This window comes from Peromyscus leucopus, chromosome 1, assembly GCF_004664715.2.
Source record: "Peromyscus leucopus breed LL Stock chromosome 1, UCI_PerLeu_2.1, whole genome shotgun sequence".
In the NCBI taxonomy this organism is placed as follows: Eukaryota; Metazoa; Chordata; class Mammalia; order Rodentia; family Cricetidae; genus Peromyscus; species Peromyscus leucopus.
The window spans coordinates 78,150,584-78,222,329 of record NC_051063.1 but is presented as its reverse complement, the minus strand read 5'-3'; the positions used below and the strand labels follow the sequence as shown (position 1 = coordinate 78,222,329).

Here is a 71,746-nt window from a genome sequence, read left to right as displayed (position 1 = left end):
TGGGCTGATCCTGAACCGAGCCATGTGACCCAGCGCTGAGATTTTCCCTGGTCCAGAGACTGGCAGGTGTCCCTGGAAAGTTGAAAGACTCACCAGACAGGATGAAGGCCCGTGTTGGGTATAAAGAGAGCGCTAAGAGGACGGGGAAGTCCCCAAAGGGAAATCGTTTTCAATGGTGTCCGATCTGAGTCACCTCACCGTTATATGAGGGGTGGGTGTGGAAGAGGACACCAAGACAATTAACTGCGGACTAAGGAATTTGTTGGAAGGGTCACTATAACTATGGACACATAGAGAGAGGGGGGTAAGAGCATGTAGAGGCTCTGAAGAGAGTTCAGACCCCACCACCAGAGGCAGACAGCATGATGGGGTCTCAAGCGTGTCAGAGCCTGCGTGGAGAAATGGAAGTCTTGTATAGCTCTCTGATGACGAGGGAGGTTTACAGAAGAGCGAGGCCAGGATCTCTGACTTCAGGTAGGCTGCAGGTAAGAAGGTGGAGAACATGACGTGGACTTCTTTACTGTAAACTCACTATCCAGGTAGAGACCATGGCAAGGTAGGAAGTCATAGCCCGTGTCTTGGGTGTTTGTGGGTTGTCTGCCAGAGAGGGAGAGCTGTGCAAAGCAGTAGCTAGATTCTCACACAGAACAGTAATCTGTCTACTTGTGGAATTCCATGAGAGACCTTTATGTCTTTGTTGTTGTTGTTTTGTTTGTCTTTTGTTTGTTTTGGGGTTTTGGTTTGGTTTTTGGAGACAGGGTTTCTCTGTGTAGTTTTGGTGCCTGTCCTGGATCTCACTCTGTAGCCCAGGCTGGCCTCAAACTCACAGAGATCCACCTGGCTATGCTTTCCAAGTGCTGGGATTAAAGGCGTGTGCCACCGCCGCCCGGCTAGGATTTAATTTTTTAAATTTCATTTGTTTTATTTTATGATTATGGGTGTTTTGCCTGCATGTACTGTGTACCATGTGCATGCAGTGCCTGAGGAGGCCAGAAGAGGGCATCAAATCCCCAGAAACTGGAGTTACAGATGGTGTGACCTGCCCTGTGGACGCTGGGACTTGAACCGGAAGAGCAGCCATGCTCTTTGCTGCTGAGCCATCTCCAGTCCCCAGCATGGTCACAGCTGCAAGGAAGGCTGAGTCCACCTTACGGGTTTGGCAAAAATCTGAATTTTCCGCAACTGCAGAAAAGGCTTGTGTAAATGGAGTCAACCCTGTTGGCGGAGGTGTGGATGAGCCAGCCCCGAAGCAGTAAGCGTGGGAGAGATGTCCCCACTATTCGTCTGTTATGTGGAGGTATAGGTAGGGGAAAGATGCCGCCCCCGCCCCTTACCAGCTGCAACACTCCTCACCTACTCCTCAGGCCCTACTCCTCACCCCCGCAGCCCAGCAGAACTGGTCTGGTGGTCGGAGGTGAGGGTGACTCCGCCCCGAAGTCGTGAGCAAGGGAGGGCTGTCCACATTACTCATCTGACATGTGGCATCCTGGAAGAGAGATGCCCTCTCCACCCATCAACGCCTGAGACAGGTGGAGGAGCTGGCCCTGGGGTCATAAGAGCGGGAGGGGTGTCTCTGCCCCTCACCAGCTGCAGCACTCGGGAGAGTGACCTCTGTACCTCACCCGGGCAACACAATAGAGCTGACCCTGATGTGTGGGAAGAGCCGCTCCTGAGGGCGTGAAAGCAGGAGGGCTGGCCCCGCCCCTCCCTCTTTGCTACCGGAGGTGAATTAGCCAGGGCAATGCTGGATCGCTCACCCTGGTGGTGAGGACAGGGGAGGACTGGTGGGCAGACCAACCCTGCAGCTGCCCAGGAACAGAACTAGGGTTATGACTTGTCCTGCCCCAGCATCCACCCCCTCTATGATCTGCTGGAACACAGGAAGGGACCTGACCGGCAGACCCAAAGCTGCAGGATCTGCACAACACAGGACAACAACAGGATATCCAAGAAGAGTCCCAGTGAGGGCCCAGCATCGATAGTGTAGCAGAAACCAGAGGTCTCGAACAAGACTAGTGATTATGTGCAATGAACACTTGCAAGTAAAGATGACGTACGGACAATGGGGTTTACGGTGTGACTCACTGTGGCACACTGCAGCTTCCATGAGGAGATTTTTTTTTTTTTTTTTTCCCCGAGACAGGGTTTCTCTGCGTAGCTTTGCGCCTTTCCTGGAGCTCACTTGGTAGCCCAGGCTGGCCTCGAACTCACAGAGATCTGCCTGGCTCTGCTCCCGAGTGCTGGGATTAAGGGTGTGTGCCACCATTGCCTAGCTTCTGTGGTTAACTAGTGGCTAACTCCACCCTCTGATCTCCAGGCAAGCTTTATTTGTCAGAACACAAACAAAATATCACACATTTCCCCCTTTTTGTCTAAACAAAAGTGAAGGTTTTAAGTAACATAGAAAAACTATATACAATAAGTACAACAACTATATACAAATATATACAGGCCATAATTACATTAACAGTGTCTAGTCCATTAGCATTTGACAAATTCAATGAGTACTCCATTATCTATCCTGTCTTGGTGAGTCCAAAGTGTTATACCTAATTCACTTTTTTTCCCTTTGGTTTTTTGAGACAGGGTTTCTCTGTGTAGCTTTGGAGCCTGTCCTGGAACTCACTTTGTAGTCCAGGCTGGCCTCGAACTCACAGAAATCCACTTGCCTCTGCCTCCTGAGTGCTGGGATTAAAGGCATGCACCACTACCTCCCGGCTTATCCTATTTCTGTATCCCCCCCCCCTTTTTTTCTTTTTAGAACAAGATCCCTGAATCTAATCTCCTTTGTTCAGCTTTTTTCCTGACCATTACCAACAACAACTTGTAACCAATCCCCCTAAATAATGAAAAATATCCATAACACACTGAACGACCACAAACTACCCACTCCACCTCTTGGGAATGTGGGTGCCATGTTCTTAAAATTACTTCTTGCTGTCTGGGGGCAACGGCATCTTTAGGGGACCCTGAAAAAAAAATAAGATAATTTTCAAGTCCTGGGAGAGCTAGCTGTATCATTGGTTGTCCAGTCTCTGTGTAATGGGAAAGTACAGGGCTTGTCTCAGGTCCTGGCTTGAGTAGTCTGTGAAGCTGGATCATCTCAGTTATCCACCTTGAAATTGTCCTGAGCAGTTTGTAGTTCAAAGCCAATCTTTAGATGGTGTTTGTCAGCTTAGTGGTGTTACCACAGTCCATGTGGAATCATCATTGTAGGATCCCATCATCTTTTTGGAGACTTCAGAGATGACATTAGGTCAGATTATTTCTTTTCTTGGTAATTTTTTTCTGGATAGTTCTCCAATCTTTGAATGCTTATTTGTCCAAAGGTCTTTAAATTCTTAAAAATGGTTGTTTTTATTTTCCTGGAAAGACAAAAACAAAATCCTCCCCAACCCTAACTTTGGAGAGTTTCCCTTTTGGCAAGTTATATCCAATCAAATGAAAAGCATTTGTTAGTTTTATTAGTTTAGATTGAGCAGTCACACTGTTTGATGAACTATTATCACCTCTTCTAATCAAGAGGTCTCTCTCTCTCTCTCTTTTTTTTTTGAGATAGGGTTCCTCTGTGTAGCTTTGCGCCTTTCCTGGATCTCACTCAGTAGACTAGGCTGGCCTCGAACTCACAGAGATCCGCCCAGCTCTGCTTCCCGAGTGCTGGGATTAAAGGCGTGTGCCACCACCGCCTGGCAAGAGGTCTCTCTTGTTCAAATATAATCTTTATCAATTTTTGATTATGGTTTTTCCTGAAATTTTTGTTTTATTTTCTAAAGCTGTTCTATTATCCAGAGCAGTATGGTTTTTTACAATAGGCATTAGATTCTTTAATTGCTCTGGGAAGGAGTTTTCTCCACAGTGAATGACTAAACCAAATTTGACCTGGGAGCCTGAGAAAAGCCCCTCAAGGCATTTCCTGACAGCAAAAGGTTACCTTGTCTGCCCCTTGTTGATCTGCATTCATTGGTTCAATGTCTGCCTTTGCCATACCTTCTGCATACTCCAGTAGGGAGGGGCCTTTTGTTTGGATTATTCCTAGAAAAAAACATTGTTCCTAGGAATGCTCTATTTACAATCACTTTTTAAGGTACCTTATTTGCCACAATTAAAACACCTGAAATTTTTCTTCAAGCCTTTGGAAATCACCTCTCCTATCTAAGCATCATCATGAGATTCAATATTGATTGTATCTCAGATCCATTCCTCTATGGGTGCTGATCTTGCTTTTAAAGGCCTAACTATCCTTTTGCATTGTGTATTAGCATTTTCAAAAGCCAACGATTCAATTATTATTTGTCTAGCTTCTGAATTTGGAATTATTCTATTTATTTACAACTAAAGTCAATCTTTGTATTAAAAAAAAAATCAGTGAAGGTTTCTTTTGGGCCCTGTATAACTTTAGTAAATGACTCAGTTCTCTTTATGACTTCCTTCAATTCTGTCTCGAGCATTCAAAGCTGCTGCATGGCATAGAGCCAGGGTGTTCATTATATAGAGACTGTCCTTGTAAGTCAGCATAATCACCCTCTCCAAGAACCTGGTCTTGGGAGATTTTAATACCTCTAGCCCTACTTTGTTAAATGGTCCTAGCCTCATCTTTCTACCAGGTCCTCCACTGTAACTGAGGACTAGGTTCCAATACTGTTGTAACCAAGTCTCTCCAGTCTTGTGGGACAATTCTGTTACTAATTGACCATAAATTTAACATCTGCTTTGCAAAGGTGAATGAATACCATATGAGATTATAGCTTCCTTGAATCTCCTTAAATCTAACATTTCCACAGGAATCTCGTCAGCTCTTACACATCCCTGGGGATACCTGTCATTTGGCAGTTGTTTCTGTAAGGTGACTGGATAAATTACAGTTGGTTGTTTGATAACCTTTGGCTGTTACTCTCTAATTTTATAATGTAATGATGAGGTTGGTTCTCCTTTAAATTCCTCTGTCTGGGTCTGAATATCTATATGATCTGTTTTAATAAATTTGTCTAAGGCTTATATCTTTTTTTTTTTTTTTGAGACAGGGTTTCTCTGTGTAGTTTTGCGCCTTTCCTGGAACTCACTTGGTAGCCCAGGCTGGCCTCGAACTCACAAAGATCCACCTGCCTCTGCCTCCCGAGTGCTGGGATTAAAGGCGTGCGCCACCACCGCCCGGCCTAAGGCTTATATCTTAGCACTCATATCTACCAACTTTTTTAGGGATGACCAAGAATTATCAAACTGATAATAAGAATTATCAAAATGATAATTAGCATTATGTCAGTCCTAGTTAGGTTGATTATCCTTCATTTAATTGTTCCATTTTTAAACCATTCATCATGAAATCATATAGAGACGTAATTCTCTCCATTGTAATAGTTTTTCCCATTTTTTAACATGGGAAAAAACTTTTTTTTAAACTAATTCCCCCCTTTAAGAATTCCTGGGGGTGCTGGGTGGCAGTGGCACATGCCTTTAATCCCAGCACTCGGAATCCACAGGTGGATGTCTGTGAGTTCAAGACCAGCCTGGTCTACAGAGTGAGATCCAGGACAGGCACCAAAACTACACAGAGAAACCCTGTCTGGAAAAAAAAAAAGAATTCCTTGGGGGGGCAACCGGGGGTGAGGGGATGGGAGGAGGAAAGAGAAGGGGATTTGTGGTTGGTATGTAAAATGAATAAAAAATTCTTCATTAAAAAAAAAAAAGGATTCCAAATTGTCTCACCAAATCTTCCGATGATGCTGTAGATAATGGCAAAGTGTGAGGTTGACTGCTGCTGCATAGAACAGTAGAAGCCCAATCGGATGTCAAGGCAGCTACCTAGTGTGGCAGCAGCCTGAGAAGCGGCCAAGGGAAAGCTCACAACCCACAGGAGAGAAGCCAAAGAGCCAGCATCTGCAAGGGGGATGTGTGAAAGCGGCTGACCCTAAGAGGCATTTGGAGCCCAAGTGCTTGTGGAGTTTGATGCAGAGAGGCTGCAACAGAAAAAATTCCAAACTTGCTCAGAGGCTTGGGGGAAAAAAAAGAAAGGAAAAGCCGGGCGGTGGTGGCGCACGCCTTTAATCCCAGCACTCGGGAGGCAGAGGCAGGCGGATCTTTGTGAGTTCGAGGCCAGCCTGGGCTACCAAGTGAGTTCCAGGAAAGGCGCAAAGGTACACAGAGAAACCCTGTCTCAAAAAACCAAAAAAAAAAAAAAAAAAAAAAAAAAAAAAAAGAAAGGAAAACCTAGCTAGGATCACTGCCTGGCCTCTATAGTTAACTAGTGGCTAGCTCCACTCTCTGATTTCCAGCCAAGCTTTATTTGTCAGAACACAAACAAAATATCACACAACACATGATGTAAAACACACATAAAATAAATAAAAAGAAAGTAAAAAAAATCACCTAAAAATAGGTGCCTTAATATACAAAAACAAAAAAAAAGCCTTGTATAAGAGACTAATACTTCCATCTGACAGCACCTCCCTCTCTTCCAACTTTAGGTGCCCATCACCAGAGCAGAGAAAGACTAGGTGTTTCGTTCTTAGGCTTCCGTGTGTGTGTGTGTGTGTGTGTGTGTGTGTGTGTGTGTGTGTGTGTGTGTGATATCAAAGGAGTTATGGTTGGTGGAGATGCAATCCAGAAGTGTGTGTGATGGCTATTCTTGGTTGTCAACTAGACTGCATCTGGAATTAACTAAAACTCAAGAAGCTGAGTACATCAGTGAGGAACTTTTTCTTAATTTAATCATACGAAGTGGAAAGACCCACTTTTAATTTGGATCTTTTGAGGTGGGAGGATCCACCTTTAATCTGGGCCACCTTCCGCTGGCAGCCTCTCGAAAGGACATTGAAGAAGCTTTTGCTTCTTGTTCTCACTTTCACCAGCAAGTCCGTTCCTCCACTGACATTAGAGCCGACTTCTTCAGGATTCTGGTGCATACTGAAGACCAGCTTAGTGGATTGAACAACCACTGGATTCTCAGACTTTCCATTGGCAGACAGCCATTGTTGGACAAGCTGGACCACAGCTTGTAAGCTATTCTAATAAATCCCATTCTATAAAGTCCAATTTTTAGAGAACCCTGACTAATACAAGTTTTTGTACCAGGAGTGGGGAATTGATGAGACAGACCTGACTGTGTTGTGGACATTAGAACTTCTGAGTGTTTAAAGCTTGGTGAGCTTTTCTGTAGGAGCATGGAAGATAATATTGAGAGCAATGCAGAAGATGGAGGCCTGGTTCTGCTCTTCCAGAGGGAAGTTTGAGAGTCCCTTAAAGACTCTATCAGGCATTTGCTATTTTGAGTTGAGAATCTGTGGTTCTGGTTAGCTGAGGCTAAAGAATCACCCATGATTAACAAGAGACCAGCATGACTGAAGTAAAACCTTTGCTTTACTGGAACATTGATTGTTGTTTTAAAAATGATAAGCAGAGCTAGTTGCCATGCGGAAAGGTCATGAGGCACGAGCCATGACAAAAACCACTATCAGAGCTTTATTGGGGGGGAGGGACAAAAGAACCAGGCCTGGGGAAGAAGCACGAGCAGAGAGAGAACAGAGAAGAGATAATGGTGAGGAGGAGAGAACAGAGAAGAGGGAGGAGTCTGTGTCCAGCTTTTTAAGGATTCCCGTGAACATGCGAAGGTGGGCTTACAGAGCTACAGAGCTACACCACGCATGTGCTGATTGCATGACCATGCAGCGCGCCAGCACGCACTGATGATGTAAGACGCAAGACCCCTTGCTTAGCTCCTGAACTGCGCATATGCGGCCATGCAGCTGGAGTGGTGGCAGAATCCTAACATTGATACTGGTCATCTGGGGCTGAGAAATTAGTGGAGATTAAAAAGAGACTAACAGCTGGGTGGTAGTGGCACATGTCTTTAATCCCAGGACTTGGGAAGCAGAGGCAGGCAGATCTGTGTGAGTTCAAGGCCAGCCTGGTCTACAGAGCGAGTTCCAAGACAGCCAATACTGCTTCACAGAGAAACCCTATCACAAGAAACGAGAGAGAGAGAGAGAGAGAGAGAGAGAGAGAGAGAGAGAGAGAGAGAGACTAACATCACTGAGGTAAAATCTTCTGGGAATTGTTTCCTGAGAGTTAGCACCCAGAAGCTGTGTTCCAGTGGTAGCCAAGATTGTACCTAAAGCTGGTAGCCAAACTTGGTCATGTATAAGAGTCACCTCACTCAGGTGGTACTGGTTTGGAAGGCATGAAGGTCTCATGGAGAGTAGCTGAGGCTGGCACTGAGAGGCCATTGGTAAAGGTGCAGCTCGGTGGCCGTTGAAGGCCCAAGATTGAAGGGGTCCTGCAGAGAAGTCGAGACTTAGCACATGAAGAGAGCCCGGGAGAGGCTGTTGGTGAAAGTGCTTCCCAGCGGCAGCAGAAGACCCCAGCAGTTTTGAGATCCCAGTATCGTGAGATGACCACCAAGAACAGCAGCAGCCATTTAGTGGGGCAAGCTGGAGCCTAGGAAACAAGCTGTGTGTGCAGCCCATGGCAGAGCTGGAGAAGTGGCCCAGGCCCTTTGGAGTGTGAGACCAAAATGAGCCATCTTAGAAATAAGACCAAAATGCTTTCACCCCAAAACTAAAGGCCTAAGACTGCTTCTTTTAGCTACAGGCCATAAGTTACTGGAACAGGCCAGAAGTTACTGAGACCAGTCAGTTCAGATTCCAGAAACCAGGAAGTGTAAAAGTACAGAGCCACAAGATAGTCACGAGGTAATGCCTGCCAGACTATGGAATGTCCTCTCCCTGGTTTCCAGGGTAACTGATCACAGAAATGCCTCCACCTGAGGGCAGCCAATGAGAAATGGTGGCGGGCAACCACTCCCTTAGAAGTAATTTCTAGAAGTCCCTAGAAGCGAGCCAATCGGAATTGTACCTGTACTAGCACCCCTAAATGATGTAACCTTGTGACTTTTCCCTTTAAAAACTGAGCTTGCAGACAGGTGGGTGCTTCCTCCAGCCTCCACTGCGTTGGATGTATTGGACGAAGTCCCTGCCTAGGCTTGTATTGCTTTTGGATATCCAGAATTAAACCTTGCTTTTGCATTCCGGCATGCTCGTCTTTGGTGGTCTCTCTGGGGGTCACGATCTGGGCACAACATTTGGGGGCTCGTCCGGGATCCCCAGAGACCCCCCGCCGGGACACCTAAGAGCTCCGGAGGTTCATCTGCACCGATCGGTAAGAGCGCTCAATTTTCTTGTCTTTGCTTTCCTTTTACTTTCATTTTCTTATCCGAAGCCGGCGGTTGAATCTGACAGGCTCACCTTGGCGGACGCGCCTGTAAGGTGACGCTGGAGGAGTTGGAAGACGTTCCAACCCCTCATCAGGACGCAGGGGGCCTTACAGGTCCCCCCGTCATAGGACGCCCGAGAGGGGTCCGTCTGTTAGGATGCCCGTGAGGGGTCCGTCTGTTTGGATCCGTCTGGGGATCGGGAGATGCTCATGAGGGGTCCGTCTGTTTGGATCCATCTGGGGATCGGGAGACTCTGTTGAATTCTCCCTGTCCCTTCCGTAGGTCTTTGGCATTATTGAGGCTCCCTCTCCGGACTCTCGTCTGTCTGCCTGGACCATCTGTAGGGCCCTTGTTCTTCCTTTTTGTCTGCCTATCTTGTTCGTCAGTGTGATTTGTTAAATGTGTGAGAACTGTGGCCACATGTGTGAGTGTTTTATGCCTGAGCTTGTGTGTGCATTGGGACTTGTGGGCCGATTGCCAGCCGAAGGGATGGAGATCCCTTCGGTGGTTGAACTGGCACAGACTAACCTAACATTGCTTCCTTGCTCTCTCTGACCAGAGCATAGGCAGCAGGCAGCAGAAAGCTTGCAATGAGTCCGGCAGGTAGTGGCTACACAGCTGCTACTTCGGGGATCCAGGGCGCCGCTGAGAGGGCTAGGCGGCCGTGGGCATCACGGGGCCTAGATGCAGCGGGTTCGGGGCCCCAGCTCGCTCAAAAAGCTATGGAGTAGAGGCTTGGCTGCATGGGAACTAGGCATGGCTTTGTGCTAGAGTGGGCTGTGAGCACTGTGGGGCCCAGATATGGCCGGCAGGTTCTGGCTGGGTTCCTGTGTGGACATGGGGCAGAGCTGGCAGGAGCCAGCAGAAGCCTCAAGGAGCTCAGTGTGGGGGCTGGTGGAGAACTAACTGCCCCTCCAGGGTCACAGCTGAGGAGTGACCTACAGATCTGTGGGCCCAGCCAGGGCATGGAGTCACTTTCAGTCTGTCATTCTCGTGTTCTTGTTTGTCTCCATGGTGCATGCTTTCCCCCGCTTTCCCCATCTTCCTCTTCCATGCTGTTGGGTGGGGCTCCCAAGACCTGCCCTGGGGCTAAAACTCGATCAAGGTCTGGCTCCAAGAATGGAATGTCACCAACAGTTTTTTGTCTGCGGTACAATGCTGATGCAAATTGAGAGTTATTCTTGTTATGGTATATGCATGTATTTCTGTTCTTGTTTAAAATATTGTAACTTTACAATATATTCTAGAGTACTGAGGGAAATCACAAGAAAGACTTTGGTAAGAGTTTCTGTTTTAAAGGAAAAGAAAAAGCGCAATTTGTCTGGAATAAATGTCTGAGGGATCAAAGGAACGGACTGAGGGTACATGGAAGGTTGTAGAAGGTCAGAGATGATGTGATGTAAACTGTTTGTTAAGGTTTCTTATACCTGCAAATACTGAATTTAAAAGTTGATTCCGGTTGGTTTTCATCTTAAAATGGCTAATGATTCTGCAAACTGCTTATGTGTGTATGTATACAGGTATGTGACTTGAAAATGAAAGCAAGCTTTAACTGTATGTATGTGTGTAACTTGGATCCAACTGTGTGTATGTGTGCAAGTAATTATTGTTTAGAAAAATGAGCTTTAAACAGCAACCACGTGGCTCCTCCATCTTGGCTGGTGACCTCATGGGCAGCCATGTGGCTGGCAGCCATCTTTTACTAAGGTTATAAAGATCTACTCGGGTTAACACCTAATACTTATGTCTTTACCAAGTGTTCAACAGCAAGTTTCTAGAGAATTTAAATAGATGGCAACATATGTTTAATAAATAAGGTATTTGATTAATATTAAAGCTGCACATCAATGCTTTTATTCACAGGAATATACCTTGCTCTGGCAGCCAAAATTTGCAACATAAAGGAATCATAGGAAACAGCTGAGGTTTGCAAATGTATGGCAGGACTAGAGTTCCAAAAAGAGTCTAGTTGCAGTGGTGGAAGATATTTGAGAGATCTCAGTCTTTTAAGAACAGTTTTTATAGTTAAAAACCAATGGCTTAAAAAATGTTTCTTCTTACCCAAGGTACGTTCAGGCTTAAGAATGTTGTATAATGATATTTTGTTTTGGTTTCTTTACTGAACCTGTATTTGATGCTAGAAGAGCTTCAACTTAAAAGCATTGTTTTTAGGCTACTTTTGTAGACTGTTAGAGAACATAAATAGTCAGTCATAAGTAATCAAGTTTTTTAATTGTAGTCAGGGTAGGTAAGTACTCATGTAAGTTTACTCATTTACTCAGTCTCTTGCATATGTTTTTAGGGTTGAGCTTGAAACAAGTAATTAGAAACAAAGTTTGTCTATTTAGATATACCTGGACAGCCCTCATACTTCAGAGATCTGCAGAATATGGCATTTAAATGTTGATCTAAAAGCTTACTATATCAGACAGGCTTCCAGATCAGTGACCCAAGGTCTCCAAAGAAGATTACGTACGAGGCACCACAACGTCTCTGCCTGAAATATGACAACGCTGACCACAGGGCAAGATGCCCAGTGCAACGCCTGCCACCAGGACCCAGCCCAGACTGTGGACAAGCAGTAGGACACTGGAATTGATTGCACCCTTTTGCATGACCAAGGTCAGTCTTCCATGTCCCTATTCCACAGGAAAAATACTCTGCCTTATGGACCTGATGGCGGAAGAAGATTGATGCTGTTCTGACTGGTGCCTCCAACGCTGTGGAGACCTGGGTAGGGTTTGGTCCCTGTAATTTATAGGATTGGAAGCTTCTTGGTCTGCACTCAGATATAGTTTATCCTTCTCAGATCTCTGACAGTACTGATGGCCAGGCTAGCTCTAACTTTGTCAGCATGGCAGCATCAACCAGATCCTTCTGCAAGGCTATAGCTAGCTTGTTAGCTCACTTTTAGGAAAATGTTCTAAGATATAAAAGTTTAAGTAAGTCATAAAGGTTCAGATATGAGTCTAAAATGAGATATGTTTCAGATTACTCTCCCGTTCTATGGTTCAGAGCTTAACATTTAGGAGTCCTGATGAGCTGGTAGAGCAATGACTACTTACTGTTCAGTCACAAGCTCAACATTTTGGATTTGTTTTAGATGTCATCTAAATATGTCTAAATGTAAACCTAAAAGTGCTTCTCATCAGGTCAAAAATCTCTGTCCAATTTATACCTGACTTTCTGGACAGAAGGAAAATGCACAAGCTTTTAACCCAAATCTGTAGTTCTTGTTGGGACTCAAAGGTATGAGTCCACTTCTGCTGTTTTATAAGATACCCATTATCTGCTTTGTCTACAATATGGATTTCAGTATTCAGTCACAAGCTCAATATTTTGGATTTGTTTTAGATGTCATATTTAAATGTAACTTGTTGGGACTCAAAGGTATGAGTCCACTTCTGTGTTTTACAAGATACCCATTACCTACTTTGTCTACAATATGGATTTCAGTACAGATTGGTAATACTAATGTATCTAAAACTTTTATGTCATTTTGTAAGTAGGCCTCAAAGGATCAAGAGTCATAAAAACCTAGACCCACTTCACAGAGGTCAAAAGGACCCCAGATAAGTATTCCTAAAGATGGTATTTTTCCTCTCTCCTGGTCTTGAGGCTACTGATTTTCCCATTACTAAGGGTATGGACCTAAGGGTTCCAAATAAGTTCATAAATTTTAACTTCTGTTCCTAGTTTAAATTTGTCTCAACAGATTTCTACTCAGCTGGCATTCACCTCCAGTTTCAGTTGCTGACTCCACTGCTCCAGACGACTGTGTGCTCCAGACAACTGTGAGCTCCAGACTTGCTAAAAGCTGATGTGGACCAGCCCAGCTAACATGGTTCTTCCCTGTCCCTATGGGGTCAGGCAGCTACATGCTTCTGACAAATGCCCCTTGCCCAGTCTTTGACTAGCTTTTCAGCCTTTTGGGGCCCCCTGATATCGGCGCCCCAATGCCAGCTCGAAGCAGTTCCAGAAGAGAATACATCACCCATATTCCCTGTTCAGAAAAGGCTGAAATGCTGGGTCAAAAGAAAACTCCCTGGCATAGAGACAAGATGGCTAACTATACATGGCCATTATTAGAGAGGGATACTTAGGAGCTAACTGTCCAAAACCCATGATTGGGTTCCATTAGGCACATGAGAAGGGGGAAATGTGAGACCAAAATGAGCCATCTTAGAAATAAGACCAAAATGCTTTCACCCCAAAACTAAAGGCCTAAGACTGCTTCTTTTAGCTACAGGCCATAAGTTACTGGAACAGGCCAGAAGTTACTGAGACCAGTCAGTTCAGATTCCAGAAACCAGGAAGTGTAAAAGTACAGAGCCACAAGATAGTCACGAGGTAATGCCTGCCAGACTATGGAATGTCCTCTCCCTGGTTTCCAGGGTAACTGATCACAGAAATGCCTCCACCTGAGGGCAGCCAATGAGAAATGGTGGCGGGCAACCACTCCCTTAGAAGTAATTTCTAGAAGTCCCTAGAAGCGAGCCAATCGGAATTGTACCTGTACTAGCACCCCTAAATGATGTAACCTTGTGACTTTTCCCTTTAAAAACTGAGCTTGCAGACAGGTGGGTGCTTCCTCCAGCCTCCACTGCGTTGGATGTATTGGACGAAGTCCCTGCCTAGGCTTGTATTGCTTTTGGATATCCAGAATTAAACCTTGCTTTTGCATTCCGGCATGCTCGTCTTTGGTGGTCTCTCTGGGGGTCACGATCTGGGCACAACATTTGGGGGCTCGTCCGGGATCCCCAGAGACCCCCGCCGGGACACCTAAGAGCTCCGGAGGTTCATCTGCACCGATCGGTAAGAGCGCTCAATTTTCTTGTCTTTGCTTTCCTTTTACTTTCATTTTCTTATCCGAAGCCGGCGGTTGAATCTGACAGGCTCACCTTGGCGGACGCGCCTGTAAGGTGACGCTGGAGGAGTTGGAAGACGTTCCAACCCCTCATCAGGACGCAGGGGGCCTTACAGGTCCCCCCGTCATAGGACGCCCGAGAGGGGTCCGTCTGTTAGGATGCCCGTGAGGGGTCCGTCTGTTTGGATCCGTCTGGGGATCGGGAGATGCTCATGAGGGGTCCGTCTGTTTGGATCCATCTGGGGATCGGGAGACTCTGTTGAATTCTCCCTGTCCCTTCCGTAGGTCTTTGGCATTATTGAGGCTCCCTCTCCGGACTCTCGTCTGTCTGCCTGGACCATCTGTAGGGCCCTTGTTCTTCCTTTTTGTCTGCCTATCTTGTTCGTCAGTGTGATTTGTTAAATGTGTGAGAACTGTGGCCACATGTGTGAGTGTTTTATGCCTGAGCTTGTGTGTGCATTGGGACTTGTGGGCCGATTGCCAGCCGAAGGGATGGAGATCCCTTCGGTGGTTGAACTGGCACAGACTAACCTAACATTGCTTCCTTGCTCTCTCTGACCAGAGCATAGGCAGCAGGCAGCAGAAAGCTTGCAATGAGTCCGGCAGGTAGTGGCTACACAGCTGCTACTTCGGGGATCCAGGGCGCCGCTGAGAGGGCTAGGCGGCCGTGGGCATCACGGGGCCTAGATGCAGCGGGTTCGGGCCCCAGCTCGCTCAAAAAGCTATGGAGTAGAGGCTTGGCTGCATGGGAACTAGGCATGGCTTTGTGCTAGAGTGGGCTGTGAGCACTGTGGGGCCCAGATATGGCCGGCAGGTTCTGGCTGGGTTCCTGTGTGGACATGGGGCAGAGCTGGCAGGAGCCAGCAGAAGCCTCAAGGAGCTCAGTGTGGGGGCTGGTGGAGAACTAACTGCCCCTCCAGGGTCACAGCTGAGGAGTGACCTACAGATCTGTGGGCCCAGCCAGGGCATGGAGTCACTTTCAGTCTGTCATTCTCGTGTTCTTGTTTGTCTCCATGGTGCATGCTTTCCCCCGCTTTCCCCATCTTCCTCTTCCATGCTGTTGGGTGGGGCTCCCAAGACCTGCCCTGGGGCTAAAACTCGATCAAGGTCTGGCTCCAAGAATGGAATGTCACCAACAGTTTTTTGTCTGCGGTACAATGCTGATGCAAATTGAGAGTTATTCTTGTTATGGTATATGCATGTATTTCTGTTCTTGTTTAAAATATTGTAACTTTACAATATATTCTAGAGTACTGAGGGAAATCACAAGAAAGACTTTGGTAAGAGTTTCTGTTTTAAAGGAAAAGAAAAAGCGCAATTTGTCTGGAATAAATGTCTGAGGGATCAAAGGAACGGACTGAGGGTACATGGAAGGTTGTAGAAGGTCAGAGATGATGTGATGTAAACTGTTTGTTAAGGTTTCTTATACCTGCAAATACTGAATTTAAAAGTTGATTCCGGTTGGTTTTCATCTTAAAATGGCTAATGATTCTGCAAACTGCTTATGTGTGTATGTATACAGGTATGTGACTTGAAAATGAAAGCAAGCTTTAACTGTATGTATGTGTGTAACTTGGATCCAACTGTGTGTATGTGTGCAAGTAATTATTGTTTAGAAAAATGAGCTTTAAACAGCAACCACGTGGCTCCCTCCATCTTGGCTGGTGACCTCATGGGCAGCCATGTGGCTGGCAGCCATCTTTTACTAAGGTTATAAAGATCTACTCGGGTTAACACCTAATACTTATGTCTTTACCAAGTGTTCAACAGCAAGTTTCTAGAGAATTTAAATAGATGGCAACATATGTTTAATAAATAAGGTATTTGATTAATATTAAAGCTGCACATCAATGCTTTTATTCACAGGAATATACCTTGCTCTGGCAGCCAAAATTTGCAACATAAAGGAATCATAGGAAACAGCTGAGGTTTGCAAATGTATGGCAGGACTAGAGTTCCAAAAAGAGTCTAGTTGCAGTGGTGGAAGATATTTGAGAGATCTCAGTCTTTTAAGAACAGTTTTTATAGTTAAAAACCAATGGCTTAAAAAATGTTTCTTCTTACCCAAGGTACGTTCAGGCTTAAGAATGTTGTATAATGATATTTTGTTTTGGTTTCTTTACTGAACCTGTATTTGATGCTAGAAGAGCTTCAACTTAAAAGCATTGTTTTTAGGCTACTTTTGTAGACTGTTAGAGAACATAAATAGTCAGTCATAAGTAATCAAGTTTTTTAATTGTAGTCAGGGTAGGTAAGTACTCATGTAAGTTTACTCATTTACTCAGTCTCTTGCATATGTTTTTAGGGTTGAGCTTGAAACAAGTAATTAGAAACAAAGTTTGTCTATTTAGATATACCTGGACAGCCCTCATACTTCAGAGATCTGCAGAATATGGCATTTAAATGTTGATCTAAAAGCTTACTATATCAGACAGGCTTCCAGATCAGTGACCCAAGGTCTCCAAAGAAGATTACGTACGAGGCACCACAACGTCTCTGCCTGAAATATGACAACGCTGACCACAGGGCAAGATGCCCCAGTGCAACGCCTGCCACCAGGACCCAGCCCAGACTGTGGACAAGCAGTAGGACACTGGAATTGATTGCACCCTTTTGCATGACCAAGGTCAGTCTTCCATGTCCCTATTCCACAGGAAAAATACTCTGCCTTATGGACCTGATGGCGGAAGAAGATTGATGCTGTTCTGACTGGTGCCTCCAACGCTGTGGAGACCTGGGTAGGGTTTGGTCCCTGTAATTTATAGGATTGGAAGCTTCTTGGTCTGCACTCAGATATAGTTTATCCTTCTCAGATCTCTGACAGTACTGATGGCCAGGCTAGCTCTAACTTTGTCAGCATGGCAGCATCAACCAGATCCTTCTGCAAGGCTATAGCTAGCTTGTTAGCTCACTTTTAGGAAAATGTTCTAAGATATAAAAGTTTAAGTAAGTCATAAAGGTTCAGATATGAGTCTAAAATGAGATATGTTTCAGATTACTCTCCCGTTCTATGGTTCAGAGCTTAACATTTAGGAGTCCTGATGAGCTGGTAGAGCAATGACTACTTACTGTTCAGTCACAAGCTCAACATTTTGGATTTGTTTTAGATGTCATCTAAATATGTCTAAATGTAAACCTAAAAGTGCTTCTCATCAGGTCAAAAATCTCTGTCCAATTTATACCTGACTTTCTGGACAGAAGGAAAATGCACAAGCTTTTAACCCAAATCTGTAGTTCTTGTTGGGACTCAAAGGTATGAGTCCACTTCTGCTGTTTTATAAGATACCCATTATCTGCTTTGTCTACAATATGGATTTCAGTATTCAGTCACAAGCTCAATATTTTGGATTTGTTTTAGATGTCATATTTAAATGTAACTTGTTGGGACTCAAAGGTATGAGTCCACTTCTGTGTTTTACAAGATACCCATTACCTACTTTGTCTACAATATGGATTTCAGTACAGATTGGTAATACTAATGTATCTAAAACTTTTATGTCATTTTGTAAGTAGGCCTCAAAGGATCAAGAGTCATAAAAACCTAGACCCACTTCACAGAGGTCAAAAGGACCCCAGATAAGTATTCCTAAAGATGGTATTTTTCCTCTCTCCTGGTCTTGAGGCTACTGATTTTCCCATTACTAAGGGTATGGACCTAAGGGTTCCAAATAAGTTCATAAATTTTAACTTCTGTTCCTAGTTTAAATTTGTCTCAACAGATTTCTACTCAGCTGGCATTCACCTCCAGTTTCAGTTGCTGACTCCACTGCTCCAGACGACTGTGTGCTCCAGACAACTGTGAGCTCCAGACTTGCTAAAAGCTGATGTGGACCAGCCCAGCTAACATGGTTCTTCCCTGTCCCTATGGGGTCAGGCAGCTACATGCTTCTGACAAATGTCCCCTTGCCCAGTCTTTGACTAGCTTTTCAGCCTTTTGGGGCCCCCTGATATCGGCGCCCCAATGCCAGCTCGAAGCAGTTCCAGAAGAGAATACATCACCCATATTCCCTGTTCAGAAAAGGCTGAAATGCTGGGTCAAAAGAAAACTCCCTGGCATAGAGACAAGATGGCTAACTATACATGGCCATTATTAGAGAGGGATACTTAGGAGCTAACTGTCCAAAACCCATGATTGGGTTCCATTAGGCACATGAGAAGGGGGAAATGTGAGACCAAAATGAGCCATCTTAGAAATAAGACCAAAATGCTTTCACCCCAAAACTAAAGGCCTAAGACTGCTTCTTTTAGCTACAGGCCATAAGTTACTGGAACAGGCCAGAAGTTACTGAGACCAGTCAGTTCAGATTCCAGAAACCAGGAAGTGTAAAAGTACAGAGCCACAAGATAGTCACGAGGTAATGCCTGCCAGACTATGGAATGTCCTCTCCCTGGTTTCCAGGGTAACTGATCACAGAAATGCCTCCACCTGAGGGCAGCCAATGAGAAATGGTGGCGGGCAACCACTCCCTTAGAAGTAATTTCTAGAAGTCCCTAGAAGCGAGCCAATCGGAATTGTACCTGTACTAGCACCCCTAAATGATGTAACCTTGTGACTTTTCCCTTTAAAAACTGAGCTTGCAGACAGGTGGGTGCTTCCTCCAGCCTCCACTGCGTTGGATGTATTGGACGAAGTCCCTGCCTAGGCTTGTATTGCTTTTGGATATCCAGAATTAAACCTTGCTTTTGCATTCCGGCATGCTCGTCTTTGGTGGTCTCTCTGGGGGTCACGATCTGGGCACAACAGGAGGAGATCAGAAGATTGTAGGAGGAGCCCAGACATAAGACGCTGAGTTATTTACACAGTTGAGTTGTGTGCTTCGATCTAATTGTAACTGTGCCCTGGTTCTTCCTTGTTGAAGTAAGAAATCATTTAATTTATTTTTCGACAACATTTTTTTTTTTTTTTTGAGACAGGGTTTCTCTGTGTAGCTTTGCGCCTTTCCTGGAACTCACTCTGTAGACCAGGCTGGCCTCGAACTCACAGAGATCCACCTGGCTCTGCCTCCCGAGTGCTGGGATTAAAGGCGTGCGCCACCACCACCCGGCTAAAAATTATTTTTTATTTTTATTTTTTGTTTTGTTTTTTTGAGAAAGGGTTTCTCTGTGCAGCCCTGGCTGTCCTGGAACTTCTTCTGTAGCCCAGGCTGACCTCAAACTCAGATCCACCTGCCTCTGTCTCGAGTGCCGGGATTAAAGGCGCGCACCACCACACCCGACTTAAAATAGACTAAATTTTAAAGTGATTTGTAAAGTCTGTGGGACTTCTTAAGCATATGAAATGTTTTGTATTGTGATGTTTATGTTAAGGTGTGGTCTTGAGGATGAGTAAGAAAGGAAAGGGTGGTGGCTTAGCAGTGGCGTCTGTGTGTCGAGATGACATGGGGTTAGTTGTGCTGGCTAATTTTATGTCAGCGTGACACAGCCATAGTCATCAGAGAGGAGGGAGACCCAACTGAGAAAATGCCTCCACAGGATTGGGCTGTGTGCAAGCCTATAGGGCATTTTCTTAGTTAGTTATTGATGGGAGAGGGACCAGTCCATTCTGGATGGTGCCAACCCTAGGCTGGTGGTCCTGGGTTCTATAAGAAAGCAGGTTGAGCAAACCATGAGGAGCAAGTCAGTAAGAATCACCCCTCCACTGCCTCTGCATCAGGGACCTCCAGGTTCCTGGCCCCATTGCTTTTGATGAACTGTTATATGGAACTATGAATGAAAAACAAAACAAGACCTGGGATGGAGAGATGGCTCAGTGGTTAAGAGCACTGGCTGCTCTTCCAGAGGACCTGGGTTCAATTCCCAGCACCCACATGGCAGCTCAAAACTGTCTGTAACTCCAGTTCCAGGGGACCCAACACCCTCACACAGACATATATTTAGGCAAAATACCAATGCACATAAAATAAAAATTAATAAAGTATTTTTTAAAAACACACACAAAAATTCTTTCCTCCTCAAGTTGCTTTTGGTCATGGTGTTGTGCCACAGTAATAGTAACCCTGACTAAGACAGCATGCCAAGTGCAGACTTGTTACCCATGCTGAGAGAGACGTGCTAACAAGAGACTGCTCCTTTTCAGTTCCAGTCCTCTTTCTCCCAAAGCTTTCGCCCAAAGCAGGTATGGACTGATGCATCCCCAGTTGCCAGGGCTGGTGGTGGGGAAGCCGGTGGGAATGCTCAGGTTTGTGGGGCCCGGCACATTCCCTTCTCCCCTGAGATTTCCTTTGCTCTTTCTGAGGCCAATGCCCCACAATTGACCTACAGATGCCAGGATGCCTAACACAAAATTTAGCCACAGAATAATTGCAGTGCCTGAAGAGGTGGTGGTTAAACTCGGGGAGGAATGTCTCATCCCCTTTACTGCAATTAGAAAATGGGAGCTAGGGAGGGGGCTTTCCAGACCGGGTGAGAGAGAGCACATTCCTTTCTCTCAAAATCACTTCCCAGGATCTAGCCAGAGGGACTGTCACAGGTGAGGGAGAGAGGGAGGGTCTAAGGAAATATGCTATCTGTTCTAAATCCCTTAGTCTACCTGTGTTTAAAAAGGAGAATCCCTTCCAGTCAGTTCCATAACACAAGCTAAGAAGTGATCTTGCTCTCTCAGAGAAAGTTACTCAGTCAATGAATCAAGGCAGGTGATGTAGAGCTAGCACATCACTGGCAGAGTCAGGATGAAGATGGGATCAGGGAACCAGTGAGATGGCTCAGCAGGTAACTTCACCAAGCCCAATGACCTGAATTAGGTACCTGGAACCTACTTGTTGGAAGGAGAAAAATCAACTCTTGCAAGTTGTTCCCTGATCTTCACACACATGCCCTCTGCACAAATAAAGACATGTAATAAAAAATGTTAAGAGGGTATTGAGGGAGACCAGCTTCCCCCCAGGCCTTACCCCCACAGGGTACTCTTGAGCAGGGAGAAATAAGGACTATGTAGATAGAAATACAGAGAAAAGAGAGACAGTTAAACAAAACAAAACATAGGATAGCCTTGGGAGGGCCTGGGTCAAAACCCACCGGCCCCTTCTGTCTCTACTAAAGGGCTTAAAGGAATGCCAAGGGGTGGAGCAAAAGACCTCCCCCCAGCACAGCCAAGTACAGACCATTCCAGACACCTGGTGACCGTACATGTTGTCAAGCCATCCCCTAACGCAGCCCTGCTGTGTAGAGCAAGCTCAGATCTCACTAGGAAGCTTTTGTGGGCCCCCACAGGGTATCAGTTATGTCAGGTAAGCCAAAGGAGGAGAACTGCCAGCCTGAAGGGTGATGGTCTGGTGTCAGGTGGAGCCCAGGGGGAGGAAGGGTTGACTTAGTCCCCCCCCTTCCTGTTGCTGTGATAAACAACCTGGTCAAAGCAAGTTGGCTCCGAGTTCTAGGTTACAGTCTATCACAGCAGGGGAGTCACAGGGGCAGGAGCTTGACGTGCTTGAATGCATCCATGCTAGTGTTTGGTTTGCTTTCTCTGCTCTTAGACAATGCCCAGGGAATGATGCCACCCACGGTGGGCTAGTCCTCAGTTAACGTAATCACGGTAATTATTAACAGAAATATTCATGGGCAAACCCAATCTAGGCAATCCTTGATTGTGATTCCCTTCCTAGGTGATACTAGATGGTGCCAAATTAAAGTCAAAACTAACCATCACACTTGGTTCCTCGTAAGGATGTGCGTGAACTCCAAAGGGAGCTGGCCTAGCGCTGCCACCTGCTGGGAGGCTAGGCTCTGGTCAGCAAACCAGTGGTCATAGGTGACCCCTGTGTAAAGATCATTTGACTCTCCAAGAGGTCTTGACCCACTGGCTTAGAGCCTCTGACAGTTTCCAACTAGAACTATTTTTTTTTTTTCCTTTGAGACAGGGGCTCTCAACTCTTCTGCTTTTCTTTTTGGCATTGGGGGGTTGAGTTTTGGCTGGAGGACCTTAGGCAATCTGGAATGGCAGCTCTTTTTTTATGTTGGCCTTTAAAGGTGTGTGTGTGTGTGTGTGTGTGTGTGTGTGTGTGTGTGTGTGTGTGTGTGTCTGTGTGTGTGTGTCTGTGTGTGTGTGTGTGTGTGTGTGTGTGTGTCTGTGTGTGTGTGTGTGTGTGTGTGTCTGTGTGTGTGTGTGTGTCTGTGTGTGTGTGTGTGTGTGTGTGTCTGTGTGTGTGTGTGTCTGTGTGTGTGTGTGTGTGTCTGTGTGTGTGTGTGTGTGTGTGTGTGTGTGTCTGTGTGTGTGTGTGTGTCTGTGTGTGTGTGTCTGTGTGTGTGTGTGTGTGTCTGTGTGTCTGTGTGTGTGTGTGTCTGTGTGTGTGTGTGTGTGTGTCTGTGTGTGTGTGTGTGTGTGTGTGTGTACATGTGCATGTGGAAGTCAGAGGAAAAGCTGCAGGAATTGTTTTTCTCCTCTCCATGTTGGTCCCAGGGGTCACACTCAGATTGTCAGGTCTGGCACCTCTATCCACTGAGCCATCTCACCTGCCTGTAAGAACTTTTTCCAGATACAGCTGAAGGACATGGTGGCACATGCCTTTAATCCCAGCACTTGGAAAGCAGGGGTCCCAAGATCAGCCAGGGCTACATAGTGAGCCCCTGCCTCAAAGGAGAATAAAAATAAAAAAATAAGTTCCAGCTGGAAACTGTCAGAGGCTCTAAGCCAGTGGGTCAAGACCTCTTTGAGAGTCAAATGATCTTTACACAGGGGTCACCTATGACCACTGGAAAACACAGTTTTATCTATAATATCTATTAACGTTATAATTCATAACAGTAGCAAAATTAGAGTTATGAAGTAGCAATAAAGATAATTTTATGGTGGGAGGTCACTACAACATGAGGAACGTATTAAAGGGTCACAGCATTAGGAAGGTTGAGAACCACTGCCATAAAGCTTCTGTCTGACCTTGAGTGATAAACATTACCTCAGAAGGATAAAAACAGTAAGGTTCCTTTGTCTGACACTCCGTCTGGCTGTCAAAAATATGATCTGGTAAGAAGGTCAACAAGCAGTGCCAGAGGGTAGCTCTTGCCAGAAATCATCAACTTCTTCACAATTTCCCCCAGTCTCACCAGGGCATGTAGGAACTGTTGTTCGTTCGGGCCTGTGAGACTGACCAGCTGCCTCAAACCTCATTTCTGTCAATATGATCTCGAACCCACACTATTAATCATTAATTGAAAACAGGTAAGGTTTAGCTTAAAGAATGGAGTGGAGGTGGCCATTAGTGTTGCACATCTGTGATCCCAGGACTTGTGAAACGAAGGCAGGAGGCAGTTCTGGGCAAGCCTGAGCTCTCTCTACAGAGAGAAGTCCTGAAACCTTTAAACACTTAAAGAATGTATGTTGTAGGGCTGGGGTCGGAGGGACGGCTCCGTAGTAAAGAGTTTGTACTGCTCTGGCAGAGGACCTGGTTTGGTTCCCAGCAGCCATGTCAGGCAGCACAAAAGTCCTGTAACCGCAGCACCAGGCAGGGGTGAAGTGGGGGTCTGAACTCCCGGCCTCCTTGAGCATCTTCACCGACATGTACATAAACACACCCACACTAAGAATAAACCTGAGCCGGGCGTTGGTGGCGCACGCCTTTAATCCCAGCACTCGGGAGGCAGAGGCAGGTGGATCTCTGTGAGTTCGAGGCCAGCCTGGGCTACCAAGTGAGCTCCAGGAAAGGCGCAAAGCTACACAGAGAAACCCTGTCTCGAAAAACCAAAAAAAAAAAAAAAAAAAAAAAAGAATAAACCTGAAAGTCTGGGTGTGGTGGTGCACACCTTTAACCCCACCACTTGGGAGGAAGAGACAGGTGGATCTCCATGAATCTGAGGCCAGCCTGATCTACATAACCAAGACAGCCAAGACTATAGAGTGAGACCTGTCTCAAAAACCAAAAATAAACGTTTAAAAAAAATGAAAATGGTCTTAGATGGAAACTTCGGGCCAATTTTATTATAATTTGAGAGGAAAGAAACAACAATACTGCAGACAAGCTTCTGGGAGAAAGATGGGGAAGAGAAAGTCATAGTATTTTAGTTAGAAATCAAGAAAGCAGATGGTCACAAACGGCAAACATCTGAGAATGTGTCAGAGCCTTGAGAGCAGGCTAATGAGTGAAGGTCTGTAAGCAACTTGGCAGCCAGAGATCCCACAGAGCGTTGCAGCTGACTTGATTTCCCGGGTGTTAGCACCTGGGCTTTGAACGGCCTTTTGTGACGCTGCCTTTTGTCACTGATACTTTTTGTTTGAAGTGTTTGAGTATTATCTGAGTTCTTCCTGAAGGATTCAAAGCTTTTGAAAAACTTGATTATGAGAGTACTTGGAAAACCAAAGGTCTTGTGACTGAGAATTGCTTCAGCATTTGGTTCTTTCAAGGAACTCAGATTTGAGGTGTTGGTATTCAGAAACTGACCTGCTAAGGTGTAAATTGTATAACAGTAAAAAGGTCTTTGGGGAAGAATGTGTAGTCTGTTTGCCAGAAGCTGATTCACCCTGCTGCTTTTGCTAAGGCAAAATTCATCCTGGACCGACCCTAATTCTTCCACAGACCCATACAAAACAGAACACCGACACTTGGCACCCAGTGCCATGGGGCTAAGAGAAAAAAGGGATTCAGACACTCCAGGACTGGAGGTAAAAAAAAAAAAAAAAGGTGGGCTCCCAGGGTAAGAAGACTCCAGGGTTTGGCAGGGTCATGGGGTATAGTAGGACAGGCCCATAGTGTCAAGGAAATTGGCTCAAATCAGTTGACAAGGCATCACAAAACATGCTTCCTTATGAGTCAATCTGGAGTCCACCTGAGGGCATAGAAACAGGTGCCGCCAGAGTTCCTGATTGTGCCCAGCCAATGAGGGATGACCATGCAATGTCACCAGATTGAGACATAGCCTGGTTGCTGAGAGGAGGGTATATAAGGCCTTCCCCATTATTGAATAAATGGGTCTGCTGTTTGCCTTCAACTGACTCCGTGTCAGTGTTGTTGATGCCTCGCCTTTTCACCCCCCTCCCCCAAGGGAGCCGTTAGGATCCAGCAACTGTACATTTTGTTGCTTCTGATGTAGGGAATTTAAATTTCCCATTGTAGTAGGACAGACCCATAGGGTCAAGGAAATTGGCTCAAACCAAGGCATGCACATAATGTACTTATGAGCCAACCTGGAGTCTGCCTAGCCTGGCTAGCTCAGTTGGTAGAGCATAAGACTCTTAACCTCAGTGCCATGGGTTTGAGACCCATGTCGGGTGCCATATGTTGCTCTTCCCAGCACCCAGGCTGTGTCCCAATTTGGTGCCATTGCATGGTCATCCCTCATTGGCTGGGCATAATCAGGAACTCAGACAGCAATCAGGGACTCTGACATCACCTGTTGCTAGGCCCTCAGGCAGACTCCAAGTTGGCTCATAAGGAAGTACGTTATGTGCATGCCTTGGCTGTTGTTGATTGGTCTTTGGTCTTTTGGGGGGCCTGCCACACAGCTCCCAAATAAATCATTCACAGAGGCTTATTCTTACTGATGAATACCCAGCTTTAGCTTGGCTTAGTTTCTAGCCAGCTTTCCTTACCTTAAATTATCCCATCTAACTTTTGCCTCTGGGCTTTTCCCGTTCTCTTACTTCCATAAGTCTTACTATTACTCCATGGCTTGATGGTTGTGTAGTTGGGTGGCTGGCCTCTGATGTCCTCCTCCTCTGGCTGCTAGATCTCTCCTGTTCTCCCAGACTTCTTCTTCTATTTATTCTCTCTGCCTGCCAGCCCTACCTACCCTTTCTCCTGCTTTGCTATTGGCCAGTTCTTTATTAGACCACCAGGTGTTTTAGACAGGCACAGTAACACAGCTTCACAGAGTTAAACAAATGCAATGTAAACAAAAGTAACACACCTTAAAATATTCTATTACACTTGTCAACTGGTTTGAGCCAATTTCCTCAACCCTATGGGCCTGTCCTACTACAATGGGGAATTTAAATTCCCCATTCCAGGAGCAACAAAATGTACAGTTGCTAAAATGCTTATTAAAAGAACATTAGCTGCACAATTATTGCAAATATTAAAGATACAAATAGGATGGCTCCTGAGACAAAGAATAAGTCAAGGGAAAAAGCTCTTCCTGGGGGAAAAAGGGGGGGGGTGTCTAATCAAGTAAAAAAGATTTTCTTGATAGAAGGGAAAGTGTTTAATCAAGGCCTACAAATAAAAGGGTCCCATAAATAAAAAATAAAGGAAAGGAAAAAGGCCTCTTCCTAGAAGGAATACAGGAAGGAGAAAGGCTCTGATAAAAAGAAGAAATCCGTGTCAGCTGGAACACAGTGCTCTCTGGCTGCACACTGCCTGTCAGCTCTGTCAGCCAAGGCCACACCAGCACAGAGCAGCAACACCTGAACTGTCAAAAATGGCAGGCGGGGCTCCACTGTGGCAGCATCAGTGAGCTAGCACAGCCCAGAACTTAGAAATTTTTGTTTGTTTACTTAATTACTGTTTAAAGGCTTTTTGTTTTTCCCTCAGAGTGGGAATAATTCACTATCAATGGTCCCTTAATGGGAGAAAAAAAATAAAACAAGCCCAACCACTAGCACAAAAACAATCACAACCAGGGAATAAAATACTGAATCAATGCTATTTAAATTTCTAGAGATATCCCAGGCCCAGAACCAGGGCTATGAGTTAGCCCACCCCAACATCCACCTCATCTATGGACTGCTGGAGCATGGGAAGGGGCTGGACCTGAATATCTAAAGCTACAGGATCTCCATGACTCAGGACAACAACAGGATATCCAAGAGGAGTCCCAGTGAGGGCCCAGTATTAAGGGTGTAGCAGAAGCCAGAGGCCTTGAACCAGACCAACGACTCATTTTAATAAACACAAGTAAAGATGTGTAGACTAAAGGGTATACTGTGTGGCTCACTGTGTCTGTCACAACACAGCTTCCATGCTGAGACTTGGGTTTGTTTGGTTTTTTTTCTTTATTAGTTAGTTTTTGTTTGTTTGTTTGTTTTGGTTTTTTGTTTTCTGTTAAAATTTATTTTATTTTGTGGGGGAGTAGGTAGCAAAGGCAGAGGAAATGAAGAGTTGGGGAGATGAATAGGGTTGGAATGCATGATGTGAAATCCACAAAGAATTAATTTAAAACAAAGTTAAAAAAAATTCCCAGAGGAAGTAGTCATTTAGTCATTCAGTATATGGAGGATGTTATCTTCTCTTGATTGTTTGATTGATACTTAAATGAATGCTTAATTTTCATGGTAAATAAACTAAAAAAAAACAAAATTCATAATTTTGAATCATATCATTGGGTATGTTCTTGTCTGTTTGTCATGACTGAGGACTTGGCTCTGCTCTTTAAGTTGCTTTCTGGAGACTCTTTGCTTAAATTATAAAAAAATTCTAAAAAATGTAGCACCTGAAACAGAATGGGTTATTAGCTTACTAAATAATATGGCTGCTAAGGCAAAAGCTCATAGAAATAATCTCTTGCTGACAAAGAGCCTACAAAAATTATTTTTCCACTAAAAAATGCAGGTAGATTGTTCTACACAGTTAATGATTGACAGGTCACATTAATGTGTTACTTGTGATCTATAAAATGGGATACTCTTTTTAAGATTGTATAAAAATACTCCATGGGTATTTTAAAAGTTACCTCTTAAAATCCTATAGAGATTGTTTTTAATGCTTTTATAGATGACTATGTAGAGGGAAGCTGATGATAGAATTGCTCAATTATCGTTACTCCCACATATATATGTGTGTGTATATGTGTATTCAAAGAAAAATATATGATGATTTGGCTGCAGAAGCCAGCCCTTTGCCTTTTTTTTATTTTTTATGCATTTTTTAATTAAAAAAAGATTTCCTTTCCTTTTACATACCAAACCCTGTTCCCCCTCTCTCCTCTTATCCCACTCCCCCCACCTACCCCCATCCCCTCCTCATAGAGAGTTACCCCCATATCTTAAAGGTAAAGCAGCTCCAATATGTAGGACAGGAGGTTTTGGAAGTTCTGGAAAGAAAATATAATTGTTATTAATGATGAGAGGCCAAAGCTAAAATTACAGGTAAATGGCATTGAGACTAAAGGTTTAATGGACACTGAAGCTGATGTATCTATAACTTCTCAAGAATCTTAGAATCCCAATGGCTTTTACAAAAAGTCTCCACTCAGTTTTTAGGCATTGGAACATTACCTCAGGTGAAACAAAGCATGGGGTGGATTAAATGTATAGGACCTGAAGGACAAGTAGGGATATTAAAGCCTTATGTGGCTGATACAGCCATGACTTTATGGGGGAGAGATTTGTTACAACAATGGGGAGCTCAAATTAATATTCCTGCAAGTTAAGAAACAGCTCAATGCCAGGTGGTGGTGGTGCATGCCTTTTAGTTCTAGCACTCAGGAGGCAGAGGCAGGCAGATCATGGTGAGTTCAAGGCCAGCCTGGTCTACAGAGTGAGTTCCAGGACAGCTAGGACTGTCACACAGAGAAACCCTGTCTCTAAAAACAACAACAAAAACCAAAACAAAAAATTAGCTCATAAAATGATGTTAAAAATGGATACATTCCTGGAAAAGGTATTGGAAAAAATTATCAAGGAAAATCACAGGCTATACAGGTTGTCCAACAACAGGACAAAATAGGAATTGGCTATCCAAATTTGTAATAAAGGCCACTGCCAGTAACTCAATTGTCCTGCCTTTAAAGTGGTTAACTAATACGCTTGTATGAGTGGGGCAGTGGCCTTTAACTGAAGAAAAATTATAGGTGCTTGTTCTTTTAGTGGTTACCAAAAGCACAGTTAGACTAAACATTGAGGAAACAACTAGTATTTGGAATTTTCTTGTATTTGTTAAAAAAAAAAAAAAGAAATCAGAAAATGGAGAATGTTAACTGATTTGAGAGCTGTAAGTAAAGTAATTCAACCTTTGGGATATTTACAGTTTAGAATTCTTTTACCATCTTTATTACCCAAAGACTGAACTATTATGGTTATTGATTTGTTTCTTCACTATCCCTTTACAAGAACAAGATAGAGAAAAAATTGTGTTTACAGTCCCTATTTATGTTGTGGGATATTTGTATACTGTGTGAAAATATTTTGCTGTGATTGGTCTAATAAAAAGCTGAATGGCTAATAGCTAGGCAGGAGGTATAGATGGGACTTCTGGGCAGAGAGAAGTAGGAGGAGATAATCAGGGCAGAGAGGAAACAGAGGAAACACCAGTGAGATGTGGAAGGAATCAGACATACAGAATGAAAGAAAGGTAAAAAGCCACATGGTAAAATATAGATTAATAAAAGCAGATTAATTTAAGTTATAAATGTTACTGGAACAAGCCTAAGCTAAGGTCAAGCATTCAAAAATAGTAAGTTTCCCTGTCATTATTTGTGAGCTGGCAGCCCAAAGAAAAAAATCTGATTACATACTTATAATAATGCCCAACCTGTAAAGAGTTATCAATGGAAAAATCCTTCCTCAAGGAATGTTAAACAGTCCAACATTAAGTCAATGTTTTGTGCACCAACCACTCGAAGTGGTTTGTAAACAATTTCCTCAATCCATTATTTACTGTATATAGATGATATTTTATTATGTTTCTGACAGATACCTTAGAAAGAATGTTTAAAGTAGTACAAGAAATTTTACCTTGTTGGGGATTACAAATTGCTCCTGAAAAAATACAAAGAGGATATTCTCTTAATTATTTAAGATTAAAATTAAGTAAACAGAGAATCCATCCACAAAAGGTACAGATTAGAAGAGATCAATGTACTCTTAATGATTTTCAAAAATTATTGGGTGGTATTAACTGGTTGTAGCCTACCATTGAGTTGTCTACTCAAGAGTTAAGTGTAGCCAAATGTTTTTTTCAGGTCCCACCCAGCCCTGTGGTCCTGCAGCTGCTTATCAAATAATCATTCAGTCTTTTTTTTTTTTTTTTTTTAAGATTTATTTATTTATTATGTATACAGCATGTATGACTGCAGGCCAGAAGAGGGCACCAGATGTCATTACAGATGGTTGTGAGCCACCATGTGGTTGCTGGGAATTGAACTCAGGACCTCTGGAAGAGCAGTCAGTGCTCTTAACCTCTGAGCCATCTCTCCAGCCCCAGAGTCTTAATATTATTAACAAACTGTATGGCCTATAGCAGGCTTCTTGATACCTAGCTCTTATAACTTTTTTAAAAATATATCTTTTTTTTTTTAAGATTTTATTTATTTATTATATACACAGTGTTCTGTCGTTCTGTCTGCATGCATGCCTGCAGGCTAGAAGAAGGCACCAGATGTCATTACATATGGTTGTGAGCCACCATGTGGTTACTGGGGATTGAACTCGGGACCTCTGGAAGAGAAGCCAGTGCTCTTAACCTCTGAGCCATCTCTCCAGCCCTAGCTCTTATAACTTAACTCAACCCATAACTATTAATCTATGTATCAACAAACGTGTTCCGTGGCTTTACATGAGTCCCATTACATGTTGCTCTTTCAGCAACTGGCTTGCGTCTCTCTAGCCTCTGCCTTTCTCTTTCCTGTCTCTCTCCTTGGATTTCCCGCCTGCCTCTAAGCTGCTTTGCCATAGGCCAAAGCAGCTTATTTATTAACCAATGGGAACAATATATATTCACAGCATACAGAAAGACATCCCCCAGCAGATGGGCCACCCTGATTCTTCTCAAATGATTTATGATTGACAAGAAATTAAGAAAACTCTTTCAAAAAAGGTTACCTAATGTGACAGAAATGGATGTTATGGAAAGTCTTGCAGATAAGTTAGCCTCTTTCAATCCTGTACATCACTTTTAGATTTCTTGTTCTAGCAATTGTTATCCTTGTTCTAGCAGTAATAACTTTATTGGCTTTAAAATGTATTTGGGCTTATTTGCATAAGATTGTAAAACAAAACCATAGTGAAAAGGCTGTATTTGCCTTAAGCCTCCATAATCTTCAACATCATTCATTATAGCCTAAACAGAGGGGGAGATGTAACGGGGAATCCTTCAGTGCATTGCAGCTGGCTTGAATTCCCGAGTGTTAGCACCTGGGCTTTGCACTGTCTTTCTACCTTCTGTTACTGATGCCTTTTGTTTGAAGTGTTTGAATCTTATGAGTTCTTCCTGAAGGACTCAAAGCTTTTGAAAATCTTCGTTGAGAGTACTTGGAAAACCAAAGGTTTTGTGGCTGAGAATTGCTTTAGCATTTTGTTCCTTCAAGGAACTCAGGATTAGAGGTTTTGGTATTCAGAAACTGACCTGCTAAGGTGTAAATTGTAAAACAATAAAGAGGCCTTTTGCAAAGAATATTCAGTCAGTTCACCAGAAGCTGATTCACCTTGCTGCTTTGCTAAGTCAAAACCCATCCTGGACCGACCCTCCTTCTTCCCCGGACGCGGGCACAGCAGAAGCACCGACAAACTTCAGTGGAAGGGCTTCCTGAAGTCAGTGCAGAGCTCACTTAACGACATTGTCTCTTCCCTTTTTGGGTTTTTGCTTGTTTTCTCTATGTAATCCTGCTGGCCTTGAACTCAGAGATCTGCCTGCCTCTGCCTCCCAGAGTGCTGGGATTAAAGGCGTGCGCCACCACCCAGTTAGCCCCATTTCTAACATGTCTTCATGTATACTAATTATGGAAGTTACTGGAACAGACAGTCTCTTGAAGGGTATTTCCTAGTCTGTGTAATTGACAAACCCATTTGGATTAATTCCTAAGGGAAGGGACAGTATGTCTTTGTAATCATATAGTGTTTCCGCAGTTTACAATATCCAGTCTCCAGCTAGAGCCAGAGGCAGGACTGAGATCCCATTCATTTGACCAAAGATTCTGCGAGATTCAAAAGACTTAAAAATAGCTGGGGTGGTGGTGGCAGTGGCGGTGGCGGTGGCACACTCCTTTACTCCCAACACTGGGAGGCAGAGGCGGGCAGATCTCTGAGTTCAAGGCCAGCCTGACTTACAGAGTGATCCAGGACAGCCAGGGCTATACCAAGAAACCCTGTCTTGAAAAAGCAAAAAGAAAAAGACATGTATGAAATGGACACTGTTTTCCCTCATTAGGCTCCCACAAAGCCTTGCAACCCCGACCTTCCACCCTTTCATATGGTACTTTAAATACCAAGGAGGGGCAATTATGACATAGGGGATGAGGTTCAGAAGTGATTACTGTGGAGGGGACCCTAAACAGCTAGACCACAGCTGCCATGACAGGCTTAGGGGCCCAGACACAGCGGCTGGCAGGCAACACCTGGACCCAGGAAAAGCCATAAACCAACCACACCCAGTGGGGCCTGCATCTAAGAGGAAATACCTGACATTCCAAACATTCCCTATAACCCTAGACAAATGTCAGCTAAAGTCCTGAGCCAGGAAATCCCCTCACCCCAACCTCTGCTATGATAAAAAACCCACTGGGTCAGACAGAGAGACCAAGCTCAGAGCTTGAAGATAATAAAGGCTCTTTGCTTTTACATGCGGGATTAGGTCTCCAGGTGGTCTTTTAGGGATCCCTGTGATCTGGGCATAACAAGGAAGGGTTCATTCTCAGAGTCTGACAAGTCACTGCTTAACAGTATGACCAGGCTGGGAGGCAATGAGGCTAGCTGCCTCACTGGACTAGCTGCCCCAGGGTTGAATGTCACTGGTGTCCTGTGCCCTGGAGGCCTGCCAGAGGCGAAGGAGTTTGCAATGGAAACAAAGAGGCACCAAGCCTTTCTTCTGCAGCGTTCCTCTGCGCCCTCTACTGGCAAATCAGTACTCACTCGTGCTGTGTCTAGTGGCAAGCAGAGCAAGAACAGCTTTGAAGCTGAGAGGCAACTCCAAGTGATACCTGACGCAAGTAAGGTACTCAGAAAGTGTCTGCTGCAAATAACAAGCTGTTTGTTTTTACACAAAAGTAGCCAAGTTTACTTTATTGTGTCCCTTTCAAATAACTGAGATGCCGGGGATCTAGCAATCTGGTGTTGGGGTTCAGATGGTCTCCAGTTCTTCCTGGGTACAAGCTCAAAAACTGCAGGCATGAGATAATGCCTAGGAGGAATGTCTTTGGGGCAAAACCAGGCCACAAGGTTAGGGTCGGAGACTGCTCAAGCTGTGCTTGCAGAGATCTCTAGTTTTTGCTAGGTAAACAATATATAAAGTGTGGAAAAATAAAAATGGTCACGCCTAGGCAACCTGAGGCTCATGTTAGGAAACACTGGACTATTAAATTATATCCCCGGGCAGTTTTTGTTTGACAGGGTCTCACTATTCACTGTGTAGACCAGGCTGGCCTTGAACACAGATCTGCCTACATATACCTCCTGAATGCTAGGATAGAAAGTCTGTGCCACTATGTCTGGCTTATCATTTTTCTGACAATAGGATCCTGCGATAGTCCAGGCTTACTTTGAACTTGGGTGTCTCTTGCCTCTGCCCCTGAATTATAGGATCACAGGCCACCATTCCCAGCTTCCCTGACTTCAACTCTTGTGGAGTTTGTGAACCCTGGGAAAAGACTATAGATTCAATCGAATTATAATTAAAGATTTATTGATTAGCTGCTTGTTGTGGAATATTACTTTAACTATGTAAAGACATGTTACATTTGTTTACATTGCATTTGTTTCATGATGTAAAGATGTGTTGCTCTGCCTGCGTTAGGCACCTGATTGGTCTAATAAAAGCTGAATGACCAGTAGAGGGATAGGTGGGGCTGATGGGAAGAGAATAATTAGGAGTCTAGGCTGGAGAAGAGAGAATGAGGAAGAAAGAGGCAGCCACCACATTGACAGGGAATAGGACATACAGAAAGAAAGGTAAAAAGTCCCGAGGCAAAACATAGATGAAGAGAAATTCATTAAAATAAGTTATAAGAGCTAGCTAGCAACAAGCCCAAACTAAGGCTGAGCATTCAAAACTAATAATACGTCTCCGTGTCATGATTTGGGAGCCGGTTGATGACCCAAAAGAAAGCTTGCTACCTTTGGCTTTCCAATGTGGGGCCGGAATTTTCACATAGGGCCTTAGAGAGCTGAAAAAACAAACAATAAAAACAAATGGATACAGCTCCTTTAAGAGGCTCTGCTATCCTGTGAGCACTTGAGAAGCAGGTAGAAACAAAATCGTAGTAAAAACACCTGAAGTGTGGACACCAACTTCCTAGAGCTGAGTCAATTAAATGCAGCTTCTGGTTAAAGACTGAAAGGGGCTTAAGGCTCTGCTCTCACGGAGAGGGGCTATCCAGCCACAGCCAGGAGGAGGGTCTAGCTGTCGCTTAGCAGCTTAAGGTTTGGTTCACATGGTCAGAAAAGGCTGGAGACATGCAGTCAAGACAGGTCCAGAGGAAAAATCCTTTAAACAGGTTACAGTGTGTTTAAAAATGTGCAGACTTAAGAAAATGGGTATAGACAGTCCTAGGAAAAAATAGTTTAAAAATAATAAAAGTAATAGAAAGGAAAAAAGCCACGTAAAGATGGAAAATACACAGGGAGCCTGGACCCTGTATGGTGTTATGGTGACTTTGAATGTTTTTTGAATAATATAAATATCTGTAACCTAGAAGACACTAAATAGAAAATTATAACAACTAGACATCTATAGGAACTCAGAAAATGTTGGTATCCAGTTGTTTTTGTTTTATTTACAGAGTTCTAACCATATTCAATAAGCTTACAAATCTTAAGGTACAGAACGTTTTTTTATTTTAGCTGTTTTAAAAGCACACAGTGTCCTCTCTTGGGCTGTTTTTTTGTTGTTTGTTGTTTTTTTCTCTGTCCTAGAATCAGATGGTCTCTTGACATAATACAGATTTTTGAGGAAAATTTTTAAACAAACAAGCTTGGGTCATGAGAGGGAAGCCATAGCCCAACTCCAGAGCCAGCTTTTTAATAAAGTAGAACAGCATACAACAATATTTTAATATTATCCATAACCAAAAGACTTGAATTCCTGCAAAACCTAATCCAGCAATCAGATGGAGAAACCAGAGCAAGCAGTAGAGTGTGGGCCAGCTGCATCCGTGACGTGAGCAGCAGGTGGTGGAACATGGGCCTTAAGGAACTCAAGTGGCCCAGCCCAACAGTGCAGGGGAGTGGTGTCAGCCAGAACTCCACGGCGAGACAGGAGCTAGCTGGGAGATAGAACCTTCAGAAGCAGAATGAGGGGAAAGGATCTCAAAAGGAGAGCATGGAGAACTGCTTGATGTACCTGTGGGACTTAAACAGCAGGCTCCAGCAAGGCAATGAGACAGAGACAGAGTAAGCTGCAGGAGGAACCTAGCACAGAGGCAGCCAGGAGCAGTCCATCTCACGGAAACCCTAAAATGTTGTAGTATGCAGCTCAGGGGCAATTCGGCTGTGCTTAGTTTGATTCCCATCTCTGCAACAAAGCTTGAAAACACAACCCCAACAGACAACAATGGCGAAAGACAGTACAGTAACAATCAGGAAGACAAGATGAACTCAAGACATACAGTGACTACCTTCATTCATACACCCAAACCAGTAAGGTGTCCCTTCTGCCCCAAAGACTGGGTTTATGATTGCGTCCAATCTTATGTTTTGTATCTTTAAATGTCCGGACTCCAAAACCAAACAGAACAACTAACCCAAGTCCAAGCTTCAGAACTATGGGAAGCAAGCCAGTAAGCAGCACCCTTCCGTGGCATCTGCATCAGCTCCTGCCTCGAGGTTCCTGCCCTGTTTTAGTTCTTGTTCTGACTTCCTTCAATGATGAATAGTGATGTGGAAGTGTGTGCCAAATAAACCCTTTCCTCTATAACTTGCTTTTTGCTCATGGTGTTTCATCACATCAAAAACCCTAACTAGCCGGGCGTTGGTGGCGCATGCCTTTAATCCCAGCACTCGGGAGGCAGAGCCAGGCAGATCTCTGTGAGTTCGAAGCCAGCCTGGGCTACCAAGTGAGCTCCAGGAAAGGCGCAAAGCTACACAGAGAAACCCTGTCTCAAAAACAAAAAAAAAAAACAAAAAACAAAAACAAAAAACCCTAACTAGCACATCATCCATGTGCTGCCTTCTCACTGTGGTTATTTTTCTCTTTCCAGTGCTAACAGAGACCTGTCTCGAAAAGAAAATACTTCCCCAAGCCAGCAGGGGTGTACACCTTTGATCCCAAGACTTGGGAGGCAGAGGCAGTTGGATCTCTGAGTTTGAGGCCAGAGCAACAGAGAAACCTTGTCTTAGAAAAAAAACGAAGCCAAACCAAACCAAAACTTTCTGTCTACTGGGGACTAAAACATTTATAAAATACAACAAGCAGGAATCATACAAATTATTAGAAAAAATAATCAGTCTCTCAGCTTCTCAATGCTCACTTGTGATCATGGTACTTGGCCTACACCAGTTAACAGTGAATCTCTGCTGATTACTGGACCATAGTGGTCTGGACAAATTCTCCCCGCCTAGAGAATCACTACCCACCCCACCCCAGTCCATTAAAACCTCCTATACACTACACCCCATAATCATATCCTGTTCAATATACCTACCTCCTTCATAATCCCCCTGCCCACCCCCACCTACCCCCACCCACAGGGTTTCTCTCTGTAGTCTTGGAACTCACTCTGTCATCCAGGCTGGCCCCAAACTCAGAGATCCTCCTGCCTCTGCCTCCCAAGTGCTAAGATTAAAGGTTTGCACCACCATCACCCAGTCATATAACATGTTATGACATTTTCCTGCTAATGTCAAAGAGTAACAGCCCTCTGATTTGAAGGTTATGTAAAATTCATTGTGCATCTGAACCTTGCACCAGTCATTGGGTGGAAACTCAGAAACATGTTTGGCAAATGAGTCCAACTTAACTTAGCTCTGTGGCAAAGAGCAGACAACAAGCAACTATATAAATTGTCAACAGACTTTTAATAATTGAGGTGGATTTAGGAAAAGCTAAATAGTCTGGTCGCATCGACACAAGTGGAGAACTCAGTAGGCTGTCTGAGACTGCTGCTGGCGGTAGCCACCACGGCGCATATAACCTTCGTTTTTTCGGTAACCATCCTTTTGGTCTGTAGGAGAAAGATGCATAGGAAAAAGAGGGAGTGAATGCCTGGAGAGAGACAAAGGTGCAGAGATTCTGGGAGAATGGAGAGGCGGAACACTCACCTCGGAAATAGCCACCATAGGTTCCCTGCTTATGGTCAAACACCCGTTCATTGTTCTCCACTAAGCTGCCAAGCTTCTCGGCCAGCTGCAGAGCCAAGTTCTGCTGGGCAGTGGGCTCGGTACGGTGCATCACCACTGTCTGTGTCGGCTGGTCCAGAGAAGCCTGAGGGAGAGGGACAGACAGGGTCGAGGTCAGACTATACTGGCTTCTTTGTGACTCTACCTGCTCAATCCACCATCTCTGCCCCTCACCATCAATTCTTCATTAATGATCATCTTGCTGATGATGGAGTGAACAGTGGGTAGATCCAGTTCGAACATATCTGACAGTGTCTCCATACTGGGGAAATAAGCCAGGAAAAAGAGGGTGGCTAGGAACCTTGATTACAAAGCTGGGGTTCTATACCCCCCAGAGCCCGTCCTACCTTATTGAGTCATAGACACTGCTGTAGGTAAAGAGGTAGGTCCTCAGTGACTCTTCCTGGATCTTCCTGTGAGAGAACAGAAAAAGGTGAGGTCCTAAGGGAAGGAGACCAGCCAATGTTTTCTTTTCCACCCACTACAGCTTTCGTTACTGCTCACCGAACTAGCATGGTGCGAACTTTGTCAGCCTCAGGGAAAAGGTCCCACACTTTCCCATTCATCTTTTCATTAATGATGAAACTGTGGCAGGTCTTCCAGTCACCCATCTTCATGGCCTTGGAGGCAGCAACCACATGCTCCCTCATTGATTCAGGAGGACCTGAAAGGGCAAGAATAAGGCAGGACTGAAAGAAACTTGAAGCCACGGCTCCTGCTCTCATGAGTACTGTTTAAGGAGAAAAAGAGGCCAGAAGGGCAAATAATCAGACTAAAGACTTTACCAGCTCTCCACTCAGTATGGACAAGTCACTTAGTAGCTGAGACACTGACTTTGGTATGAACCAGTCCATAAAGAAAGACGTTTCAGGGACTACTGAATCCCTTGAAACTGTTGACAAATGGTTGTTGTGTAAACCCTCTTGTGTATCTTTCTAGGAAAAAGGTCCACAGCTTTTCATCAGATTCTCTTAAAGTTCCTTGACCTTAAAAAAAATTACTGGGTGGTGCTAGAGCACCTTTAACCCCAGCAGAGGCAGGCCGACCTCAGTTTGAAGCCAGCCTGGTCTACAGAGTGAATTCAGGGTCAGCTAGAGTTACACAGAGAAACCCTATCTCGAAAAACAAAACAAGAGTCTAGGGGCTGAACAGATAGCTCAGTAGTCAAGGGCACTTGGCTGCTCTTCCAGAGGACCTGGGTTGAAGTTTCACAACCTTCTGTACTCAAGTTTCAGCAGATGCACCACATTCCTTTTGCCTCTGTGGGTACGTGGTATGTGGCAAATACATACAGGGAAAACACACACACATGCACGAATGCACGGCTTTGGGGATGGAGAGATGGCTCTTTCCCAGTTAAAGAGTCATTAAAGGCCAGGCGGTGGTGGCACACGCCTTTAATCCCAGCACTCGGAAGGCAGAGGCAGGCAGATCTCTGTGAGTTCGAGATCAGCCTGGGCTACAGAGTGAGTTCTAGGAAAGGCTCCAAAGCTACACAGAGAAACCCTGTCGAGAGAGAGAGAGAGAGAGAGAGAGAGAGAGAGAGAGAGAGAGAGAGAGAGAGAGAGAGAAAAGAATCATTATAGAACCTAGATTTGGTTGTCAGCATCCACAGGCTTCTATAACTCTAGTTCCAGAAAATCTGATACCCTATCATGGCCAGCACCTGCACGCATATGATGCATATAAATGCACACATACATACATACATATACCTTTAAAAAAATGTTTGAGCTGGGTGTGGTGGAACACAACTTTAATCCTAGCTCTCGGGAGGCAGAGGCAGGCGGATTTATGAGATCAAGGCCAACCTAGTCTACAGAGAGTTCCAGGACAGCCAGGGCTATAAAGAAAAACCCTGCCTCAAAACAAAACAAAACGAAAAAGTTTAAAATATTTCAAATAGGATATTTATCAAACTTCATTAAAAAAAAAAAGAGAGAGAATCTTACTCTACATAACATGGTAGCTTAGAACCCACTACAGGGAACACTAGCTGTTCTTAATTAATTTTTTTGTCTTTGACTTCTGAATGCTGGGATCACAAGCACGCGATGACACTCAATTTAACCTTACTCCTTTTCACATTACCTGTTGTGGGATATTTGTACACTGTGAAGATATATTGCTGTGACTTTTTAATAAAGAGCTGAATGGCCAATAGCTAGGCGGGACTTCTGGGCAAAGAGAGGAAACATGTGATGAATCTAGGTGTGAGAGAGGGAAACTCCAGGATGGGCAGTATGTGACAGAATATAGATGAATAGAAAGAAATGGGTTAAGTTTTAAGAGCTAGTTTAAAACAAGCCTAAGCTAAAGCCAAGATTTCATAATCAATACGAAGTCTCCATGTCATTATTTGGGAGCTGGATGCTGGGACAAAGACTCATTCATTACATATGGTGCCCAAAGTGAGGATCAAACGTCCAAACATAGGGCCTGAGAGAGCTAAGAAAAGTTTTGGACAAGGAGCCAGATGTGGCTTCCTGGACCTGTAGTCTCACAGACCGGACAGTGCTCGGCATACAAAGGCACAGCTACTGGCTACTGGCTGCTGCCTGTGGGCTAAAGTCAGCCACCTAGGGCTATGTGCTAAACTGAACTATGCAGCAGCTTGACGTGGCAGTTTAAGATTTGTCTCATGTGGTCAGAGAATGCTGCAGGTGCTTAGTAAAGCCAGGTCCAGACACATAAAAAGCTCTAAAAAGGTACAGTATGTTTAAAAATGTATTTAGATGCTAAATTAAAAAAAAAAAGAGAGAGAAAGAAAATGGGTATAGGGAGTCATAGAAAAAAGTTTAAAAATAATGAAGTCTTTAAAGAAAGAGTAAAGTAATATACAAAGAATAAGCCGTATAATGATGGGAAATACATAGGGTGTCGAGTGTATAGTGCTTGTTGACTTTGAATTTTTTAAATGCTAATGTACAAAAAAGCAATAGCTGCTGAGAGACACTGGATCATGGGAACTGCTAAATTAAACCAATCCAGACATCTTAAGAAGGTCTTCACTTCAGAATGCAAGTCAAAATATACGTTGCACTGGGAGAGGTTATGCCTTTGTTTTCACAGGAAACAAGAAGTTATTGTTCTCTTCAAAATTAATAAAGATCAGATTTGACTGGGGGAGACCTAAGGATCTTGGCTATAGACATGAGAGAAAAAGCCATGAAAGACTATAGGACAGGTGATGTGTATGCTGATTCCTCTACTATGGGAATAACTTTGAGACTGGATGAGACATGATAAATCTTGTTAGCTACAGAGTCCTCATGACTTATTATTACATGCCATCCTTTCATATAACATGAACGGAGATTTATATTACAGTTTGGTTATATAGTCCAAACAAACTTACAAAGTTGACAGATGCCTTTAATCTGCTCAAATATAAAATAGAAAATCATCTTTAGCCAACTTGTGCACACCACACATTCCACACTTGTGTTAATACAGATGTTACTTTTAAAAGTTTGTGTTTTCAGAACAAAGGACCAGACACCAATAAAAACAAGACAAATAGCCCAGGTGATCCAGCCTCTGAGAATTCCTCTGTTGCAGTTTCCTCAAAAATCTACATCCAGAACTTCAAAGCTGCTAGCTGAGATGGTTTAGCCTCACAGACTACTCTAGTCAGATTTCAGATAAGCCCTACATTTTCCTATCACACCGAGACTAGACAACAGCTAGCTCTCCCAGGACTTGACCATTATCTCAATTTTTGCAGGTACCTAACAATGCCACTGCCCCCAAACAACAGGAAGCAGACTAGAGAACACAACGTCCACATTATCAAGAGAAGGAGTGGGTTGTTTTAGTTGTTTGTCATCATTTGGGGGTGGGAGCAGTTACAATTTCTTACCAGTCATGATCAGGGAGAAAGCTAAACAAAAAAATATATAAATGATGGGATAAAAGGATGGATTATCAAGTCTACTTTTGAATAACCACTAGTCTCAAATACTTTACATTGGTATGGATTTTTGTATATTGATACAAATTTAAGGTTATTTTTGTTATATTATATCTATATTTCTACTCTTGTTTAAGGTATTGTACTTATGCAGCTCATTTAAAAATGTAAAGTTTTCGTCCTTAAAAACTATAACAATCAAACTTATAGTATGTTTTCAAGGTCAGAGATATATTTTAAATAGATAAATGGTCTTTTTCTTCAAACACTTCAGAGACCTACAGAATATGGCATTTAACATGTTTTTTTTTTTTTGTTTTGTTTTGTTTTTCTGTTTTTTGTTTTTCGAGACAGGGTTTCTCTGTGTAGCTTTGCGCCTTTCCTGGAACTCACTTGGTAGCCCAGGCTGGCCTCGAACTCACAGAGATCCACCTGGCTCTGCCTCCCGAGTGCTGGGATTAAAAGCGTGCGCCACCACCGCCCGGCCATTTAACATGTTTTAATAACATAAGGCTTTTCATGACAGTGAGACACATTTGCTCCTGGCAGCACAATTTACTTCAAGAGGATGACAGGCACTGAAGAACCTCCTTATGGAGTTTGCTTTCAATGTGTCAAAGCTAGTCACTTCAGCAAGAAACTGCCCTTGCCTCAACTACTGACAGCATGCTGTCCAAATTGGGTGATCAGGACACAAAAGAAGGTGACTGCTGAACTTTGCCAAGACAAGGTAGGATAGTCCTTCAAAATTCCTGCTTCACAAAAATGTCTGTCAGATATTCTAGACCCATAGGACAAAGATAGATCCCTCAATGTCATAGAGGAACCTTGGGTGACTGTCCAGGCAGCCAGCTGCTCCTGTCACTTCTATCGTTTGGCAGTGGCTTGCTCTGCACTTACTGTTTACTTAGATAATGCTATACCCAAGAACGGATGGCTCAGTGTGTAGTGTTGGAAGCCAAGCCTGACGTCCTGAATTCAATTTCCAGCACCCACATGGTGGAAGAAAAGAACCAATTTGCCAAGTTGTCCTCTGCTCTCTACATGTACTCTATGGCACACATGTCACCCCCCTCCCCAACAATAAACAGAACAACAAATTTAAAAAGAAATTTAAGACTGATATATTTAGCCTCAACCTAAATGATCTCTATGAAACCACAGGTTTTATGTACTGATTTGTGACTCAGCTCCCAAACACGATCTTGAAGAACAACCCAGAATGTACCTGGAATTTAGGGAACAAAGCACAAAAGTCCCAAGTCTGGAAATGGGTAGCATATATAAATATGGCTGACACTGGGACAAACATGGGTTGTGATCAGGCCCAAACTGTAAACACCCACCTTCTTGGATTAGCCCCCACTCTGCCACTTTTGGTAAACTTTGCAAAAAGACAAAGCCAGGCATAGTGACAATATGCCTCTGAAGCCAGCACTGGAGAGGCAGGCAGGTGATCTCTTTGAGTTAAAGACCAACCTGGTCTGCACATGGAGACCTGTCAGAACTTACTTCCACAAGTTGTCCTCTGACTCCAAATATTTAAACAAGGTTGGAAGCTCTAAGAATTATCTCTACAAATCAAAAAAACAAAAATAGTGCAAGACTAAATAGGAAACTGGCTTGCTTTTTTTTTTTTTTTTTTTTTTTTTTTTTTGAGGCAGTCTGATCATATAGCCAAGAATAGCCTTAAACTTGAGGTCCTTCTGTCAGTTTCCCAAGCACCAAGATTCCAAGTGTGTATAATCAGATCCGGTTTAGAAACCGGCATTTAACTCTATTATGCATAACAGAGTCAGGACTGTGATGAACCAGAAAGTCCTTCTGTATAGCTTTTACTTCAGTTCTCAAAGCTAGCTCCATGAGAAGGTAAGCCTAGGACAACTAGATCTCCCAAAATTCTATTAAGACACATGGACATTCAGATTTTCACTGAAGTATTCCTAGAAAATAAAACATCACCGTGTAAGCCAAACACAATTTAACTAAGGGGCATCTGCATCTGAACATGGCCATATAAGCAAGACCAAAGGACCAACATGTAAGGGGATGACCATGGAAAGGAAGCGTGGTTCACTCAAGTACTTCCAGGAACCACTGTATAGGAAGGTGCAGTCACTTCCTGCCCCAGTGACTCACTTACTCAGCCCCTGTATGAAAGCCTTTCAAAAGTGACCAAAGTATGGCTGGCAGTGTATCTCAGCGGTAGAGCACTTGTCTAGCACATAAGGCCCTGGATTCCATCCTTATCACCACTTCATTTATTTATTTATTTTAATTTCTTTGTGCATGTTGTGGTGGTGCTCAGCGCTTGAGAGGTAGAATCAGGCAGAGGATTTCTCTCACTCACTACTTATTTTCGTCAATCAGGATCTTTCCTTGAGCCTAAGATTCCCTCCTGGTTAGGCTGAAAGCCAGCAAGCCTTAGTGATGCTCCTGTCTCTGCCTAACTGAAACTGGAGTCAGTGTTTTCAGGGATGCCCAACTTGTTACACAGGTGCTGGGATCCAAACTCTGGTCCTCAAGAACGCAGAGCAAGCACTTTTAACCACTGCGTCATCTCTCCAGAATCCTAGTATCACTTGTACACACTTTTAATCCCAGCACTTGGGAGAAAGGTGGGTAAATTTTTTTGAGTTTAAGACCAGTCTGGTCTACACCATAAGTTTCAGGTTGGACATGGCTACATAGTAATACCATGCACTAAAAAATCAAACAAAAACAAAAAACTGATCAAAGAAACCAATGTTAAGATTCTTGGATGGTAAAACTCTATTATGTTTACTTGGGTGAAAGATAATGGGGATGAAGTTGAAAAACAGTAAAAAGGTATGTATTAACTGCACTAAACTAGGACAAATCGTTTAAATTTAAATCCATACTGCAGTTTTATCATCAGGTAAAAGGTAACAAGAGTATTCACATATAATGTTTTATTATTAAAGCAAATTTAATAAATTTTGTTTTATTGAGACAGGATTACTAAGTAGTCGTGGGTGGCCTGGAACTTTCTTTGTAGACTAGGCTGATTTCAAACTCAACATGTCTAGAATAACAAATTATTTCTCAGAGACTGTGCCAGGCAGAGGATGCACCAATATAAAATATAAATCAAATGCAATCATCTTGTGAGGAAGTTATTCCATCAACTTTTCTTAATGCTTATGGGCAAGCAAAGATGCCCATAAGCAAAGATCCAAGAAGTGTACAGGGCTACACAGGCACACACTCACCTAGCAGGGGCTGCCGCTCTCCTACCCGCAGTTGGTGATGGAACTGCTTGCTGATCATGCGTCTTCGGGCATCACTCTCATGGGCAGCCATGTAGGGGATCTCCAGGAGCATGGCAGACACCAGATAAACACACTCCAGCAGTTCCAGGTTGATGTGCAGATGAAAGGGCACCTGTCGGCGTCGCTCGACCTTCTCCTGTTCCTGGTTGCGCTCCTGTAGGCTGCGCAGCAGCAGACCCTGGCCCAGAAGCTCCTTGGCACGACCACTGGACTGGATATCCAGAAGGGCATTGTGTGCATCCTTTGTCAGACCTTGGCGGAAGGCACAGATGCCCAGCTGTACCATGGTACGGTTATACAGGATCTGAGCACAAAGGGCAAAGGAGACAGTCATAGGCAAACAGTTCATTTAATTCAGCAAATATACTTAAAGCATCTATTTTGTTTTGGCAGTAAATAGGCTAGGGCCAGAGAACAAAACAAATTAGGCCTATCTTCCATTCTAGAGGTGGGGTGTGCATTACTATGAGAGAGGTAATCTAAGCTAAGGAGAAAAATAAACTGAGGGGAAGATTTACAAAGTGAGTTTGTATGGTGATAGAGATTGACAATTTGGTAAAGGCTTTATTGTGAAGAATAGCTAAGAACTAAAGAAGCCATATAGATAAACAGGGATTAAAGTCCACGATAGAAAAAGGAAATGCAGTGGTCCAGATGAATAACTGACCCAAGTATACTTGAAGAATAAAAGTGATGTAGCTGAGACTTGTCAAAGACTTTACCATAAACCAGAGAGTGGGCATGTGTAAAGCAGGATTTAAAGATGGGAAACCATGGTACTTGGTGATAAACTCTGACTTTGGCTGCTATAATAAGAAACCACATGGCAGGCCTTGCCTTCTTGTGGGAGGGAAGAGGGGATCTTTGATTGGTGTGTAAAATAAAAAGGAACTCACAGAAAGACAAAGTGGACACGAAGGCAAACCAAAGCGAGATCAGGAGGAAGGTGGTGGGCTGATGATTTCTTAGGAAAAGGGAAAGGATGATCTATTCTGGAAAGATGGCTCAGTGCTCTTCCAGAGGACCTGGGTTCAGTTCCCAGAACGTACATGACCGCTCACAACTGTCTGTAACTCCTGTTTTAGGAGATTTGGCACACTCACACAGGCATATATCCACATAAATAAAAACAGATCAATCCAAAAGGAAAGAAAAAAAAAAAAAAGAAAGAAAGAAAGAAATGACCAGACAGACTACAAAGAAAAACAGCTCGAGAATCAGACGTAACATGAAAGAAAACCAGGCATGGGGCAAGCAAGGTGACACACACTGGCAATGCCAGCACTCAGAAGGCAGAGGCCAGTGGATTTGAATGAGAGACCCTGTCTCCAAACAAGAGGAGAACCAGCACCATCAAACAGGTCACTGAGGTTTCTGGTCAACAAGATGGAAGGATGCATGGGTTCGCCACTAATCAAGACAAGGAAGACTGTAAACAGAAAAAAACTGGGGGGGAGGGGGAGCCCAGAGAGGCAGGGATTAAGGTTTCTTAATTGAGGGTCTTGATGTGCTTTGCACTTATAATCCTCCTGCTTCAGCCTCCCAAGTTCCTGGTGCAGATATTATAGAACTGGTCCTGCATCCCCCAGAGTTGGGAATTAAACTTAGGATATTCTACATACTGGTAAGTTTTCTATTACCTCTGAAACACACAGCCCAAGAGTAAGTTTTATTAACTACAATAATAAAAATATTAAGAGATCATGAACATAAATTTAAAGAACCTTTAAAAAAAATTCTACCCAGAGCTGAAGAGATGGCGCAGTGGCAAAAGCACATTACACATCATTACTCTTGCAGAGCACCTGAGTTTGGTCCCCAGTACCCATATCAGATGGCCCCCAATCACCTTTTGCTTCAGCTTCAGGGGGATCCAATGCCTCAAGCTTCTGAGGGCACACAAACTTATATGCACACGGCCACACACACATAATTAAAATTTTTAAAAATTATTTTTAGAAGCAGTCCTTGCCTAATATACACAAGGCCCTGGGTCTGATTCCCAGCACCACATAGTAGCATGGAGGTACAGGACTACAATCCCAGGGCTCAGGTGGTAGAGGAAGGAAAAAAATCAGATGTTCAAGGTCATTCTTGGCTACATGGCAAGTTTGAGGCCAAGACTATAGATATTCCTTTAAAAAAAAAAAACAACAATATTAGCATTTGGGAGTAGGAAAGACAAATAAAGAAAACCAGCAGGGCCAAAGAGATGGCTCAGGAGGGATAGGTATTTGCCACTCATGTGAAGCCATGTGGTTGTTTTTGCAGTTTTACACAAAACCACCTAAGCAAAATAAGAGGGCAACAGAATATTTGTTATAAATGATGCTGGTACAACTTAGTATCAATGTGAGGGGAAAAGAGAACTGACCCTAATCTCATACTACATGAGATTAAGTCAAGATAAACTGTCTAAATGCAAAAATTAAAACCACAAAAGTTTAGCTGGGCGGTGGTGGCGCACGCCTTTAATCCCAGCACTTGGGAGGCAGAGGCAGGCGGATCTCTGTGAGTTCGAGGCCAGCCTGGGCTACCAAGTGAGTTCCAGGAGAGGCGCAAAGCTACACAGAGAAACCCTGTCTCGAAAAAAACCAAAACCCCCCCCCCAAAAAAAAAAGTTTATCAAGAGATAGGAAAAAAAGACAAAAATACTTTTATGAATTTTATTTTTATATTTCTCAGTTTTTTTTTTTTTAAAGACAGGGCTTTCCTGTGTAGCTTTGGATGTCCTGGAACTTACTCTGTTGACCAGGCTGGCCTTGAACTCACAAAGATTCACTTGCCTATGCCTTAAAGGTGTGTGCGACCACTGCCGACTATTTTTATTTATTCTTTAAAAAACTTAAGCCATAACTGGGCAGTGGTGATGCAGGCCTTTAATGCCAGCACTTGGGAGGCAGAGGCAGGCGGATCTCTGTGAGAAAGGCCAGCCTGGTCTACAAAGCAAGTTCCAGGACAAGAAAGACTACACAGAGAAACTGTCTCAAGGTGGGGGGAAAAAAAAACAAAAAACTTAAGCTGGGCATGATGGCAACATGCCCTTAATCCCAGCCCTCAGGAGGCAGGTGGGTCTTGGTCTATATAGTGAGTTTCAGGATAGCCAGGGTTACACAGTGAGACTGTCTCAAAAGACAAAAAAAGTTCAAAATTTTTTATTTTTTGTGTGTGTTTTGCCTGCATGTATGTCTGTGTATTACATGTGCACCTGGAGCGAGAAGTCAGAAGAGATGTCAGATGATGGTTGGGAGCCACCATGCTAGGAGCTGAAACTTGGGTTCTCTGCAAGAACAAGTGCTCTTAACTGATGGGCCATCTCCCCAGATCCTATTTTAAGTTATGTGTAGGTGTGTACCTGCATTTGGGTATGTGCTTATGAGGACAGGTGCCTTGGAAGCCCGAAGTGTATTCTCTGAAGCTAGAGTCAGTGACAGTTATGAGCTTCATGGTGTGAATGCTGGGAACTGAACTTGGGTCCTCTGGAAAAATCTCTCCAGTCCCCATCTTCATAAATTTTAAGCAAAGATTTATTTAGACACAACTTAGAAAATATATTAAAATAAGCCATTTTGTGGCGGTAGCACATGCCTTTTTAACCTAGCACTAGGGAGCAGGTAGAGGGAGGTATATCTCTGTGAGTTCGAGGCCAGCCTGGTCTACAGACCTAGATCCAGGACAGCCAAGGCTGTTATATAGTGAAACCCTGTTTCAAAACAAAACAGAAATATATTTAAAAAAATACTGTAACAAAAAGGCACAACTAAGACAAAAGAGCCTGGAATGAAGTATCTGAAATCTGATAAAGGGGTGGTCATCCAGCCAGGCATGGCGGTGGCCTTTAATCCCAGCACTCAAAGGCCAGCCTGGTCTACAAGAGTGAGTTCCAGGACAGCCAGGGCTGTTACACAGAGAAACTCTGCTCAAAAACCCAAAAGGAGTGGCCATCCAAAATATATGAAGAATTCCTATAACTCCATAATAAAAACAAATACTCAAGTGTAAAAGACTAAGCAAGAGTTGGCCTTTCATTGATGAAATAGAAAAAGGATGAAGAAAAGATATTGTCTAAACCACCACTCCCGGGCAGGAGAGATGGCTCAGCGGGAAACAGTTCCCTTGCTGCACAGACTCGAGGATCAGAGTTTGAATCCCAGGAGCCACACTAACGGCGGGATGGAGAGGAGTGCATTTATAACAAACCGCACTGCTCCTACGGGACACAGGAAACTCCCGGGAAGCCATGCGTCAGCAACAAAACACTCTTGTTTCAAACGAGGTGAAAGGTGAGGACCCACTGACCTCTACACATGCGCCATGGCACACAGCACCCGCCCCCAATACTTAAAAATTTAAAACCACCATGACTAGACAGGTTTACAAAATGTAAATGTATTTCCCACAATACACACAAAAGGGAGCTACACCTCAAATGTGGCTTTTAGTACCTTCTCCATATAAAAAGGTCCTCAAAATGTTGCTATACAGAAAACTGGCTGCCCCATTGTCACGAACCCTCCTAATTTCACTGTATCACAGTTATCTAGGTCCCTTTTCCCTCTAGTTTAACTGCTTCAAAAACCCTTTTCCTCTTTCTAGAAAAGTAAGATCACCTCCTAATGCTTTGAACCAGACAGTAGGTAAATAAATAAATGTTGGCTGAATACGCTAAGTGGATTTTAACGTTGTGGGATAGCACAAATTTTATGTCCATATGGGAAAGATCAAAGAATGCTAGGATGTGGAAAAGACCAAGCACCTGTCTGGGTCTGCATTAGCCAAACAGGTGCAATTCTTGTTGAGTCCATTTACTTATCTAAGAAAGAACAGGGGCCTGAGGCCTGGCTTCTCCTTCACCACGAAGGCTGGTTATCTCTTTCACCTACCTGTACTGGTGGATCTGCATGCTGAATGTTGTCTTGTAGGTGGCTCATGAGCATGAGGTCACGGGCCTGATACCAGCGGGAGTGGAGAGCATGATGGTAGATATGGCAGAGGATTGCACAGGTACGGATCCGGTCTGTACGGTCCTTGGCATAGATGTATTTGCAGAGTCTTTCCATCAACACAGCTGAGTCCTCACCCTCATTTTCTGCCTGGTCTTGCTCAGACTAGAGGAACGGAAGATCTTAGTGATGGCTATCCAGCAAAGACCATGGCTTTAAATGGCTTAGGCCCCAGCAACAAAACACGGGATTCTTTCCAACCTCAGTGCAATCCCTCCGATTCCCCTCCTGTTCTATTTCAGAAGTCCTTTGGAGATAGAAGACTTACCATCAAGGCCTAACAGATAAGGAGGACAAATTCACACTTCTCCCACTCCTCACGATTGCCAAGTAATCTCACCTTTGAGGACCCTTCAGGAGGAGTAAGCTGACGCTGATGGGCCTTGTAGTCGAACTTGTAATACGTGTGCAGGATGCGCCTCAAGTAGATCTGGCAGATTTCCTCAGTGGTACCTTTCTCCTCCAGGTAGCGCTGCACACGTTCAATGATGGCACACACTTGTGCTTCATCCTTCAGATGCTCCACATACTCTGGGAGGGAGGACATCCATCCTCATCTCAGATGTGAATACCAGCTTTCCCAACCAGATCATGAATCCAACCACTCTGGCTTGCCCTCTACAGCTATACCCTGAAAACATCATCCTCTCCCAAGAGCTTACCATCTCACGGCTTAGGAAGGAAAAGCACCTCAATTACCAACTTGGTCAGCAAGGCCTATACATTTAGCACCTGCCTCCAAGGGCTGTCCTTTCACTCTGACTTTAATGCTTGTAACACCCCTAAGTCAGTATCACCTCCTGTACTCTACCTCTCACCAAAGTCCCTATTTGAACAGGCTTACCTTGGGAGTGAGGATCAGTATTTTGCATTATTTTGGTAAATTCTTCATCCATTCGCTCCACCAGAGTTAGGATGCAGCCCCGTACACGCAGTGGCTGAAGAAATATGCAAAGAAGGAACACAATTAATCCAAGGTTCTAGCCTAATCTCAACTCCTGTCTCTACCATGCCTTCCCGATTGTGCTGCCAATCCCTCCCTTTACCTGATCAAAATTGTTTAAGTTCTCACTCTCTTCCAAAATGTTCTCTCCAACGAAGATGTTGGAATGTGCTACCAAGATATCCATCAGTTCATTGATGCAGTCCAGGCACATCTGCCACATCTCTGGCTGTCAGGAGATGAAATGACGAAGTTAAAGGATGGATTAAATGATGTTTCTGAAGAACACCAAGAATCACAGGGCCTTTGACACCCAAGCCTTAAAACACTATTTTCTCCTGAACCCCCCAACGTAACCCCGGTACTTTTCTGTTCTCACCTTCATGTACGTGGCCAGGTTAGGGTTGTAGTCGTAGAGAGAGGCAATGATATTGAACTTGATCTTGACAATGACACCCTCCCCCAGGTTGTTTTCAGAAGCAATCTGAACCAGCAGCTGTAGCAATTCAATCTGGGTGGCACTGGAGGGACACAGAACTGGGTAAGGATTCAAGATAAATGGCCAGTCTCACCCTGTTATGCAGGAAGCCCTCTTCAGACCGGCACAACAGCCAGTTCCACGTTTCTTGACTACCCGTGTATGTGCTTCTTGTTTATTGATGGGTTCTTCTGAGACAAGGTCCCATAGAGCCCAGGCAGGAAGACCTTGAGCTTCTGGTTCTTTGCCACCCAAGTGCTGGTTTTATGTGAGCTCAGGACTCAAACCCAGGGCTCCATGTATGCTGGGCAAGCACTCTACCAACTGAACTATATTATAGCCCCAATCCTTGCTTCTCTTTTAAATCCCCAATAGAAACAATGGTAATGTTAGCCATCCGGAAGTGCTATTTCCAAAAGGTCTTCATTCTTCCCATTCTATTAGGTTACGTAACAACTAAAGACAAATATCATTTCCATTTACTTAACTGTAGTAACAGAAGTTCAATAAGCTTTCAAACTATGAAAACTTAGCAATGGCCCAAGCCTACGAATCTCACCGGTCTGTTCCCTTCTTGCCTCTGGCCTGTAGAATCTCATTCAGCTTCTTGATGACAACAGCATGAGTAATCTCAGTTCCCTTGGCGAACATTTTTGGCTTCTCCTGGGCAAGAACATATCCTGTCACACGCACGTCAACAGAAACCTGTTCTTGTTTTAGGTTCCCTACCACTCCGACCAGGTGGGCACCTGTACTCTCCCAAATCCATCTCCTTACTCCGAACTCCTCACCTTAACCAGTGGGACTCCACCGCGGACCCTTTCCCACTCCCCGCCTTCATTGTCCTCCTCTTCCTCATCCAGGCGCTTAGACTTCCTATCGTGCTTCTTCTTGGCTTTGTCTTCCCGTTTCTTCTCAGCTGCTTTTTTGTCCTCCTCTGTGGTGGGTGCTCTGACAGGAGACAAGGAGATGAGAGAGGAGTCCTCGTCCCACCTCTGGGGTTACCTTACAGGTGCACACCACCAATATTAATTAATGCATTGCTTAGGGATTGAACACAGTACCTCATTAATGCTAGGTAAGCACTCTATCAACTCAACTACATCCTAGGCCCAGAACCTACTTCTCCAAATTTGCACATACGCCAAGTATGCTCAGTAAGTTGATGTCTCTGGGTCTACATAACTATACATTATGTCCACAGCTCTGAGATTAGAGGAGCTAATGCTTCCAATCAACTTCATTTTCCCTGTACCCAAGTATTACTCCCAGTACTAAAGATACTGTGATCCAAACCTCAAAAGTATAATGAATTCAAACACCTGTCATTGTTTGACCTCTCTTATGACAGACCACATTTCAATACAGCCACATCTTTTATTTTTAAATTATCTTATTATCTTATGTGTCTAAGTGTCTTGCCTGTACATATATATATGTATCATGTGCATGCCTGCTGAGGTTAGGATGAGGTCATTAGGGCCCCAGGACTGACATTACAGATGGCTGTGTGTTATCATGTGGGTGCGGGAATCAAACCCAGGTCCTCTGCAATAGCAACAAGGACTCTTAACCACTGAGTCAATTTTTCAGGCCTTTTTTATCTTTTTGGATAGCCTGGAACTCTATGTAAATCTGGTAACTTTGAACTCACAGAGATCCAAACAACAAACGCCCCAAACATTTATAAACATACAATTATACCTGATTAAAGCTATTAAAAATTTAAGAGATGCCAGGTGGTGGTGGCAAATACCTTTAATTTCAGCACCCAGGAGGCAGAGGCAGGTGAATCTCTGTGAGTTTGAGGCCAGCCTTGTCTACAGAGAGAGAAAGAGAGTCCAGGACAGTCAGGGCTACACAGAGAAACTGTCTTAGGGGGGAAAAAAAGACATAACATGTCTATGAGATACTCTAAATCCATTAATAAAGAAAAAATCCTCTATGTCCTATACTTCATTTTTCTCTAATTTTGAAGGTTGGAAAAATAGAAAGTAGCTCAGTGACATGCTTGCACAAGTATGAGATCTGAGTTTGATCCCCAACACACACACACACACACACACACACACACACACACACACTCCTATACCTATGTATGTAACAACAACTAATGGAAAAAATGTGAAAGACAGCAAGGGTGTATAGATGTGCGGGTTTGGAAGGAAAGGAAAGAGAGAAATGGGAAACGATGTAATTGTATTATAACCCACCCCCAACACACACACAAAAGCAAGCCAGGTAAGGTAGCACCTGCTTGCTGGGCGGTGGTGGCGCACGCCTTTAATCCCAGCACTCGGGAGGCAGAGGCAGGCGGATCTCTGTGAGTTCGAGGCCAGCCTGGGCTACCAAGTGAGTCCCAGGAAAGGCGCAAAGCTACACAGAGAAACCCTGTCTCGAAAAACCAAAAAAAAAAAAAAGGTAGCACCTGCTTGTAATCTCAGCATCCATCCCAGAGATAGATGGATCCCTGGATCTCACAGCCCAAATAGCCTAACCCACCCAGCAAACTACAAAACAATGGAAGACCCTGCCTCAAAAAAATAAGGCAAGGTTGGGCATGGTGACACACCATTAGTCTTCCATCACAGCACTTAGGGGGCAGATACTGTTCCAGGTCAGCCTGGTCCATACAGTGAGATCCTGTCTCAAACAAAATTAACTTACAAAGGTGAGTAGTTCCTTAGGAATACCACCCAAAGCACACCTTGGACTTCCACATATACACATGCACGCGCGCGCGCGCACACACACACACACACACACACATATACACATGCACACGCGCGCGCGCGCGCGCGCGCACACACACACACACGCGCGCGCGCGCACACACACACACACACACACACATATACACATGCACACGCGCGCACACACACACACACACACACACACACACACAAATGTGAGGGCCTGGGAGATAGCTCAGCAATTAAGAATACTGGCTGCTTTTCCAGAGGACTTAGGCCCGATTCCCAGCATCCACATGGTGGTTCCCAAGAGTCCGTAACATAATTCCAGTCTCAGGGGATCCAACACTACCTTCTGGTCTCTAGGGGCTGGGCACAAACATGGTGCATAGATAAATATGCAGACAAAATAGTAAGATTAAAAAAAAAAATTTGAGACAGGTTCCTGCTACATACCCAAGCTGCCCTCAAAGTTTTAATTCTCTGTCTCAGCCTTCTGAATTCCTAAATTTTAGCTCTGTCAAGAGTCTATGAGTAATGTACATGTGCTGTGCACACTGCAGCACAGCACTCAATACAATACATAATCACTGAAGACCAAAAATGTAAAGAATATGAATCAGTAAAAACATTACTAGATGTCAACAGGTTTAAAAATGTGCTTGATGATTAAGTAAATCTGAAAGTTAATTAAAGTAATTATCTTTACACTTTACATACTATGCATCAAGAAGCTGATTATCAGGAAGGGCCAACACAATAGCAACTACCACGGAGTGCCCACCACGTGGCAGTCCTGGACCGAGCCACCTCCCTGTGCCACCTCTAACAGCTCTCCTGGGAGGCAACACTGAGGACTGAAAACGTGCAGCTTGCCCACTACCACACAACCAACAGGTGCCGAAGTGAGATCTGTATTAGAATCCATGAAAACAAAGAACAGCCTTCAAAACGATTAACGGCTTTCTGACTCTCACTGTACCCCCAAACCCATTACTTCCTTACTTTTTAAGGAACTTTGAGGCCAGAACAGTTTGCTTTCCTTCCTCTTCTTCTGAGTCTGAATCAGAAGATGTAGAACTGGTGTCCCATTCTTCATCATCTTCAGAATCTTCAGAGTCTTCATCATCATCCTTTAAGGAAAGAGAAGATAAGGAGGAAGGCAAGAGACTTTCTCTGCTCCTCCTGCTGACATAGTCCAGGTATCTCCATTAGCAGAACAAGAGCAGTTATTCATGGAATCAAGGTATGTCCAACAGACAACTACAATTTGAGATTACAAATTACCCCAAGGGAAGTGAGTACCACACAGCCCCCCGCACAGTGCTGGGCCTGGCAGTTAGACCCCAATCCACCCAGTGTCCCATACAACAGGAAGCCCCTTGTCACATCAATCCCCGAACTTTCTTTGACTCTCCGAACCTTCTTCTTCAAGAAAGCTGCAGCACTGACTCCAACATCATCCTCATCTTCATCTGAAGAGCCTGGAAGGAAGTGGGAGGAATAAACTAGACGATGAAGGGAACGCATGCCTTTCTAACCATCTGCAGTAAAGGTCTCTTCTCTCACCTTCTGAGTCTTCCTCGTTCTTCTCTGCATCTTCATCTGCAGACTGCTCAGGGTTCTGCATTGAGGGAGACCAGAGAATTAAGGATGCCTACAATCAGCCAGGCATGGCAGTGCCCTCCTCCTTTAATATCAGCACTCCGGGGGGGGGGGGGGGTGCGGCAGAGGCAGACAGATTTCTGAGTTCCAGGAGAGTCAGAGCTACATCCTGAGACCTCCACTACAACAAAAAAGCCTGCTAAACAGAACTCCTTCTCAAACCCAGACGCTGTTAGGGTCTTTCTCTATCATGCTACCATGTGCTAGTATTCTTGCAGTTTTGTCACGGGGTCATTTTCATAGTTTAAAAAGTTAGCCTCTAGCCGACTCACCTGCTTGTAGTTTGTGATGTGGGACTCAAAATCTCGGTTGTATTTTCGGATCTTCTGGCGCAAGGTACTCAGAGCCTTGGCATTGTTCTTGTTCATCTTCTTTTTTCCTTCTTTATCCTCCCAGAGCTAACACATAAGAAAGGAAGAACGGGGAACAAGACTAAGTGGCATTTCCACAACTCAGGCTTTACAATCACCTTTTGGGTCTCGCTATCTAGATGCCATCTGAACCACGCATTAACGATGACTAACTTTTTGTTTGCAATGCTGGGGATTGAACCAAGGCACGTGCCCTACAACTTTTATGTATCTCTACTACAAATACAAAACCCCAAGTAAAAAGTGCTTAAAAACATAAACTGCAAGCTGGGGAGTGGTGGTGCACCCCTTCAATCCCAGCACTCAGGCAAAAGCAAGGTGGATCTCTGAATTCGAGGACAGCTTGGTCTAGGATAGCCAGAGCTACACAGAGAAACCCTGACTCAAAAATACAAAACACAAAATCAAAAAACCCCCCAAACAAAACAAAACCCAAAAACCCATAATATAATCAAGCTCTTGTCCAAAAAAAAGTAAGTTTTCTCTTCTTGCTTTAGCTCATTTTCTATTTTCTTTTCTTTTTTTTTTTTTTTTTGGTTTTTCGAGACAGGGTTTCTCTGTGTAGCTTTGCGCCTTTCCTGGAACTCACTTGGTAGCCCAGGCTGGCCTCGAACTCACAGAGATCCGCCTGGCTCTGCCTCCCGAGTGCTGGGATTAAAGGCGTGCGCAACCACCGCCCGGCTCATTTTCTATTTTCTAGGGAACACTGTATGTAATAAGGCAGAGAACCCTGGCTACAGGAAAGGAGCATAGCCAGGCCCACATCCCCTTCTGTATGCTCAGAGTCACACCTCATTAAGATAGTCCTCCAGATCAGCCAGTATGCGGATATAGAATCGGGGGACACCTTCCTTATCCACAATACTCTTGGCTTTCCCATAGGCCTTTCCCAGGAGCTCAAACTCTTCCAGACACTTAGTGACATCTCGAATCTTCATGGCATTACGGATGGTTCGTATAAGGTTGGTCAGCTCCTCAAACCTGGGTAAGGAGTTCAATACCAGATTAGTTCTGTCTATCATGTAGAAAATAACAATATCACTCCCTTATCACTCAGCCTCACCTCTTGTCCTTAGCACTTCGGACAACTCTCTTTGTATCCTCCTCATCTTCACTCAGTAACAAAGGCCTGTATGGAAGAAACAGAGACCATTAACTTTCATTCTTAGCTACCTCTTCTCAGATGAAGCAGGTAAAGGACTAGGACATCCATACAATCCTCTTTTCTGATCCTGCTCTTCACACTCATCTTAAACAGCTACAACTTTGAATACAGCCTTTTGTCAAACCCTGACAGCATATACGATGGCACCCCCCCTCCCCAAATAAAGAGTTATTTACTATATGAAACAGATAATTCCATAATGGCACATATGGCTACAGAAATACCTAAGAAAGAAGCACTTCAACTCTAACAGATAACGGAAAAGCCTTCAAGGAGCTAGTACCTGAACCAGATCCTAAAAAGAAACATTTCCCAAAAGGAGGGGCCACTAGTAAAGAAAAGTTTTAGTGAATTCCGGGGTGGTAGTGGCACACACCATTAATAACAGGACTCGGGAGGCAAAGGCAAGTGGATTTCTGAGTTCGAGGCCAGCCTGGTCTACAGAGTAAGTTCCAGGATATCCAGGGTTACAGAGAGAAACCTTGTCTGGGAAAAAATAAATTAAAAGAAAAAGAAACTTTTAGTGCTACAGAGATGGCTCAGAGGTTAAGAGCACTGACTGCTCTTCCAGAGATCCTGAGTTCAATTCCCAGCAACCACATGGTGGTTCACAACCATCTGTAATGAGATCTGGTGCCTTCTTCTGGTGTACAGGCATACATGCAGACAGAACACTACATACATAATAAATACATAAATCTTTAAAAAACAAGTTTTAGCGAATTTTAGCACCCCTTTGCTTATATTTCTTTTTTTTTTTCAAGACAGGATTTCTATGCGTAGTTTTGGTTCCTGTCATGGATCTCTGTAGACCAGGCTGGCCTCCAACTCACAGAGATCCACCTGGCCCGCCCTGCCTCCCGAGTGCTGGGATTAAAGGCGTGCGCAACCACTGTCCGGCTTGTTTATATTTATTTATTTATTTTTTTTATTTATTTTGTTTTTTTGTTTTTTTTTTTTTGAGACAGGGTTTCTCTGTGTAGCTTTGTGCCTTTCCTGGAACTCACTTGGTAGCCCAGGCTGGCCTCGAACTCACAGAGATCCGCCTGGCTCTGCCTCCCGAGTGCTGGGATTAAAGGCGTGCGCCACCACCGCCCGGCTATATTTATTTTTAATGAGAAGGGCCAAAGCATTCAGTAGGCAAGATTTTTTTCACTTTGGACAATGTCATGGAATCATATTCACATGGATATATAGATTATATGACACATATAATATATTACATATTGCATCATACATGACATATAATGTATATTACACGCCATGTATATGACGTATAATATATATTCTCGTCTACAATTCTCTATAAGTCTCTGTGGTGGTACATATACATATCTTAAAACACTACAGACACACAGCAAAAATAATCAAAGTTTTGAGAACTGTTTCAAAATTTTAAAAATTTTAACTTGCAGAGATGAGGGAAAGAAAGTTAAAAGGTGAACACAGCAGTGTTTAACCATCTGCACACAGAGCCGGAGTAAGGGACTTCGGAGTCACATCAGACTAGACGCTAACCAAGTACTGAGCGTTTCCTTCCATGAATACAAATAAAGGACTCCGTGGTGGGGAGAGTTTGGCGAAGGCCAGTGCGGCACAGACGGGGGAAGAGAGGGATTCGGGACGGGGAAGGTGGGGAAGGGATCTGAAGCCTCCGGCTGCTGATGCAACCAACCCTAAGCAGCCGGAAACCTCCGCAGCGCCCCAGGCCACTCGGTCCCCTCCCCACACGCGCCCCGCCGCCTGCCCAGCCCAGCGTCCCCAGCTCACTGTCGGCCGTAGTTCCCGGACACGGGCTTGGTGACCTGCTCCTCCCCGGACGACGACGACTCGGACTCACTGTCCGAACCATTGGTGAAAAACCGCGACATGGCGACGGCACGCAAGGGCTGAGGCGCGCGCGGCCGGAACCTGAGGAAAACCGCGGCGTCAGGGCGGGCGGACAACCGCGGCTACCACCTCCCGACCCCGTCCCCGGGCACCGTCTGCTCGGCCCCACCCTACCCTGTCCTACCCCGAGCACGAGGCTCAAGAGACGCAAACCAGCGGCGCTCCGGTGTCCCAGAGAAGAGGCGAGACAGACGCGACGCCGGAAGAGGAAATGGTTGGTGAGTCACTTCCGGGAAGCACTAAAGAACTACAATTCCCAGTGGTCTTTGCGCCATCCAGGGCCTGGGACGAGTTTGCTATGGAGGTATCTTTTCTTTTTAATTAAAAAAATTTTTTTTTATTATATTTGTATGGCGTTTTAAAAATTTTATTTATTTATTTTTATTCATTTTACAACATACAGTTCTCCCTTCCCTCAAACTCCCCCCCACACACACACATCTTCCCCACCCCACCCCCATCCACTCCCATCCACTCCCTATGGAGGCTCTTAAGTCTTAGAGTCTAAAACTTTAACTTGTTGCTTGCTGCTTCCCAGAACCGCCGCGACTACGCTGCAAGACTGAAAAGATATAATTTGGTCACTACCTGATGGTGACCTGTCAGTAATCCCAGACTAGGAAGGCTGAAGCAGGAACATCTTGGGTTCAAAGTGGACTAAGAAAATTCAGAGTAGGAGTCTAAGGGCTGGTGGCCGCTGACGGCCAGCTAGGTTTTGGAAAGGTTTTTACTGTTATTGTTGTTTTTGTTTTGCTTCAGAAAACAAAAGGGGCCGGGCGGTGGTGGCGCACGCCTTTAATCCCAGCACTCCGGAGGCAGAGGCAAGCGTATCTCTCTGAGTTCGAGGCCAGCCTGGGCTACAGAGAGAGTTCCTGGACAGCCAGGGCTGAAGGGTGAAACTAATTAGTCTTATCAATAAAAACCAAGAGTCAGACTTATCAATAAAAACCGTGTCTCGAGACCCCCAAGCAAGACCACCACAGAGCCAATATACGATGCAAGTACAAAGGGGTTTATTGATAACAAGCAAGCCCTGGCTTGGTCTGTGTCCAACTCACTGGCTAGCCAGGCGAAGGAGGACGGCCCTGAGCTCTCAGAGTGAAGGGTTTTCAAAGGGAAAAACTGAAAGCTAGGGGGTACAAGCCTTTGCATTTCAGGGTCATCCTTCAGTTAACAGGAACATTTAGCCAAGAAGAACTACAGAAAACAAAGTTCATTTGGAGACTCTCCCAGTACTGTTGGAGACTTTGATGGATTAAGCCTTTGTTTCAGCTTCATAACTATTTCTTGGCCAGCAGCCTACCCACCTTGCGGGGGGGAGGGGCACCTTGACCAGAGTCTTAGCTGCGTGTTTATGTCTCTGGAACTTGGTTCAGATTTTATCTTAGTATTGCTAGAAATGAAGTTTTCTTTAAAATGGAGTTTGTCTTGCTCTCTCATTCCCTCCTCTTCTTTGTAACTATGAGAGCCCAATCATGGGTCTCGGTTTAGCCTTTTTTATTTGATTGTCTGTCTCTCAAATAAATCACACTAATCTATTTAGGATGCAGGGGCCAAAAGTCAAGAATAATAGTAATATAATAATAGGACCCAACAAAGTAGAGATCAAAGTAGTCAGCCAGGGAGAAGCGTTAAACCATGATTCAAACCATCCCTGATTTGCTTCCTGTTCTTTTTTTTTTTTTTTTAATTTATTTATTTATTATGTATACAGTTTTTCTGCCTGCATGTGTACTTGCAGGCCAGAAGAGGGCACCAAATCTCATTATGGATGGTTGTGAGCCACCATGTGGTTGCTGGGACTTGAACTCAGGACCTTTGGAAAAGCTGTCACTGCTCTTAACCGCTGAGCCATCTCTCCAGCCCTTGCTTCCTATTCTTTTTTCTGTTTTGCCAGCCCCTCTCTCACTTTGGCCACTGAGTCTCTTACTACTCCTGAATGGTCTATATAGAAACAGCATTCCTCACCCAGTGCTGCACACAATCCTCCCTGCTGGAGGAAGGTCGGATCCAACTTCTCTCTGTTCTGCATTACAACCTCAGCTAAGGATGTCAGGAACTCCTGAAGATGGGAGAAGGAGTTTTCTAATCTCTCTATATCTATGGCAGCATGCAAACTGGAATAATGCCGACTCTGGGTGATCAGGGATGCTGTCCCAGCTCCTAAACCAGCTAACGCTGGCCCCCAACAGAACACTTAGTGTGAGAGCTGTCACAGGTTCTCTCTTAATCCGTTTTAGGGATGTAACTTTTAACTTATAAAGTAGCTCCTCTTCTGTATGGTAAATTATCCTAGGGACCAGCCGCACCATTACACAGAAGCCTTTCGTATTATGGAGAACCTGGGTATGAATGCAAGGTGTTAAACCTGAGGAGCAAGCCCACCATGTATCATTGTGGGGATTGTTGCAGAGGGTTTGTTGCCCCTCAGGACTTTCTCTATCCCCTGGGAGTCCTGCAACTATACCCTGGAAACACTCCTTTGTAGCAGGAGTCTTAAAGGTACTTATTAATAAAATCAAACCTGAGCCAAGTATTGGGGTAAATACTGGAAGATCAGAGAGACAGGACAAGCCACAGCTAACCTCACCTGGCCAACTTCTCAGCTGATCTTGTTTCCTCAGACTGGAAGCTTCTGAGTCCTCATATCCGAATGACTCTCAGCTGAACTGTGCTGCTCAAAACCTAAAAGCTTAATCAGCCAAATGCTTCTAGTTTCTGGTCCTCATGCCTTATATACCTTTCTGCTTTCTACCATCACTCCCTGGGATTAAAGGCTCGCTTTCTGGGATTAAAGGCGTGTGTCACCGTGCCTGGCCGTTTCCAATGTGGCCTTGAACTCACAGAGATCCAGAGGGATTTCTACCTCTGGAGTGCTAGGATTAAAGGTGTGAGTGCCACCATTTTCTAGCCTTTGTGTCTAGTGGCTGTTCTGTCTCTGACCCCAGATAAGTTTATTAGGGTGCACAATATTTTGGGGAACACAATACCACCACACTCCCTGGCCTGTCCAGTCTTCCTTCTCTAGGTCACACAGATCTACATAAAGGTCGGGAAACCAGGTGTTCAGGGGAGCCATTGTTGGGGAGGTGCTGCTGACAATAGCTGTCTTAGCATTCATGATCATCCAGGTCTGGTTCCAAGGCACAGGTGGATTGCCTGCAGCTGGTGTCGAAAGGATCTGCAGGCCTGGCATGGGTGTAGTGGATTCAGGAAGCTACGCGGTCAACTTTGATGGCTGTGGGTATAGTGAGCAGGATGACAAAAGGCCCCTTCCACCTGGGTTCTAGTGTTCCCTGGTGATGTCCCCTGACATAGACCCAATCACCTGGTCAGAACCTGTGCGATTCGGGAGGAACACCAGACTCATAAAGGGCTCTAAGCTTTGGCCACATGTTTGTGTGCCCACTGGACTCCTTGTATGGCATTAAGAAGATCCTGATCATCTAGTTCTGCCAGAAGTTCTGTCTGCAAGCTGGGAATAATAGGGGGTGGTGTACCAAACATGATTTCGTAGGGTGTTAGTTCCATCTGGTAGGGGGAGTTCTACTCTATAGAAGGCAAAGGGGGGAGAGCCACCCAGTCTGCACCAGTCTCCAAGGCTAATTTGGCAAGGGTCTCTTAGAGTTCTATTCATGCGTTCTACCTGTCCAGAACTCGGGGGTCTGTAAGCACAATATAATTTCCAGTCACTCCCTAGGGCAGTGGCTAAATTCTAACTCACCTTGGACACAACTGCTGGTCCATTGTCAGACCCTATCATGGCAAGAAATCCATACCTGGGCATGATGTCTTCTAGAAGCTTTTTAAACATTAACAGATATATCCGTACTTGCCAGGCTTTATTTGGGTAGTCTACCTTCCAGTAGGCTCCAGGTTTCCTTCCCAGAAGTCTTGTTCCAGGATTCTTTGGATTTGCAACAGTGTTGGTTAATTGACAGGCTTTACATTTGGAAACAATGTCTGTGACCTTCTGGTGTCCATCTTTGATTTTTACCCTGGACTGTCTCAGTAAGTCCTGCATTCTCTGGGCTCCCATAGGGGATGCACGATGAATTTTTCATAGCATCCTTTGTTCCAGGTGTTCAGGCAAAGTAACCTTGCTGTCTGCTGATGGCCACCATCCCTGTAGGCACTGCACCATGGGAAGGGACTTTATCCAGGCAAGGTCCTCCTTGGTGTATTGAGGAGTTTCAGGCAAGTCAGGGGGTCCTGGATCCACCAGGACCGGGGCCAGAACTGGGCCACTCTATAGTGCCACCTCTCAGGCATTTCGATCTGTTAAATTATTGTCCTTTGGAATTTGTCCATCTCCTTTTTGGTGTCCTGGGCAATGTATTATGGCCACTTTCTTAGGACTCCATAGGGCCTTGAGAAGGGCTTGGATTTCTTTTTTATTTTTTATAGTCTTACCCCCTGCAGTCAACAGCCCCCCCTTTTCATATATTGCCCTATGCACATGGACGGTGGTGAATACATAGCGGCTGTCAGTGTAGATGTTGACCCTTTTCCCTCGCCTTAGTTCAGGGCCTTTGTCAAAGCCACTAACTCTGCTTTCTGAGAAAAGGTGCCTGATGGCATTGGTTCAGCCCAGATTACCTCCTCTGAGGTGGTGATTGCTGTCCCTGCATACCTTTGTCCATTGTGTACAAGACTGCAGGTGACTTCTGCATCAGGCAGGGGAGTATCCTTCAGATGAGGTTGGATGCAGTGTACCTGGGCTAAAATTCCAGAGCATTGGTGCAGGGGTGCCTCTAAGTCTGGGTCTGGTAGCTGGGAGGCTGGCTTCAGGGCACTGGGCACTTGGAACGTTATTCTGGCAGGGTTGAGCAACAGAGTCTGATAATGAGTCATTTTGGTGTTACTTAGCCATCTCTCAGGAGGTTGCTTAAGCTCCCTCCAAAGCATGAGAGGTAGTTATGGTGAGGTTTTGTCCAAAGTCAATTTATCATCCACAGATAAGTGGAAGGGCTTGCTTACAAGACAGCAGGCTTTGCTGGAGTTTGTTTTCCCTCCACTTTCAGGGTTGCCCTAGGTTTGGGGGAGGGGACTGAACCCCGTCTCCCCTAATCACCATCCATGTCTCTCTAAGGACTTTGGCATCGCCCTTTAGTCACTTTTTTAGGGCGTTCTCTTGCCCAATACCCTTCCTTTTTACAACAAGCACACTGATTCCTCCCCAGCCGGGGTCTTCTAGAACCTTTTGGCCTTTTTTGGGACATTTTTGTCTTCCATTTGTACACTTTTTCAGTCATTGTAACTAAGTCTCTAATGCTTTAAAAAAAAAAACATTGTAACTTCTGTAGTTTCCTTTTCATATCTGGGGCTGCCTGATCAATGAAAGCCAAAATCAAGGCAGCTGTATTTTCTTGTGGCTCTGGATCATATGGGGAGTATCTCCTGAAAGCTTCCTGCGGTTGCTCCAGAAATGTAGCTGGACCTTCATCCTGGCCCTGTCTAACATCATAGACCTTACTCAAGTTTGCAGGCTGCTCTTAGAGCCTGGCGATAGGCTAGGAGCTTCCCCTTACCTTGTTCTGCATCGTACTCCTACTCAGGGCGGGTTGGGGGAATGCAGCATGTATGAGAGCCGGATTAGCTGTGGGAAGATGGGTAAAAAGAACAGTCTCAAGGTTAATCAGGTCCGGGGATTCTCAGAAAAGGGGGCATTCTGAGACTTCAGTTGTACAGGTCGCTGGTAAAAAAGGGCCAGTAATAAAAGGGCTGATTCCCATCATTATCAGGGGGACCAGCTACTCTCAAGGGAAAGACAACTGCTCCTGGATCAGGATTTTCTCCTCTCCATCTCCAAGTACCCCTTGCCGGTTCTCCCCCTGGGACAGAGTCTGCAGGAACCACGGGAGGCTCTTCCTGGACTGCTGGCTCAGGTCCAGAAGCTAGAGTTTGGTAAGGAGGGGGAGGAAGATATCTTCTTCAGTGCTTCCACTCTGAAAAAAATCAAAGCAGAGGGACCCCCACTTGGTGATGCCTCTTTCCTGTAGCTAGTGGGTACAAGCCTTTGCATTTCAGGGTCCTACTTCAGTTAACAGGAACATTTAGCCAAGAAGAACTACAGAAAACAAAATTCATTTGGAGGCTCTCCCAGTACTATTGGGGACTTTGATGGATTTTTTGTTTCAGCTTCATAACTATTTCTTGGCCAGCAGCCTACCCACCCTTGGGGGGTGTTGCTTTAACCAGAGTCTTAGCTGGGTTCTATAGTCTGCATTCTATCACATGGTGTTACCTCTCTTTGATCTTACACCTCCTCTTTCTTCTCCTTGTCTCCTGGCATCTCTGCCACCACCTAGATTCCTCTTCCTACTTCTTCTCTCTGCCAGAAAGTCCTGCCTATACCTCCTGCCTAGCTATTGGCCATTCAACTTTTTATTACACTAATCACAGCAATATATTTTAACACAGTGTACATATATCCCACAATGGCCAGGTGGTGGCCATGCATGCCTTTAATCCCAGCACTCAGGAGGCAAAAGCAAACCAATCTCTGTGAGTTTGAGGGCAGCCTGGTCTACAGAGTGAATTCCAGGACAGGGTCTAAACCGACACAAATAAACCCTGTCTTGAAAAACCAAAATAAATAAATAAATAAATAAATAAATAAATAAATAAACCAAAAATATCCCACAACTGTTGTAGTCCACTAGGTTTCCTAGTGACTGTACCCAGCAGAACTGCACAAGAGGTTGATTGGACCATGGGCCTGAGTATCAGGTGTTTGTAAGGGTCTACACTTGATTGTAACTAGCAAGGGGGAGGTCTTTTGTTCCATCCCTTGGCATTGTTATAAATAGACCTTGGGAATAAAGTTTTGGGTCGGTGGATAAGGATCCAGGCCCACTGGAGTCTATCCTGTGTTTTCTCTCTGTTTCTCTCCCCTCTCTATTTCTAACTAAGTCTCTTATCTCTCATTCCTCAAGAGTCCCTGGGGTAAATAAATGTGGGGCCTGGTCCACCACACACATTTCCCCCTTTTGGTCTAAATAGAAAGGAAAGGTTTTAACTCTAACATAGTAAAACTATATACAATAAGAACAATTATCAGGTAAGAATTACATTTATGGGGGTGGGAGGGGGGAGAACAAGGGAATCCGTGGCTGATATGTAGAATTAAATTATATTGTAAAATAAAATAATAAAAAAGAATTGCATTTACAATGTCCAGTCTATTTGTATTTGGCAAATTCAGAGAAAGTACTGTATTATCAAGCCTATCTAAGTGAGTCTAAAGTTTTATACCTAAACTATTTTTTTTTATCATGACTTGTATTACCATCCTAGAAAAATACCTTTTTAGAGCTTAAAACATCTTCTTAGATTAGCAACTTATGCTTTTATGTGTCTCAACCTTATTAACTTTATATCTTATATAAATTTCCTTTCTGAATTTGGTAATAAAGAAAACTGTACATCTTTTTTTTTTCTTTTTTTCTTTTCTTTGGTTTTTTTCAAGACAGGGTTTCTCTGTGTAGCTTTAGAGCCTGTTCTGGAACTCAATCTGTAGACCAGGCTGGCCCTGAACTCACAGAGACCCACCTGCCTCTGCCTCTTGAGTGCTGAGATTAAAGGCATGTGCCACCACCGCCCGCCCAACAAGGAAAACAGTAAAACTATAACTATCTTGTCTTCAACCCCATCAGAGAACCAAGAAGGATATATTACCTGAGTAAACAGGAAGTGCAGGGCAAGCAACTTCCAAAACTAAGAAATGACAGAGACATCTGGCTGCCTGGACAGTTAACGCAAGATACCTCTGCGATGTTGGGGCATCCTTGCTTGGCTTACATGCCTAGAATATCTGATAGACTTTCTTGTGAAGCAGGACAATTTTGAAGGACTGTCCTATCTTGTCTTGGCAAAATTCAGCAGTTGCCTTCTTTTGTGTCCTGCTTGTCCAATTTGGACAGCATGCTGTCAGCAGTCAAGGCAAGGGTAGTTTCTTGCCCAGGTGGCCTACTTTGCCACATTGAAAGCAAACTCCATATGGAGGTTCTTCAATGCCCATCATCCTTTTTTGAAGTAAATTGGTGCTGCCTGGAACAGACATTTCTCACTGTCATGAAAAGCCTTATGTTATTAAAACATTTTAAATGCCATATTCTGCAGGTTTTTGATGTGTTTGAAGACCATCTGTCTATTTACAATGTATGTCTCTTTGACCTGGAAAACATATCTAACATGACTTCAAGTTTGATTCTTATACATGACTACTAACCTGTATTTCTTAATTATACATTTTTAAATGAGCTGCATAGGTAGAATACCTTTAAACAAGAGTAGAAACATATATACAGTATGTTAAAATAAAAATAACCTTATATTTGTATTAATATACAAAAACCCAAACCAATATAAAATATTTGAGATTAATAGTTGCTTTTTAGTTTAAAGTAGATTCAATAACCTTCCCCTTTATCCTCTCATTTCTATATCTCCCCTTTTTATTTTCTGAAAGAGATCCTTGAATCCAAATTCCCTTGCTTAGTTTCCTTGCTTACCACGACCAGTAAACTTGGTTTTTTTGTTTGTTTGCTTTTTTTTTTTTTTTTTTTTTGGTTTTTTGAGACAGGGTTTCTTTGTATAGCTTTGTGCCTTTCCTGGATCTCACTCTGTAGACTAGGCTGGCCTCGAACTCATAAAAATCCACCTGCCTCTGCCTCCCGAGTGCTGAGATTAAAGGTGTGCACCACCACCGCCTGGCCAGTAACAACTTGTAATCAACCCCCCTAAATGATAATAAACATTCATAACCTACTGAATGACCAAATGCCTCCCACCTCACCTCTTGGGAATGCAGGTGTGTAGTAGTATTTGCTCTGCCCATGACCCCTCGGGCTATGTGGTCCAAAGGAGGCAGTGCTTCCTGCCGATGTACGTGACACCCCCCCCCCCCAGAGCTGAGGACCCAACCCAGGGCCTTGTGCTTGCTAGGCAAGCACTCTACCACTGAGCTAAATCCCCAACCCCAGTACGTGACCTCTTATAAGAAGTTGGAGAAGGGTCACAGGCCCTTTCTCCCTGCTCCTACCTGTGAGGTGGATTCATTTCTAGTCAGATCAGAGGACGACTTCTGCTGTCTACTCCGTTCTGTAATTGTATTTCCTCAATTTATATCTTAATAAATTCTGTTACCCATTTAATCGACTCACATGGATTGATCATAATATAGATGTCATGTTCTCTAGACTACTTCCTGTTGTCTGGGGTGATGGCATCTTTAGGAGACCCTGAGAAAATTGGGATAATGGTCAAGTCCTGGGAGACCTAGCTGTGTTGTTTTCTGTTTAGTCTCTGTGTGATTGGAAAGTGTAGAGCTTGTCTGAAGTCTGGCTGGAGTAGTCTCTGAGGCTAGACCATCTCAGCTAGCCACTTTAAAGTGGTTCTGGATACAGAATTTTGAGGAAACTGCAACAGAGGCATTCTGAGAGGCTGGATCACCTGGACTGCTAGTCTTTATTGGTGTCTGGTCCTTTTGTTCTGGAAACACAAACTTTTAAAGGTAATGTATATATCTGCATTAACACATGTATGGAATGTACAGTGTATACAAGTCAGTTAAAGATGATTTTTTTTGTTTTATATTTGAGCAGGTAAAAGGCATCTGTCAACTTTGTAAGTTTGTTTGGACTGTATAACCAAACTGTCATATAAATCTCTATTCACGCCATATGGAAGGATGGCATGTAATAGTAAGTCGTGAGGACAATGTAACCGACAAGATTTATCATGTCTCATCCAGTCTCAGAGCTGTTCCCATAGTAGAGGGGTCAGCATATACGTCACCTGTCCTGTAGTCTTTCTTGGTTTCTTTTTTCATGTCTGTAGCCAAGATTTTCAGGTCTCCCCCAATCAAATTTGATCTTTATTAATTTTGAAGAGAACCACAACTTTTTGTTTCCTGTGGAAACAAAGGCATAACCCCTCCCCCAATGCAACACACTTCCCACATCCATTTTGAAGCCAAGACATTTCTTTCTTTTTTTTTTTTTTCTTGATTTTTCGAGACAGGGTTTCTCTGTGTAGCTTTGTGCCTTTCTTGGAACTCACTCAGTAGCCCAGGCTGGCCTCGAACTCACAGAGATCCACCTGCCTCTGCCTCCCAAGTGTTGGGATTAAAGGCATGCACCACCACTGCCCAGCCTAAGCCAAGACATTTCTAAAGTATATAGGCTGGTTTAATCCAGCACTTTCTGTAATCTAGTGTCTCTCAGCAGCTGTCGTTTGCTCATCAGCATTGAAAAAATTCAAAGTCAACAAAGTACTGTACAGGATCCAGATACCTTGTGTATTTCCTATCCTTACATGACTTTTTAAAAAATATTTCTCTCTCTCTCTCTCTCTCTCTCTCTCTCTCTCTCTGATTTATTTTTATTTATTAAGTATACAGTGTTCTGTCTGCATATGTCCTTGCAGGCCAGAAGAGGGCACCAGATCTCATCACAGGTGGTTGTGAGCCACCATGTGGTTGCTGGGAATTGAACTCAGGACCTCTGGAAGAGCAGTCAGTGCTCTTAACCACTGAGCCATCTCTCCAGCCCCTATTTTTCTCTCTTTAAAGATTTTATTACTTTTAAACTATTTATTTTTTCTATGACTGTCTATACCCATTTTCTTTTCTTTAGCATCTAAGCACATTTTTAAATGTTTTAGAGGTTTTCTGTGTCTGCACCTGGCTTTACTAAGTGCCTATAGTGTTCCCTGACCATGGAGACAAATCTTAAAACTGTCATGTCAGCCTCCACATGGCTTAGCTTAGCGTTTGGCACTGGTGGCTGGCACTGGCAACTGGCTCCAACCCATAGGCAGTGGCTGGGAGCCATGTCTCTGTATGCCTCCAAACACTGGCCTGCCTGAGAGACTGCAGGACTAGGAATCCACACCCATCTCCTTGTCCAGAACTTTTCTTAGCTTTCTCAGGCCCTATGTTTGGCTATTTGAGGCCCCACATTGAGCACCATATATAGTCATATTTTTCTTTGGGCTGCCAGCTCACAAATAACAACACGGAGATTTATTACTAATTATGAAAGCTCAGCCTTAGCTTAAGCTTGTCCCACTAACTCTTATAATTTAAATTAACCCACTTACATTAATCTACATTCTATCCCATGGCATTATCTCTCTTCCATCTTGCACCTCCTGTTTCCTGGCATCTCCACCATGCACCTAGATTCCTCTTCCTACTTCCTTTCTCTGCTCAGAAGCCCCACCTAAACCTTCTGCCTACCTATTGGCCATTCAGCTTTTTATTACACCAATCACAGCAATACATTTTTTACACAGTGTACAAATATCCCACAAGATCAGAGGCCTGAGGCTTCGCCTTTGCCTGCCTAGCTGCGTGCATCTGTCTGTGGGTATGTGTGCCTATCTCTTTGTGGCCTGTGTGTCAGTCTTTGTGTGTGCATATGCCTGCTTGCAGCTCTCAGGACTAAGTCACTTTTCTGTTGCTGTGAAGAAACCATGTATGACCAAGGCAACTTATAGAAGAATGAGTTTATTAGGACTTAGAGTTTCAGAGAGTGAGTCCATGACCATCAGGGCAGAGAGCATGGCTCATGACACTGGAGCAGGAGCTGAGAGATTATATAACAAGGAGGGAGGGAGGGAGAGAGAGAGAGAGAGAGAGAGAGAGAGAGAGAGAGAGAGAGAGAGAGAGAGAGAGTCAGTCCTCTGGCCTCTGCCTCTGGAGTGCTGAGGTTAAAGGCATGGGCCTCCAAGCCTGGCAAGGCCACAGTTCTAAATCTTTCACATGTGTGACTTCCCGTAACAAACAAAAATAAAAAAAAATAATGGCCAACATCTTTACCAATAGAGGAAATACAAGTCAAAAGTCAAAGTGAGATGCCACACTCACTAGAATAACTGTAACAAGACAAAATCATAACTACCCAAAGCATGTGTGCATGCACAAACACACACACACTGGTGATGTGGAATATTATTTAAAGATGTGTTACTTTTGTTTATGCTGTGAAACACTTGTTTAATGAGGCAAGGTGTTGCATTCTTTTATGTTGCATTTATTCAACTCTGTGAAGCTGTGTTACTTTGCCTGTCTAAAATACCTGATTGGTCTAATATGGAGTTGAATGGCCAGTAGCAAGGCAGGAGAAAGGATATGTGGGGCTGGCAGGGAATAAATAAAAGAGGGAATAAATGGGAGGAGACATCTGAGAGGAGCAAGAAAATGAGGAGAGGAGGATGCTAGGGGCCAGACATGCAGCCACCCGCCAGTCATGGAATAAGAGTGAAAGTGAGATACACAGAAACAGAGAAAGGTAAAAGCCCAGAGGCAAAAGATAGATGGGATAATTATAGTTAAGAAAAGCTGGCTAGAAACCAGCCAAGCTAAGGCTGGGCATTCATAAGAAAGAATAAGCCTCTGTGATTTATTTGGGAGCTGGGTGGTGGGCTCCCTAAAGGAGTAAAAGAGTACGAACAGGTTGGCATAGGCCTGCAATCCCAGCAGTCAGGAGACTGGAGCAGGATGATTCAACATTTCAGGCTTATAGCAAGACCCTATCTCAACAAATAAAGTCTTCCTTCCTCTTTTCTTCTTTCCTTTCTTCCTCTTTCCTGTTCCAAACCCCAGAATTTCACTATGAAGTCCAGGCTGACTTAAACTTGAGATCCTCCACTTCAGCCCCTGAAGATTTGGAGTTTAGGTGTATGCTACAGTGCCTGGTCCAAAAGGAGAAATCCTTTAAACAGATTAGTGTGTTTAAAAATGTGCATAGACTTAGGAAAGAAAAGAAAATGGGTATAGACAGTCACAGGAAAAAATAGTTTAAAAAGAATAGTCTTTAAAGAGAGAGTAAAGTAATATAAAGGAAAAAAGCCACGTAAAGATGGGAAATACACAGGGAGTCTGGATCCTGTATGGTGTTGTGTTGACATTGAGTTTTTTGAATAATGTAAATATCTGTAACCTAGAAGCCATTAAACAGAAAATTATAACAACCAGATATCTATAGGAACTCAGAAAATGTTGGTATCCAGTTTTTTATTTTATTTTATTTACAGAGTTTTAACCATATCCAATAAGCTTACAAATCTTAAGGTACAGAACGTTTTTTTATTTTAGCTGTTTTAAAAGCACACAGTGTCCTTTCTT

General features: G+C 44.1%; 1 protein-coding gene across 4 annotated transcripts; it reads right to left on the bottom strand.

Moving 5' to 3' along the window:
- Positions 1 to 36,857: 36,857 nt before the first annotated feature.
- Positions 36,858 to 58,829, bottom strand: LOC114686662 (eukaryotic translation initiation factor 3 subunit C). Of its 4 annotated transcripts, none has more exons than XM_037210678.1 (21): positions 58,736 to 58,829; positions 58,492 to 58,632; positions 56,620 to 56,685; positions 56,348 to 56,537; positions 55,458 to 55,583; positions 55,090 to 55,144; positions 54,928 to 55,004; positions 54,526 to 54,653; positions 51,619 to 51,778; positions 51,387 to 51,490; positions 50,729 to 50,870; positions 50,453 to 50,578; positions 50,251 to 50,344; positions 49,747 to 49,937; positions 49,287 to 49,511; positions 44,344 to 44,707; positions 37,702 to 37,861; positions 37,545 to 37,610; positions 37,372 to 37,459; positions 37,120 to 37,282; positions 36,858 to 37,022 (listed from the first exon to the last, which is right to left on the bottom strand). In XM_037210678.1, exons 2-21 carry the CDS (start codon positions 58,590 to 58,592, stop codon positions 36,940 to 36,942), a joined length of 2,709 nt encoding a protein of 902 aa, XP_037066573.1. In that variant the 5' UTR covers positions 58,593 to 58,632; positions 58,736 to 58,829; the 3' UTR covers positions 36,858 to 36,939. The 4 variants fall into 4 exon arrangements, with proteins under 4 accessions (XP_037066573.1, XP_037066582.1, XP_028717132.1 ...); XM_037210687.1 differs by having other exon boundaries at positions 54,943 to 55,004; XM_028861299.2 differs by having other exon boundaries at positions 58,765 to 58,821.
- Positions 58,830 to 71,746: the final 12,917 nt, after the last annotated feature.

Excerpts from the sequence above, each read along its gene's own strand:
- LOC114686662 (XM_037210678.1), bottom strand. The coding sequence starts at position 58,592 with ATGTCGCGGTTTTTCACCAATGGTTCGGACAGTGAGTCCGAGTCGTCG. Across the intron at positions 55,145-55,457 it reads ACATCACAAACTACAAGCAG|AACCCTGAGCAGTCTGCAGA; the intron begins GTGAGTCGGCTA and ends CCCTCAATGCAG. Across the intron at positions 44,708-49,286 it reads ATGCAGATCCACCAGTACAG|ATCCTGTATAACCGTACCAT; the intron begins GTAGGTGAAAGA and ends CTTTGTGCTCAG.